The sequence below is a fragment of the Carettochelys insculpta genome, chromosome 1 (assembly GCF_033958435.1).
Source record: "Carettochelys insculpta isolate YL-2023 chromosome 1, ASM3395843v1, whole genome shotgun sequence".
In the NCBI taxonomy this organism is placed as follows: Eukaryota; Metazoa; Chordata; order Testudines; family Carettochelyidae; genus Carettochelys; species Carettochelys insculpta.
The window spans coordinates 5,449,273-5,520,134 of record NC_134137.1 but is presented as its reverse complement, the minus strand read 5'-3'; the positions used below and the strand labels follow the sequence as shown (position 1 = coordinate 5,520,134).

Below are 70,862 nucleotides of genomic sequence, written 5' to 3'. Positions count from 1 at the left end.
CGGAAGAGAGCGCCGGCGAGGCGTCAGTCGTCCCGGAGAGCCCTCCGGGACCATCGCTCCAGCCCAGCCCCTCGGCCGAGGACCGACCGGCCCCACGGCGGGCTAGACGGCGGACCCCGCGCCACCAACCGCCGATGGCGACAGACCCCCAGCTGCTGGCCATCCACTGTCGGCAGCTGGAGGTCACGGAGCAGCACCTCCAGCTGCACGAACGGGTGCTGGCCTGGCGCCAGGAGGCATGGGGGGCCTACATGGAGACATTTAACCGCTTGGTGGACTACCTGGCCCCCCATGCCGCGCCGGCCGCCACATCGCCCGCCCTGCCTGATCCTGTAGCCCCACCACCAGCTGCTCCGCCCATCGCCGTCCCGTCCTCCGTCGCCCCGCCACCCACCTGTGAGGGCCGAAGCGCCGAGGGACCCCTGGAGCCACCTGACACTCGCCGGCCACCGTACCTTCCGGTCCAGCCCGCTCCCACCCAGCCATGGACCAGGCTGCGACCGTGGCGGGGCTCCCGGCCGCCAACGCCCAGTGCTGGGCTATAGGGGCGAAGGGCCCGGAACGTGGCCCCCCCCTTGTATATAGTTGGACCCTGTTATTTTCTGCCCCCAGTTTGTCCCGTCCCCCCCATGTAAATAGTTCTCCCTTTTATCCTCCCTGGTTTTCTTTTGATTATTGAGGACTGTTGTTTCTTTGTATTGTTTTATTTTTGTACATATTGCTTTTGTTCAACATGTTTGTACATAGTTTTTGGTTTTTGGTTCAAATATTTATTTACAGTTACAAAAAAAAAGGTTCGGAAAGAAAAAAAAAGTTTAAGTTCAGCCACAAGTGCGTGCTGTCATTTGTCCAGGACAAATGGGAGGGGGGTGTGGTGGGGTGCTCCATGGTGTAGGCGTTGGGGCAGGAGTGTGGTGGAGGAAGGGGCGGGCAGTAGGGGGCCTGGGCAGAGTTCACCCCGCGGCCTGTTCATCAAAGTGGGCCCACAGGGCCTCCCGGACCCGGGTCCCCTCGGGGTCCACCTGCCGACTGGGGGCAGCAGGTGGCTGGACGTCTGCCCTGCCGGCCTCCGCAGCCCAGCCCTGGAAAAAGGTCTCCCCCTTGCTCTCTACCAAATTGTGCAGGGCGCAGCAGGCACCCACAATCTGGGAGATGTTGTTGGGGCCCGCATCCAGGCGGGTCAGGAGACATCTCCAGCGTCCCTTCAGGCGGCCAAATGAGCGCTCCACCACCTGGCGCGCATGGTTCAGGCGCTGGTTGAAGCGGTCCTGGCTAGCGGAGAGATGGCCCGTGTAGGGGTGCATGAGCCACTGCCGGAGGGGGTATGCCACATCTGCGATGACGCAGAAGGGCATGGTGGTGTCCCCCAGAGGGATCTCCCACTGGGGGATGTAGGTCCCTGCCTCCAGCCGGCGGCACAGGCCCGAGTTCCGGAAAACCCGGGCGTCGTGGGTGCTGCCAGGCCAGCCCACGTAAATGTCCTGGAAACGGCCCCGGCTGTCCACCAAGGCCTGGAGGACGACAGAATGGTAGCCCTTTCGATTGAGGTATCATCCTCCACTGTGATGCGGGGCGCGGATGGGGATGTGAGTCCCATCCAGAGCCCCGAAGCAGTTGGGGAAGCCCAGGGTGGCAAAGGCGGCAATGGTGGCATCTGGGTCCCCCCTTCTCACAAGCCTGTGCAGGAGCATGGCGTTGATGGCACACACAACCTGCAGAGAAAGCACATGGGACAGCACCAATGAGGGGTGAGCAGGGTGTGCGTGGCCCTGCCCTGCCCTGCCCTGCCCCTCCTGCCCTGCCCTGCTCTCCCCTGCCCTCCCCTCCCCTTCCCTGCCCTGACCTGCCCTCCCCTGCTCTGGCCTCCCCTGCCCTGCCCTGCCCTCCCCCCGTGGGTTCACTTACCTCCATGAGGACAGCCCCGACGGTGGCCTTGCCAACACCAAACTGCTGGCCCACGGATCGGTAGCTGTCGGGAGTGGCCAGCTTCCAGACAGCGATGCCGACCCGTTTCTCCACAGGGAGGGCACGCCGCATGGCGGTGTCCTGGTGCCTGAGTGCGGGGGTGAGCCCCTGGCACAGCTCCAGAAATGTCTGCCGGCTCATCCAGAAGTTCCTGAGCCAGCGGTCATCGTCCCACTCCCCAAGCACCAGCCGCTCCCACCAGTCGGTGCTGGTGGGGTAGCTCCAGAGCCGACGGCGTGTGAGGCAGGGGGTAGAGCGGGGTGCTGCAGGGGTAGGGGTTGAGCCCTGCTGCCTGGGGGCATCTCCTCCTCTGGGGCAAGGAGGTGCTCAGCTGCCTTCCACATGGCACGGAGCAGGGCAAGCCCTGCTCCTGCCGGGAGGGCTGGGTGGACCTCTGGCTGCTGCTGCTGCTGCTGCTGGGGGTCCATGACTGCGGCGCCTGGGGTCTGTGTGCCTATGGCTCCTCAGACCGCGTGCTGTGCAGGCTGAGTGTGTCTGGGAGGGGCCCTGTAAGGGAGCAGCTAGCTGTTTCCCCGGAAGCGCTAGTCCGCCCGGTGACCCTGTCTGCAGCTGTGCCTGGCATCCCTATTTCGATGTGTGATACTTTAGCGTGTAGACGTTCCCTTGCTGCGCCTATTTCGATGTTGGGCTGCGCAACGTTGAAGTTGAACATCGACGTTGCCGGCCCTGGAGGACGTGTAGATGCTAGTCATCGAAATAGCCTATTTCGATGTCGCTACTTCGAAATTAGCTACTTCGATGTAGCATGCACCTGTAGACGTAGCCGATGAGGAAATGTCTTTTATTGGTGACAGAGGCAAGGTTTCAAGCTTACACTTTACAAGCCCAAAGTTACAAAACCTCTACAGTGCAAATGAACATCTGGCTCGAATTTTTAAGTGCAAAAATATTTTCTTTTGCCTCCTTTAGCTCAGCAAGCTTCTGCTGCAGCAACAAAACACCTTGATCACCCTATTCAGGATCACTTTTGTTGTCACCCCATAAATGATGGGGTTTAACATGGGAGGAAGGAGCAGATGGAGATGGGCCAGGAGGTTGAGAATGTATCCAGGCAGGATGTGCCCTAAACTGCGTCCGTAAGAGGAGAAAAAAGATGGTGGGTAGAACATCAGTATGACAGAGATGTGGGAGCCGCAGGTGCGCAGAGCTTTGAGCCGGGCGTTGCTGGATGGGAGCCGGAAGACGGCCCTGAGGATCAGCACATAAGACACAGCAATGAGCGCAGCATCCAACAGAAATACTAACATAGCCATGACGATGCCTAACACCGTGTTGGCTGTGGTGTTGTCTCAGGCCAGCCGGGCGATGCCATTGTGCTCACAGAAGGTGTGTGGCAGGAGGTTGGTCCTGCAGAACTTCAGTCTTTTCGCCAGCAAGACAACAGGGAAAACAACACAGAAACTTCTTGTGACAATGGCCAGCCCCATCTTCCCAATCACAGTCTTGGTTAGCACAGTGCTGTATCTCAGGGGGTTGCAGATGGCAACATACCGGTCAAATGCCATGGCCACCAGGATGGCCGACTCGGCAATAAAACTGAAATGGACGAAAAACAACTGGGTGAGGCAGGCAGCAAAAGAAATTTCCCCTGCTCTGAACCAGAATAGATCCAGTATCTTGGGCACTGTGGTGGTCGATAACAGTAGATCAGCTGTGGCCAGCATGGAGAGGAAAAGGTACATGGGCTCATGGAGGCTTTGTTCTGTCCCGATGATGAATAGGAGCAGAGAGTTGCCAAAAAGTCCTGCAATGTACATCACACAGAAGGGGATGGCCATCCAGATGTTCGACTCCTCTGTACCTTTGATGCTGGTCAGGATGAAGCTTACAGGGGCAAAATAGGTCTGATTGTCAGCTGGCATCATATACCATCCCTTGGAGCTTTTTATGCCATTTCCAGGAGCTAAAGGCAAAAGTGAAAATCAGTGAGAACTCAAGTGTGAGCAAGGACTGGAATGCATTTGGTGAGAGAGTGAAGGCTGCCTCTGGGAGGCCACCTGGGAAGTGAGATGCCACCAAGCCCTCTGACCCACCAGCATGTCCCCCCCCTCACACTTTGTTTCTGGAACAAGGTAGAGACATGCTCCTGGTCTTACTAATTCACCAGCATTTACACAGGTACAGACACACCTTTTTATCATTTTATGAGCCCCTGTGTGTGAACCAAAATGAGGGAGGCTTTAGCCAAATTAATTCCAAGCTTACCAGACTCACAACCCTGCTGGAGGATAAACTGAAGACGCTACCGCCTTATGTGCAACTGAGAACCATAGAGCATAAGGCCACAGAATTCCTTCCCTCCCTCCCTCCCTCCCTGAGTTGGGAGAGGAGCATGGAGTGACTTTGCCTCGAGCTATGATTTTCCCATGTGCTCCAATGCAACTCAGTGGTTCAGAGAAAGCCAAAACAAGTACACAGACTAGAAAACATAGATTTTAAATGATCATAAGTGAGAGGAAATAAGTCATAACACAAAACTTAGCAAAGAAATTCTCACCCTGGCTCATGGTACAAGCAGTCTGGTTGATTTTCAAGACACAAGCTACACTTCCTTTATGTCTTGGAATCCCCATGGTTTTCATGCACAGGCTAGAAATTGCTTTCGCCTTGATCAAGCACTTACCCACCAGTTTGGTCTTTGACCCTCTGTTGTTTGCAAGAGTCTTTTTGTCTGGGTAACCATGAGAAAAAATAAGATGAAGGCTCTCCATGTCTTATAGAGCTTTAGCGTATGGCAGGATCCACGTTTCAAAGCTCCACTAGGAGCAGAGTATTCTCAGGGAGGCTCACCAGGTGAAAGATAAGTTTCTCCCAAAGCCTTTTGTTTCTTTGTCTTGAACAGAACCATGCTATCCAGCTGTCCAGACTGAAGCATCTTGCCTGGTGGGCATTGCCCGGGTGTAGCCAGAATCAAATTACACATACAACTTTAGGTCCAAAAATGGTGCATGAATACAAATAGGATAATCTTGTTCAGCAAATCAAAACTTCTCCAATGACACCTCATGACTCATCTTCTAAAACATGTATTATAACTTTATCATGATCACATGATAATAATATCACAGTGAAGAAGATGAAGTGCAGCATAAAAGACTACATCATAGCTACCATAAAACACTTCCTTGTGTGCCAGCTGCCTGTCAGGTTGGACCATAAATCCAGAAATGCTCCTCATGCTACACAATGTCTCCAGTCCTCCAGAAGGATGATGGTTGGATGGTTCTGGCCCTGGTTCAGCAGGACGTGCACCTCCTCTTGTCCATCTCCACAGAAAAATGGCACCTCCACATTTGCTACAGCCATTTTCTGTGCTCTCATGGTGAGCATGAAGGGTGTTAAAACGGCCATATGACTGATTCTTCTATCCCTTACCCTGGTTTCACAGTCACTCCTGTGGAGTCACTTTCAGTTCATCATGGCATCAGAGCAAGACATGCTTCATTCTTTGGCAAGATACCTCCTCCTGGTTCCTTCAGGCTCTGAGGCCTTGACCTGAGCAAAGCACAAGCACACAAGTAAAATCGAGTCAACTCCCACTGATGGGAAGGTGTAATTTTTTAAGGATTGGATCCAAAATATTCAGGCCAATCTCAAGAGATGTGCAGTCTACACTGCAGTCTGTAGGGTAACCACATTGCTCAGGCATGTGAAAAATCCAGCCCTGTGAGTGACCATGTTACACTGATCTAACATGAAAAGCAGACAGTTTGGAACTGCGTAAGTGGCAAACCAAGGACAGGAAACAGAAGACATTTGTTTGGGAATTTACCCAGGGGCAGTCCCCAGAGAGTTTCTATGACTTTCAGGCTTACGTGAGCATTAAATATATCTGAAGATACTCCTTGAAGGTGGACAATGTGGCTAATGAGTGATCAGTTCTTGTTACTTGCAAAGTATGCGCCTTGTTTGTCTTTCTCCCAGAGGAAAGGAACAACTTTATATGTATAAAGTGCAAGCTGGTCTCCATACTGGAGGAGAAGGTTGAAAGACTAGAGCCCCAAGTCATGACCTTGCATTGCATCCAGGAAAATTAAGATTTTCTGGATAGAAGTCAGCCTTTGGCTCTGCAGGCGTAGCATGCTGAAGCATAAGAGAGCAGTGCAGAACATGGAGGAAAATTGGGAGCATGTGTTCTCCAAGAGAAAAAAAAAAGAGAGAACTCTGGTAATCCCTGGTGCAGATAGATACCAGAAACCATTTTCAGGTTCTCTGCACAGGTCCAGCAACCATTGTGTTTCAAAAAGAGAATCCTCCTCACTGCTACAAGCTGGAAACCAACTGGCTAAGAAGAAGATCTGCAGAAAAAGATCTGGGAAGTGCTGTGGATGAGAAGCTCAATATGAGTGTGACTTGTTTCCAAGAAGGCTAATGACATGTTGGACTGCATTAGGAGGAACATTTCCAGCAGAACAAGGCAAGTGATTATTCACCTCTGTTTGGCACTGGTGAGGCCACATCTGGAGTACTGTGCACAGTTTTGAGCCCCACACTACTGAAAATATGTGGACTAATTGGACAGAGTTCCGTGGAGAGCAATGAAAATGAGTAGTGGTCTGGGGTACATGACGTATAAGGAACATAGGCTTTGGGATCTGATCTTATTTAGTCTATAGAAGAGAAGAGTGAGGGGTGATTTGATAGCAGGATCAACGACCTGAAGTGGAGTTCCAAAAGGGATGGAGAGAGGCTGTTGTCAGTGGTAACAAATTGCAAAACAAGGAGCAATGATCTCAAGATGAAGTCGGGGAGGCCTAGCTTGGAAATTAGGAAAAATGTTTCACTAGAAGGTCAGTGAAGCACTGGAATGGGTTATGTAGGGAGAAGGTAGAATCTCCATCCTTAGAGGTTTTTAAAACCAGGCTTGACAAAGGCCTGGCTGGGATGATTTAGTTGATGGTGGTCCTGCTTTGAGAAGGGGGTTGGACTAGATGACCTCCTGAGTTGTCTTCCAGGCCTAACATCCATGATGCTAAGATTTGGGAGCAATTGTGGCTAGTTCTCTGAAAGTATCCGCTCCTGGGTTCTTTTCCAACCACCATCTCTGATTCAATAACGCAAGGGGAACGCACTGTGTTGCCAGCGGGAGGAGAGGAGAAGAGACCTTTCTCCTGTTGCCATCGAGCTCTTCGTTAAGGCAGAGCAGCAGTGCAGCTGCTTGGTGTCTCCCTGCTATGGAGAATTGCTGCAGCAGGAGATGAAGGGTGACCAGTTGTCCCATTTTTAAAAGTACAGTCCCACATTTACATCCTTCTGTTGGCGTTCTGACATTTTCTTAGAAACAAGCCAATTGTCCTCCATTTTCCTTCTCCTGCCACTGGACAGCTGCCAGCCCAGTTGCGGTGAGTGTGTTTGGGGATCCACAACCCCGCTGTAGGGCTGGGTGTGTAAGGCTGGTGATGGGGCAAAGCTGCATCCTACAGGACAAGCTGCTCCCTGGGCTGCTCTTAGAACAGCTCCCACTTCAAGGCAGCTCTTGGAGAGCAGGGCCCTGCCCCCATCCCATTTATTAACAGTCCTTTCGGGAACTCTGTGAGCTGCAGTGGCTGGGGAGGTGAGGCGGGTGCCGGGCAGAGTGACCACACTTCAGCCCTTCATTGCGTCCCCCAGTCATTGGCCATTTCTCACTGTCCTTTTCCTCCTCTTCTCTGTCACCCAGTCCTGCTGCTCCTCCACATCACACCGAGCTGGACACATCCAGCTCCCATTGCTATGGCACCCGGCCCGTGGGCAGAGCATTCAGTGCCCCAGCAGCCTGGCGCGCTGACCCCTTCCTTCCTGCCCCGCCTCTGGCTCAGCCGGCTCCTGGGGAAGCTGAAAAGTCTCAGTCTTGGGGAGCTGCCCAGGAGGGGCTGAGACCTGTAAGTGCCACAGCTCTGCACAGTGCTGGCACAGGGAAACCTCCCCACTCCTCAGCTAGTGTCTGGAAGCAATTTCCATCCTGACCATGGACCCACCCGGGGCCAGGCACCTGATGGGGAGAGACACTCAGCTGTGCAGCCAGGGGGCCTGGCAAGGGGAGAGGCGCAGGGCCCAGAAGGGGCAGAGGGCAAGGGAGGGAGCACGGGGCATAGTGGGCAGTAGCAGACAGACAATGGGAACAGATGCCCCAGCCCTGGGACTGCTTCACTTCCCTGGTCCCAGCCCCAGAGCTGCTGCAGCAGGGAAGGGCTGGGGGGAGTCCCTCTCCACCTGCCATAGCCTTGGGGTAGCCTCCATACGAACCCCTCATCCCCATCTGCACCCCAGAGCCTGCATCCCCAGCCGGAATCCTCCCCCCATCCCACCCCTGAGCCCCTCCCCCCAGTCACCTCCATGCTGGGCACACAGCACAATTCATCCCCACACAGACAGCAAAAAGGAGGGGGGACACTCCCCCCAGTGCTCTCTGCACCTCCCAGCCCCCACCCGGGTGCTGCCACCAGACACCCTGGGCGTGCTCCTAGCACAGACCCCTCCCCTGCTCAGCCACCTCCCTGGCCAGGTTTGCTGCAGCCCCTGTGGTCAGCTACCCTGAGCCCTGATGTGAAATGCATCCCTACGGCTTAACCCCTTCCTGCCTGCACTCCAGTGGGCTGACCGGAGCAGCTGGGTTATGTTGGTGGCCAGCAATCGGCTGCAGGTGTTGGCTGCATTTGGATGCTGTGTGATCAGGCAGGGACGAGCTGTCCTGGGCAAAATGGGGTGTGGGAATGAGAAGAGATGAGCTGTGGGGAGACGTGAGAGAAATCGTCCCTTTTCCCTCTTCTCCCACCCATGGCTGGAGGCAGCTCCTGCCCTGTCAGTCCCGCTCAGTGTGAAAATGCTGCTGCTGGCCCCATTCCGGTGTGAATCCTGCCAGAAATCCGGGGACGTGCGACCTGCTCACGTCCAGGATCCCTTCCCCTCGCCAGGTAACCTCAGGAGCATTCAGCACCAGTACAGGAGAGCTGGGACCAGCCAGGCACTGAGGGTGATACCACCAGGTAGGGAAGGTGCCTTCAGTTGTCCAGTCAGCCCCAGGGTGAGAGAGGTGTGTTACCTCTGCCCATTGCAGTGCTGAAGCCTTGCAGACTGGAAGGTAAATAAAAAGAATACAGCTGCCCAGGTAACTTTACAGGTGTGCTGTATTCAGCCTGGGGAAATACGGTTGCACAAAACAGAAGAGGTCACGTATGGCAAAAGTGATAAACTGGGACTAGCTGCTCTTTTGTGCACAGGGAACCTGGAATTCGTGGCAGGGGTTAGCGCGCACAGAGCATTGATTCACAGGGGCCCATAGACGGGGCACTCTGATTGTTTCCACGGAAGGGTAAGATAGGGCTGTCCAAGGAGAGAGGAGAGTTACTCCTCACTGAGTCAGGGAATCAAGGTGCTTTCCGGTGCGGAGAGTCCAGAGAGCCATCACAGTAGCTCTTAGATATTTGCCTGTGTCCTTCCTTCGGCTGAACAGACAAAAATCTTGCGTGTGTCTGATGTGTCGCTGTCAGCGATCCATCTTCCTGAGCTCAGTCCTGGGCCTTCAGACAGACAAGCAGGGAAAGGGACTCTCTTTTACTGGACCCCTTCGGACAGCTGGTTCCCCTGGGATGAAAAAGGTGTGTCCTTCTGCGAACGAAGAAATGCTGTGACTACCTTGAAAGGTTGTGTAATATGTGGAGGCTTCCCGGGCACGGCAGAGAGAGCCAAATGTGGGTTAACTGCTGAAAACCAGGTCATGTACAGCCCCATACTGGGGTCCTTCACTATAAGGCACCAAACCAGTCACACTGAGCATCTCTGCTACCTCCCTGTCTAGCCAGAATATACACAAATTAATCCCTCAGGCACTCCAGTTTACCTGGTGCCCCAGCCAGTGCCCCTTCTTACACAGATGAGAGGTTATGAAAAGCAATTTCCTGAAATTCACACCGGTGTTTCCACTCCCCAAAAGGACCAGCCACATCCCCTGGTTAATATGCATTTAGATCTTACCCAAAGCAGCGCGCTAGGCCAGTCCTTTAAAATCTAACATCTAACCTTTTATTCATAAAAAAAAAGAAAGAACAGGGTGAGAGTAATAATTGTTGACGTGGTCAAATTACACACATTAATCATAAATTTCTTGAAGCAGACTGCAGCAGGTGCAATCGGCTGCTATCGTAATCTCCTCTGGAATCCATCTTTCGTTAGGATGGGTCAGCGGTTCTTCCATGTTCAGTTCATTGCAGAGCTGCTGCCTGAGTGCTGAGCTGGACTGGAGATTGGAGACCAAATGAAGACTGTAGACAAAATGGAAAATCTCACAGTCCCGTTTTTTATGGGCTTGTGCATGCTGAGGGAAACCCATTGTTATTCCCTGGCTGCAATCATATGATCCAGTCACCTGTCCACGTGCATTTTGGGGCATTCTGCCAGTGGACACATGTCAGGCAAAAACGTCCATAGATAAATTCCTGGGATGTGGATTAGAACCTATTCTGCTTTACTGAGTTGGGAATCCTTTTCCAGGAGGTTGCCTGACCTCTTACTGTGTCCTCCCAGAACTAACTTCAGCTGCCAGTATAGAGCCAATACTTATAATTTCACACACAAAGGCTACGTCTACACGTGCACCCAACTTCGAAATAGCTTATTTCGATGTTGCGACATCGAAATAGGCTATTTCGATGAATAACGTCTACACGTCCTCCAGGGCTGGCAACGTCGATGTTCAACTTCGACGTTGCTCAGCCCAACATCGAAATAGGCACAGCGAGGGAACGTCTACACGCCAAAGTAGCACACATCGAAATAAGGGAGCCAGGCACAGCTGCAGACAGGGTCACGGGGCGGACTCAACAGCAAGTCGCTCCCTTAAAGGGCCCCTCCCAGACACACTTTCATTAAACAGTGCAAGATACACAGAGCCAACAACTAGTTGCAGACCCTGTATATGCAGCACGGACCCCCAGCTGCAGCAGCAGCAGCCAGAAGCCCTGGGCTAAGGGCTGCTGCCCACGGTGACCACAGAGCCCCGCAAGGGCTGGAGAGAGAGTATCTCTCAACCCCCCAGCTGATGGCCGCCATGGAGGACCCCGCTATTTCGATGTTGCGGGACGCGGATCGTCTACACGTCCCTACTTCGATGTTGAACGTCGAAGTAGGGCGCTATTCCCATCCCCTCATGGGGTTAGCGACTTCGACGTCTCGCCGCCTAACGTCGATTTCAACTTCGAAATAGCGCCCAACACGTGTAGACGTGACGGGCGCTATTTCGAAGTTACTGCCGCTACTTCGAAGTAGCGTGCACGTGTAGACGCAGCCAAAATGATGCAGACATATAAACCGTATAAACCAATTTCAGTGACTCACCAGCTTCCAGGAGACACCTCACTTGGCCTTCTTGGCATAAGTTCAAAGTTAGGACAGTGGTTACAATAATGGCTGTCACGGTCCCTTAAAACCCAGCAGTGTCAAAGGTTGTCACTCTCACCCACAGAAGGTCCAAACACAGCCATTTTCCCCTCTCCCTTGTCTCCCGGGCTGTATCAATGTAAGACATCTACGTGACATAGAGAAGGTAAATCTGAAGCTCCCCATTGTATCATTACACAAGAACAAGGGCAGGGAAAGTAAACAATAGCAAATCGAGGATGGCCTGATCGGTACCACACTGTACCAGAAACCCACTGACAGCTATACTTATCTACACCTTTCTAGCTTCCATCCTGCACACATAACTAGATCCATTATTTACAGTCAAGCTCTTAGGTATAATCACATTTGCTCTGATCCAACTGACAGAGTCCAAAAGCTACAAGATCTCTACCAAATATTCATAAACTTGAATTACCCACCTGGAAAAATAAAAACAAAAACAAAAAAACAAATTGACAGGGCCAGACAAATACCCAGAGGCCAGCTGCTCCAAGATAGGGCCAAAAAGCCAAGAACAGAACACCACTGGTCATCACCTACAGCCCCCAACTCAAACCACCACAACAAATTATTGTAGACCTACAACCTATCCTTAATCAGGATGCCACACTCCAGAAGGCCCTAGGTGACAGGCCTGTTGTCTCCTACAGACAACCTCCCAACCTTATGAGGATTCTAACCAACAGCCACAGTCTGTACCACAAGAACACCAGTCCTGGGACTTTTCCTTGCAACAAAGTCCGCTGCCAGCTTTGTCCACATATCTATTCTGGTGATACCACCACTGGACCTCACCAGGTTAGTCACAGAATCACAGGCACATTCTCATGTTCCTCGACTAACATCATATATGCCGTCATGTGCCAGCAATGCCCAGATGCTTTGTATATTGGACAGACTTCAAACTCTCTCGGACGAAGAGTTAAAGGGCACAAAACAGACATAAAAACATTCCTGACCCACAAACCAGTTAGTCTACATTTTAATGGAGTGGGCCATTCTGTTAATGACTTCGGAGTTTGCGTCTTATTGAAGAAGAATTTCCAGTCTAAATTAGAAAGAGAAGCTGCTGAACTCTCTTTCATATTCAAATTCAACATATTAACTCATGGTTTGAACCGGGATGCAAATTTTCTGGGACATTATAGGGGCTCTTTGGCATACTTGGCTTCATCTAATTTTTGACTCCCCCACCCCTGCGCCTCTGCTCTCTGATTTGCTCACCTTGATCATTTTTTTCTGATTTGTCAACTTTGATTACTGTTTTTAGTTCTCTGTGCCTTAAATATTGAGTCTGTTCTGGTTTGGCTCTGGTCTGAAGAAGTGGGTCTGTCCCACGAAATCTCACCTAATAAATTATTTTGTTTGTCTTTAAAGTGCTACTTGACTGCTTTTTTGTTTCAAATGAAAACCAGGACAAGGAAATTCTTCCCTGCACAGAAGGTAATCAGAGGCCAAAAACTTACCCAGATTCACAGGAATGGGCATTTATATGGGTACAAAAATGCACATAGAGATACCAGAGTTAGGCTACGTCTACAAGTGAAGCCTACATCGAAGTAGCTTATTTCGATGTAACGACATCAAAATAGGCTATTTCGATGAATAACGTCTACACGTCCTCCAGGGCTGGCAACGTCGATGTTCAACTTCGATGTTGCGCAGCACCACATCGAAATAGGCGCTGCGAGGGAACGTCTACACGCCAAAGTAGCACACATCGAAATAAGGGTGCCAGGCACAGCTGCAGACAGGGTCACAGGGCGGACCCAACAGCAAGCCGCTCCCTTAAAGGGCCCCTCCCAGACACACTTGCACTAAACAGCACAAGATCCACAGAGCTGACAACTGGTTGCAGACCCTGTGCATGCAGCATGGATCCCCAGCTGCAGCAGCAGCAGCCAGAAGCCCTGGGCTAAGGGCTGCTGCCCACGGTGACCATAGAGCCCCACAGGGGCTGGAGAGAGAGTGTCTCTCAACCCCTCAGCTGATGGCCGCCATGGCGGACCCCACTATTTCGATGTTGCGGGACACGGATCGTCCACACGTGCCCTACTTCGACGTTCAACTTCGAAGTAGGGCTCTATTCCCATCTCCTCATGGGGTTAACGGCTTCGACGTCTCGCCACCTAACGTCGATGTTAACATCGAAATAGCGCCCAACACGTGTAGCCATGACGGGCGCTATTTCGAAGTTAGTGCCGCTACTTCGAAGTAGAGTGCACGTGTAGACGCGGCTTTAATGGCAAGAAACTTTTTGGAAGGCCGAGTGACTACTTTGGCTCTAGTTTTAAGCCAGTCTCTGATAAGGAAAAGGCTGGGGTGCAGTGTGGGTGGCAGGTGTGGAAGTATAACATTGTATAAGTATAACGTTGTATAAGGGGACATGCTGGATACATTGTATACTGTGTGTGTTATGTGGTTCCTGGTGCCCTGACATCATGTCCTTGCAGCCTCCTGCCACTGGAGTCCCAGTTTGCCTCAGGCCTGTCTGGGACTCTCACCTTCCAGTGTCTCACCTGGCATTGAGGTACAAACCTGACCCTGACCTGCCTACACTCCCCAACCTGGTTTCTCACTCACGGAGTTGTTGGCCTTTGAGAGAATCGTAAGTATCTCTTCGAGGAGAGGTGCACACACACGAACATCACAGAGTCATAGGATCCTACGGCTGGAAGGGATCTCAGGAGGTCATCTAGTCCAGCCCCCTGCTTCAAGCAGGATCAAACCCCACTAAATCATCCCAGCCAGGACCTTGTCAAGCTGGGACTTAAAAACCTCTAGGGATGGAGAATCCACCACTTCTCTTGGCAATGCATTCCTGTGCTTCACACCCGCCTGGTGAAGTAATTTTTCCTAATATCTAATCTACTCCTCCCCCTCTTTAACTTCAGGCCATTACTCCTGCCGTCTGACACCACCATCCTGGAAGAGTCAAACATGAGCAACGCTGAACCCATTATCACTCACCAACCACTTTGTTGGACTGGTTGTGTGGTTCGGATGTCTGATCAGCGCCTCCCAATACAGATTCTGTTTTCTGAACTGAAGGAAGGACATAGGCGTGCGGGGCTCAGAGGAAGCGATAAAGGGACACACTGAAAGCACACCTAAAAAGGGCAGTATTGCTGTCAACACTGGTGAGAGCCTTGCCCAGGACCATCCCCAATGGAGAGCGGTAATCCGTGATGGGGTGGCACAGTTTGAGAGGTCCTACTGAAGTGCAGATGAGGAGAGGTGGAGAAGAAGTGACCCCTTCTATGATAAGGCCTGCAGCTCCATAACCAGACTGGCCAGCCCTCAAAGGAGTTACAAACAGGAGGGTAACATAAAGGCTTCCTACTTGTTGTCGCGTGACCCCCAAGGGAAGAGAAGAGAAGAGAAGAGACTGAGCTGTCTGACAGGGAACACCAGCAGGCTCGCAGTTTTAGGGGTTGTCTGCATGTGTGTTCTGCTTGCAGCAGGCCAGGCAGATTTAGTGTCAGATACAGCCCCCCAGCCCCCCGCACACAGCATATCCCCTCATTTCTTTTCCTACCCGGGCACTTTTTCTTCCATGTGCAGAGTGCCCATGCTTGATGCAGGGGTGGAAGTTCTTTTAGGGTCCTGCAGACTGCAGCTGTATGCACAAGTGGCACCCTGCACAGAACACCAAGACTCCTGCCAACACCCGGACAGTGATCATGGCAATGAAGCTTAGTTTGATGCCAAATCCATGCATAGTCCCTCCCAAGTGCAGGTAGCCTGTGATGTTCCACCCTGGACACCAATTCTGGTGACCAAAATAACGTGCTCACCTGTGTTCTGCACAATAATTCGCAGGTTCCATATTTCCTGACCCTTGTTGATAGCTGCCCTAACTGGGGCATGGACCTGAGAGCAGTTCCTCACCACCACTGGGTTTATGTGCCTCATCAGTCAGGTGGTAATTCTGGTGTGACAGTGTCAATAACCCATAGGCTAGTGGGAAAACCGAGTTTGCCTTTTTCCTCCCCCAAAGGTTGTAGGTTCCTCCCCGATGGGGATGTCTTGGGAAGCTCTCTGCCATGTTACCGATAGCTGCCCTTGCATTCCCCAGATGTTGGGCTTGTTCACCAAGGCCTCATATCTATCTCTTCCTGTTTCCCCTCATGAGTTGGAACAGAATTTGGTTGGTCACCTACTGGAGCTGCCATTTGTCCACGCGGCCTGGTGCAAGTGGGGTACCCTCGTTCCCACTCACTTGGCACAAAATATGTATTGTTGAGGTGAGCAAAGCCCCAAGGTGACAGTTCACATGTTACTGCTCTGTACAACACCACAGACCTCTGTGCAGCTGGAAGTGTGTGGTGGAGGTTTCCCATAAGCACTGTTTATACCAGGGGGCATGCTGTGACCCACGCAACCCTGTGGGTTGCATTAACCACTGTGGGGGAAAACTGCTCTAAGGGTTAAAAGAGGTTTTTTTTCCACACTAACCAGGCCTCACTCTGTAAGGGGATGTTAGGGGGTCATCTGCGCTTCTTTGAAGTCCCCACCTTGTCACCTAGAGACAATTTATCCTGTAGGCTCCTCTGTCTGGGTTATCAGGTACCTTTGTAGTGTAAATTGGCCTCAAGCACAGCTGGTGTTTGCAGACAGGTCTCAGGGCAATTCTGCTGAGACTTTCATATGTTAATGAAGACAATTAGTTACTAAATTGTCTTAACAAACTGTATAAAGAGTCCTAACAAAGGCTCGTCTGCATACTTGGTTCAGTCTGATTCTTGACCTTCCCCCCAACCCCTCCACTCTCTGATTTGCTCACCTTGATTATCTTTTTCTGATTTGTCCTCCTTGTTTACTGTGTTTTGTTCTCTGTGCCTTAAATATTGAGTCTGTTCTGGTCTGGCTATGGTCTGAAGAAGTGGGTCTGTCCCACGAAAGCTCACCTAATAAACTACTTTGCTAGTCTTTAAAGTGCTACTTGACTGCTTTTTGTTTTGATAGTGTATAACGAGTCCTGAGAACTGATTCTCAGGGCTCCCACTTCTTTGGAAGCTGGTAGCATGCATGCATGCAAATAAAGTTTCCTTTTAGATCTCAGTCTTGCCTCACTGCTTTGACCTCCAGCCTCGGACCTTTGGGGGACACTGTACCCCAGCGGAACGGGGTTCACCAACACCGCCCATCTGCCAACAACAACAATAAATTTAGTTTACAGCCACCAATCCTGGTTGCTGGTCAAGTGCCTAAAACACATAGAAATACTTCTCAGCCGCCGGTGGGCACAGACTATTGTTTAAATGTAACGTTCTTCTCCAAATTCCTTTGCTCTTTTGCAGAAAACAGAATAATTACTTCCATGCTTTTTTTTTTAATTTTAAATCGATGAGGTGGTGTGCCCCAGTTTACACTTTTATAGGGCAGATTTAGAGTGCATTAGTTTCCTTGTGGTGACTAGCTTAGAGGTTATTTATGGGTAAGAGCTGAAGAGAAGCGTTACATGAGACCTGGTTTTAATTACACATTGAACGTCTCTAGTCCAGCACCCTCCGGACTTGACTGGTGTCAGATGAGAGAATCTGGGAGGTCAATATTCTCTAGCAGATTAAAAACACTTCCACTACCTACAGGGCCCTTAGAAAACATTTAGGGGTAAATTATAGTTAAATAACTGCACAGAACACTGAGAAACAGGACTGGTGGTTGTAAACAAAATTTATGGACCGACGGGAGACTTGGGTACACTTATGATAAGGGGTCATCCAGCCAACTAAACTGCCAGATTATCGATTTTGCCCCATGACCGAGGGCTGGACTAGAGCGGTTCAATCTGAACAGTTTTTAAGATGGCTTCAGATTGTGGCAGTCAGATTACTCACAGCCATATTAAGTCCCAGTGTTTCTGACGTTCTTCTTTCTACCCTTAACCCCTTCCTCTGCTTCAGAGGCATGTGGTTTTAGTGTCTGTGCCCCTCCCGCTGTTCTCAACGGCCTCTTTTGAAACAATGTCATTGTAGCCATGTCAGTCTTAGGATATCAGAGACCTACTGTGGATGAGGAAATGTCATTTATTGAACCACCTTCGACTGGTCACAGAGACAAGTTTTCAAGCTTACACTTTAGAAGCCCATACTTCCAAACCCCCAAAATTCAAATAACACCTGGCTTTAATTTCCAAGTGTCAGATCATTTTCTGCTACCTCCTTTAGCTCGGCAGGAAGCTTCTTCCATGATATTGATAAAACACCTTGATCACCTGATTCAGGATGGCTTTTGATGTCACCCCATAAATGATGGGGTTTAGCATGGGAGGAATGAGCAGATGAAGGTGGGACAGGAGGTTCAGAATATAACCAGGGATGATGTTCCCCAAATGGTATGCAAAAGAGGAGAAAAAGGACGGTGGGTAGAACATCAGTATGACAGAGATGTGGGAGCTGCAGGTGCGCAGAGCTTTGATCCGGGCGTTGTCGGATGGGAGCCGGAAGACGGCCCTGAGAATGAGCACATGAGACACGGCAATGAGCGCAGCATCCAACACAAATGCTAACATAGCCATGGCTACACCGTACAAGAAGTAGACTGTGATGTTGTCGCAGGCCAGCCGGATGATGCCCATGTACTCACAGTAGGTGTGCGGAAGGAGGTTGCCTCTGCAGAACTTCAGTCGCTTCACGAGAAAGATGACAGGGAAAACAACACAGAAACTTCTTGTGACAACCGCCAGCCCCATCTTCCCGATCACAGCCTTGGTTAGCACAGTGGTGTATCTCAGGGGGTCGCAGATGGCAACATACCGATCAAACGCCATGGCCACCAGCATGGCCGACTCGGCAATAAAACTGAAATGGATGAAGAACAACTGGGTGAGGCAGGCAGCAAAAGAAATTTCCCCTGCTCTGAACCAGAATAGATCCAGCATCTTGGGCACTGTGGTGGTTGATAACAGTATATCAGATGTGGCCAGCATGGAGAGGAAAAGGTACATGGGCTCATGGAGGCTTTGTTCTGTCAATATGATGAATAAGAGGAGAGAATTCCCGTAAAGAGCCACAATGTACATCAGACAGAAGGGGATGGACATCCAGATGTTAGACTCCTCTGTACCTTGAAAGACGGTCAGGATGAAACTTTCCAGGGCAAAATAGGTCTGATTGTCGGCTGGCATCATGTACCATCCCTTGGAGCTTTTTATTCTGTTCCCAGGAGCTAACAGCAAAAGTGAAAATCAGTGAGAACTCACATGTGAGCTAGGACTGGAATACATTTGGTGACAGAGTGAAGGCTGGGAGGCCACCTGCGAATGAGATGCCACTGAGCCCTCTGACCCACCAGCCTGGGCCCCCTCTCACACAGTGTTGCTCGAACAAACTGTTGACTGCTCCCGGTCTTACTAATCCACCAGCATTCGTACAGTCACAGACACACCCTGTTGCCATTATATAAGCCAGTGTGTGTGAACCATATATAGGAAGGCTGCTGCCAAATTCATTGCAAGCTTCCCAGACACACAACCCTACAGGAGTATAAACTGAAAATGTTACCGTCTTATGTGCTGCTGAAACCCATTCAGTCTAGGGCCATAGAGTTCCCTCCCTCCCTCCTTTCCTCAGTTCGGAGAGGGGAATGCAGTGAATTTGTCCCTTGAGCCTCAAGGTATGGAGATTCCACCACCTGTCTTGGTAACTCATTCCAGTGCTTCACCACCCTCCTGGGGAAAGAGTTTTTCCTAATATCCAACGTAAACCTCGGCTTTTCCTTAATCATCGGTCACTAGGCTACATCCCTCATCCAGTAACAGCCCCACACCTTCCCTGATAACCCTTCAATTGTCAACATGCCCATAGAAACCCTTCTGTTTACCCTTCACGTTCCCTGCCAGATGCAGTTCCAGTTGTGCTTTTGCTTCCTTGATTATTCCCCAGCGTTCTCCGGCCATATATTTATAATCCTCCTTAGTCATCTCTTCAAGTTTCAACATCTTATACACATGCTTTTTAGTCTGAAGTAACCCAGGATTTCCCTGATTTAGTTGGGCTGATCCTGCTTCAGGCAGGGGGCTGGACTAGATGACCTCCTAAGGTCTCTCCCAGCCTTGGATTCTAAGATTCTAAAAAACTTCCTTGTGTGACAGTCGCCTGCCTGTTTGGACCATAAATCCAGAGACGCTCTCTTGCTACTGCACACCTCCATTCCCAAAGCAGGATGATGGCTGGATATTTCGGGTCCCCCTTTAGCTGGGTTCTCCTGATCACACACCCCGAAGTAGCCAAAGACCCTCAATCTTGAGGAATTGCCTGGGAGGTGCTGAGACCTGTGTGTGCAGATGCTCTGCCCAGCTCTGGCACAGGAAACCTCTCCACTGCTCAGACAATAGCAAGAGTGGAAGCTGTTGGAGGAAACAATGTTCTGGGGCTTAGCACCTCATTCCTATTATGGTGTGCACCTGAGCAGCTGCACAGGACCCACCCAGGGCCAGGCACCTGATGGGGAGAGCCACTCAGCTGTGCAGCCAGGGGGCCTGGCAAGGGGAGAGGCGCAGGGCCCAGAAGGGACAAAGGGCAAGGGAGGGAGCACAGGGCATAGTGGGCAGTAGCAGACAGACAATGGGAACAGATGTCCCAGCCCTGGGATTGTTTCACTTCCCTGGTTCCAGCCCCAGAGCTGCTGCAGCAGGGAAGGGCTGGGGGGAGTCCCCTCCACATGCCGTAGCCTTGGGGTAGCCTCCACACGAACCCCTCATCCCCGTCTGCACCCCCGAGCCTGCACCCCCAGCCGGAATCCTCCCCCCATCCCACCCCTGAGCCCCTCCCCCCCAGTCACCTCCATGCTGGGCACACAGCACAATTCATCCCCACACAGACAGCAAAAAGGAGGGGGGACACTCCCCCCAGCGCTCTGTGCATCTCCCAGCCCCCACCCGGGTGCTACCACCAGACACCCTGGGTGTGCTCCTAGCACAGACCCCCTCCCCTGCTCAGCCACCTCCCTGGCCAGGTTTGCTGCAGCCCCTGTGGACAGCTACCCTAAGCCCTGATGTGAAATGCATCCCTACGGCTTAACCCCTTCCTGCCTGCACTCCAGTGGGCTGGCCGGAGCAGCTGGGTTATGTTGGTGGCCAGCAATCGGCTGCAGGTGTTGGCTGCATTTGGAAGCTCTGTGTTCATTCCCCAAACAAGCTGTCCCAGGCACAGTGGGGTGCAACAAAGAGAAGAGATGAGCTCTGGGGTGAAATGAGACAAGTCGTCCCTTTCTGCACTTCTTCCATCCTGCCCTGTCACTCCCACTCAGTGTGAAAATGCTGCTGCTGGCCCCATTCTGGTGTGAATCCTGCCAGAAATCTGGGGATGTGCGACCTGCTCACGTCCAGGATCCCTTCCCCTCGCCAGGTTACCTCAGGAGCATTCAGCACCAGTACAGGAGAGCTGAGGCCAGCCAGGCACTGAGTGTGGATAGCACCAGGCTGAGCACAGGGTGCAGCTGAGGGGAAGGGTAGCTGAGCAGTGTTTATGTTGGCCTGCTAAACCCACTGTTGTGAGCTCAATCCCTGCAGTGGCCATTTAGAGGTTCTGGGGAAATAGACTAAAAAAGGGGTTGTGATTGGTCCTGCCAAGAGAGCAGGGAACTGAACTCAGTGACCTCCTGTAGCCAGACATGAACCCCCCATTTGGCCTTTTCTTCTTCTCTCCCCCCACTGGGAGAGACAGAGAGGGAGACAGGCAGCCTTTGACGCCCTGGGAACGCAGGTGTGCTGTTTCACCCAGCCTCTCTACCATACACAAAAACCAGACAGTGAATGGGCTAGCTAATAGCTGCCCTTCTGGCTGATCTCGGTAGTTGACACATCTGATCCCTGCCCCAGGAAGAACGGGGAACCCCCGCCCATCACCTCCAAAGGTGCCCGATTGTCCACAATTCACAGGTGCGAATTGAGCCTTGCACCTTCCCTGGGAAACCTGGGGTTCAAACACATTCCTCCCAGATTGGCCACTTGAGACCAGGAAGAAGCCAAAGGGGTATAAAGAGGGGTTTGGCAGCCCACCCCTTTGAGCTCCAACCACCTACACCTGCTGGCCAGGTCTGGTATTGACTCCCGAGACTGGGGATGCCTGGTTCGTATCTACTTCTTCCCGAGGGACTGAGAGAAAGATTCTGGGTCACACTGGATCTAGGAAGCAGGGGTAAGAATTACACCTGTATTACACTTCTTTCCTACAGGAATTGAGGGAAAAGACTCTGGTTCCACCAGGTCTAAGAGGCAGGGGTGAAAATCACACCTGCAACGGGCCTTTCTTGTGTACACAGTAATTGTATTAAAACAAAAAGCAGTCAAGTAGCACTTTAAAGACTAGTAAAATGGTTTATTAGGTGAGCTTTTGTGGGACAGACCCACTTTTTCAGACCACAGCCAGACCAGAACAGACTCAATATTTAAGGCACGGAGAACCAAAACCAGTAAGCAAGGAGGACAAAGCATAAAAAGATAATCAAGGTGAGCAAATCAGAGAGTGGAGGGGTGGGGGGGAAGATCAAGAATTAGAATGAGCCAAGTATGCAGACGAGCCCCTATAGTGACTCAGAAAGTTCCCATCACGATTTAAACCATGTGTTAATGTGGTGAATTTGAATATAAAAGTCAGCTCGTCCACTTCTGTCTCTAAAACGGAGCGATAATTTCAAAAAAGAAAAGAGAATAAATTTTCTTCAGAAATTATCGCTCCCTCTTAGAGAGAGAAGTGGACGAGCTGACTTTTATATTCAAATTCGCCACATTAACACATGGTTTAAATCGTGATGGGAACTTTCTGAGTCACTATAGGGGCTCGTCTGCATACTTGGCTCATTCTAATTCTTGATCTTCCCCCCCACCCCTCCACTCTCTGATTTGCTCACCTTGATTATCTTTTTATGCTTTGTCCTCCTTGCTCACTGGTTTTGGTTCTCTGTGCCTTAAATATTGAGTCTGTTCTGGTCTGGCTATGGTCTGAAAAAGTGGGTCTGTCCCACGAAGGCTCACCCAATAAACCATCTTGCTAGTCTTTAAAGTGCTACTTGACTGCGTTTTGTTTTGATAGTGTATAGACTAGCACGGCTCCCTCTCTGTTAGTAATTGTATTAGTTTCAGCTAGCTAGTTTGTCTAGAACTTTTCTGAAGTTAAATTGTGTTGTTTCCCCTTTAAAAACCGCGGGTACTAACTGTTTTGGGCTATAAACTGCTAAAACCATTAGCCTGTCAATCAAACCGCAGAAAGCCCTCGTCTTATCTTCAAAACGCGTTTACCCCTTGACCTATTAGAGCCCTGAGATGGGCCATTACCTTTAAGATCATTATCTTGCCTGTCAAACCACGGGTGGTCCTCACCTCACCTTAACTGGCCAGCCGCGGGCAGCAATTGCCTTCCGTAAACATTAGCAACCGCAAGAAGATCATTATCCTGTCAATCACTCGGCGGCCGTTTTGGTTTCATTCATAAAGTTGGGCGGTGAGTTTAAACCCCCTTTTACACGCAGCAGCCGCTTCTGTTGTAAAATCGCTGCCAGCGGTTTCCTGTTAACTGCTGCTAAAGTTACAACAAACTCACATCTCTGTGTACTTGTTAATTACCTGCGAGCTACAATGTTTCTATCTTTGTAGAAATGAGGAAGTAATTGGTAAAGCCTCTAATAAGTGCGTTTTCCTCTTGCTGCTGTACCCCAACTAAACGCAAACAAAAGAACCCCCCCTGCCCCGGCTGCTTAGCGTAGCTACCGGTGCGGCATCACCCCCTGTGCCCCACCGGACCTTTAGCTGGCACCTGGGCATCGGCTCACACCTCCTGAGGTCCCTTCCAGCTCTGTGAGGTGTGTATCTCCAGCCAGCCTGTTGGTATTATGGTGTCTTCAGTCACTGTCCCAGCCAGGGCGAGAGGTGTGTGTGGAAGTGTGTGTGTTTCACCTCTGCTCATTTGGGCGCTAAAGTCTAAAAGACTAGAAGGTGAAGGAAAAGAATCCAGGTGCCCAGTATTTCATTCTAATGGGGCTCCGTCAAATTCATGTTAATGGCAGTGTTTGTAGTGCGCAGTTTTGACTCATTGACACTGAACTGACTTGAACACGAATAACGTTACCAGGTGTTCTGTGTTCACCCTGGTGAAACATGGTCACACTTAACAGGACTACGGTTACTTATGCAGGACTTAGAGTCCGCTGCCTCTGGGTACAGATGTTCAGAAAGTCACAGCTCTGCTGCTTGAAACCAGCTGCCGTCTGCCAGATGGAATGGACCCGGCCCTGAGCCCCTTTCTGACTTGAATGGAAGCTTTGCCTGAGTGAAGGTCATGGGATTTCAGAATTAGAATATTATAAGACTGGAGGAGATTTCAAAGGAATGGCCCATCCTGGTGCCAGAGATTCAACAAGACACCCAGTAACTTCTAAGGGAAAGGATCATAATCTAGACACAACCTAACCCGGCACCCTCATCCCAACACAGACCCTCAGCGCAGGGCCGGGGGCATTGGCTCAGTGCCAGGGGCTGCCATCCTCCCTCTGCAGTCAGAATGAGGCAGCCCCAGTCTCACTAACCTGCCTTCCAACACTGCCTCAGTGTCAGGTGTGTGCGGCCGCCCCGGACAGATTCATTCCCTGCCAAGGACTCACCAGGCTCCTGCCCCAGCCGGGGATGAGGAATCTGCTTGTGGAACAGTGTGCAGCTCTAGGCAGTGGGGAATCCGCACTGAGCGGGGCTGAGGTTCAGGGGTGTTTATACAGCTGCCCTGTGAATCCCAGGGGGTCTCAGAGCCAGCAGGGAGCCCCAGGGACCTGGCCTGTGGGACTGTGGAAAAGTAGCAGAGAATTAACCCTTTTCTCTCTCCAGTTACATCTGATCATTTCTCGTGTATTAGTCCTGGCAACTTACTTCACCACACACAAGTTGTAGGGAGTATTTATTCCTAAAAGATCAGCGTGTGACGTGTCTGCAGCAAATGTATAATTTATCAAGGTTTACAGCCATTGCAAATGGCATGTGCAAGCCCGAGTTAATCACGGGCATAAACTATATCTACACGAGAGTACTCTTTCGAAAGGCCACCCCAGCCAGGAGTGCTTCAACAGCCACCTCAGCCACGCCTGCCAAGTGGATGAAAGCAGCTGCAACCACTTGAAGGGGAAGTGGTGCTGCCTCCAGGCCCGCCTGGAGGTGGATGTCCTGAATGTTCCGCTGGTGGTGGGCGCCTGTTGCGTGCTCCATAACGTTGTGGAAAGTAAGGGGGAGGCCTTTGGGCAGGGGTTCCAGGATAATGTCCCAGAAGGAATGGGGCAGGCCAGCTGCAGGAGAGGCTTGAGAATCGGGTGAAGCAGATCAGAAAGCCTCAGCAGAGGACTTGGGAGGCACAGTGGGCCCTGCATGAACATACAGGGCAGCTGGCAGGAGAACAGGTGGCCATTTTAAAACTGCCATGGAGGGAACTTCGAAGGAGCTACCAAGAGTGTGGTGAAAAGCCCAGTGCCAGGATGCAGGGGACAGAGCAGGGAACTTGTTATGCCTGTGGGGGGCAAGGACTTATCGGCAGTGGTTGAGGCTTTGCCCTGAGCAGCAGAAGGGTCAGTCCCAAAGAGAGCCAGGAACAAGGTGACAATGGATGTGATGAGCCTGTGAGTGCAGAGGATATCTACAGGCCTGTGAGAAAGGCAGGCAGAGCTGGGACTGCTCTGACCAGGCATGCCCCAGGCTGCGGGGTCTGAAATTAGACCTGAGGGCACTAGGGCTGCAGGGAGGCAGCCAGGGTAGGAGAAGACAGCAGGTCCACAAAAACCTGGCAAATGAATGGCTATTTCAGACTGCAGTTTACTCCTGAGGTAATCCAGCTACCCAGGCAAGGTGTGCATTGGAGTTCAGGATTCCTTGGGAGGGGACAGCCCCAGAGTGTGGGGCACTGGGACAGGCCAGCAGGTTGAGGGCAGAGCTCTGCAGTCTGAGAGGGGCACGGATCCTGGGATAAGGCGAAGAACAGACAGGTAACAGCAGGTGAGACACCAACCAGGAGGGGTTGCTCCAGTGGCCAAAGAGCTGATTGCTGAAGTAACCAGCAGGCAGCACCAGGGTGGTGAGTCACACCGTTTGTAGAAGGGGACTGGGATGGAGGTAGCCCAGTGGGAGGCAAGGACACAGGCTGTGCAGGACCAGTGACAGAGGAGACCGTAAGACTCTCTGTCCAGGTGAAAGAAGAGAAGAATTATCAGGTGGCCCTGGAGCAGCACCTGTGACTGGTGCAGAGTCAGAGACCTGCTGCCCCCGGCGTGGTGATCTGAGGGTGGGGTGGACGTGAGTGTGAGGCACACAGCCACAGGGCAGCACCCTGAGGGAAAGGCTGTGTGCCTGGGAATGACTCCGGTCCTGATGACGTGTGGCAGAGAACGGGCGGCAGGCGACAGCGGGCGAAAGGCTGGCCAGAAGGAGGCACTCTGGAGGCTGGGTTAAGCTAATGCCTGAATGGTCAACTGGAGGTGCCAGGGGATGAGGGGTGTCACATGTGGTTACGCTGCCAGTCATGTCTGTGCTGGGCAGAGAAATTCTCTGACTTGGCCCCTGTCCAAGAGAACCAATCAGGGCCCCTGGGATGCTGACAGGACAATCCCAATGAGAATCCCGGATGGGTCAGGACTGGACGGAACCTCTGTAGCCATCCAGTCCAGTCCCTGGGCTCCAGGAAAACACTGCCCAATGTGCCTGCTGATTTAAAGGGGCTTGGATTTGGCTGCAGGGGCGCCAGACTGTATTGGCAAAGGCCGTGACCCCATCACTTTTAATGGGTTGGGTGTGGGGGGCTTTTCCATCTCATTTTCTACCAGCTGTAAGGGGGGATGATGGGCGGAGAGAGAATGTGGGGTGGAGGCATGGGAGACAGAGAGACGGGCAGCACAGGAGCAAGGGGCAGGGGAAGAGTGGCCTCCTGGGAAGGGGTGCTGCACGGCTGAGGGCTCAGGAAGATGGATTGGTGGTGGTGAGGAGCAGGACATAGTTCATGCACTGGTGCTTCCACCATTTTCAGAGAACTTCTGCCACTTGTTGGATGAGCAGCTTGAGCCATCCGGGACTTGGTGTTTCACAGCTGCCGAGCACCCACTGCTCCAGTGCAAGTGAATGGAGCTCTGAGTACTCAGCTCCTCTGGAAATCAGGGCTCAGGCATGTCCCTGGGTGGGTGCTAGAAGAGACACCCCAAGCAGCAGGGAGCTGTTGAAAGGGACCAGCCCCACTGACAGTGAAACATCAGCACTCACAGGGTGCAGAAGCCGTGCAGCACATCAGATACCTATACAAAAGTACAAGCCCTTTTCTGATTTTTGTTAAGATTTTGGCCACAATTAAATCCTGCAGCAGTGAGTTCCACACTCTGGTTATTTGTTTCAAGGGAAGAATTTTTGGACCAGCCTTTCTTGTCAGCTTTTATTTTCCTTGCATGTCCATTGTTACTCTTTATGGAGCAGAAGCACCTGATTTATCTTCTCTCAGGAATAACCTGTCTTCACTGTACACATCCAGAGAGACAGGGCAGGGAAGGAAATATACTTTCTGGACCAACTTCTTCAGGTAAGACAGGCAAGGTTTTGAGTACCATGGTTTACTTCTTCAGGTCAGGGAAATCTACTCACACAGCTCAATACCGGGGGAACATATTGTCCAATGGAAAAAGTTCTATTTTAAGAATGGAGAACAGCTCAGCAAACTTGTCCTCAAAAAGATATTCCCTCCCCCTCCTCATCTCTTGAACGCAGAGAGACAGACAGGGCACGGTGACACATGAGATATGCATGAAGACCACATAAGAATGACCGTGATGATTCTTGGGGTTCCCAAGCCTGGGAGTCACATCTTTACCCACTGACTCAGTGAGGGAAAACTCACCTCTCAGCTGGTCCTTGCGTGAAAATAACGTGTCCTCCATTCTCTAACCACTGCCCCCTGCCAATAGGTGCCCTGTGTTATCCAGCCTCTGACACTGGCTGCTCCCAGAGGGGAACCACGTAAGACCCTGTCTGCTGTCCTCAGGGTTCTGAGGATGAGCTCTGACTGGCCCTGCCCAGGGTCCTGCCATTCCTCTCTTAGGCTTGCGGCCAGTCTCTGGCCACAGGGCCTGGGTCTTGCCCAATTCTAAGTTCAACTTGCACTTTGAGCTGTCCAAAGTGCTACTGGTCTCCCAGGCAGGATAGAGACTTGCCTAGGTCAAGCTCCCAAAAGGAACTGTCTCATCCGAGCCCAGCAGCTTCTTTTGTATTGGCCTGTGGGCCCGTATTGACTGCCACAGAAGCTGCCATTCTCTCTCCCTGGAGGACCTCACGTCTGCTCTTCTCCCTGGGAGGGGGTGTGGAAAGACCTCTGGTCTTCTGTAGGGACGTCAGGGCTTAGCCTACCCCATCACAATCCCCTTTCCTGTATTGTGTGCAGCTCTGGGAAGCACAGCTAAGAAAACACACCAGCTGGATCAAGAAGCACAGACAGGTCACTTTGAATGAGGGAATGGGGGAAATAAACAGCTACAGCATTTTCTCTTTGAATGAGAACTGTAGGTAACCATTCCCTTCCCGATCTAATGATCTAGGTTCTTCCTCACCCTCTCCCCCTTCCAAGTCCGCTCTCTCGACGACCTGGCTGGATTTACATGCACCAGGACTGAAATTTCCTCGAGCACATCCCAGCCCATCAAGGTGTCTTCACCATGAAAGCATCCAGAAAGCTTCACCCCGCATGGTATTTGGAGCCTGTCTAACTTCTCCATTCAGAGGCAGGGCAACCCCTTCTGTTGAAGGGTTCCTGCATTAAGCTCCAAGAGCAATCGACTGATTGCAGTTGTGTTGAAATGGAGACGGGTTAGACACTTGAGCCTGGTGTTGCATCCCTGGCTCACCAAAGTGGGCTAAAAACACCTTCTTGGAATGGCCATCAGCAGCATAAACTGTGTCCTAGTAATTTCTACACCTAGTCCATGAAAAAACACAGCCATTGTCCATAGGTTATTCTTTAACTGTGATGTAGACTTGCCTTTTCCAACACCTCACATGTTACTCTTTGCAGGTGAATTTTCCTTAGGAGTCTCATGGTCTGGTGATTTTCTCAGATCTGAGATATCAGTTGTCAAATAACAGGGAAATCCTTGCCAGGGGCCTTCGTATCACAAGTAGCTTTTAAAATAATGTACAAATGGAGAAAGGGTCAAATAAGACCAGAGGGAGGACGGGGTTAATTCTCTGCTCCTCTTTCCCACTGGAGCTAGTCCCACAGGCCAGGTCGCTGGAGCTCGCTGCTCGCTCAGAGCCTACCCCCACGCCCCGGAATTCCCAGGGCAGCTGTATAAACATCCCTGCACCTCAGCCCCGCTCAGTGCGGATTCCCCACCACCTGCAGCTCCTGACTGAGTCCCAGACAGCAACTGCTCATCCCCGGCTGGGGCAGGAGCCTGGTGAGTCCTTGGCAGGGAATGAATCTGTCCGGGGCGGCCGCACACACCTGACACCGAGGCAGTGTTGGAAGGGGGTGAGCTAGACTGGGGCTGCCTCACTCTGACTGCAGGGGCAGGACGGCAGCCACTGGCACTGAGCCAATGCCCCCGGCCCTGCGCTGAGGGGCCGTGTCCGGACAGGGGCACTGTGGGATTATGATCCATCCCCTTAGAAATTACCAGGGCTTTTGTTGAATCTGTGGTACTAGGCTGGGCCGTTCCTTTGAAATCTCCTCCCGTCCTGTCAGATTCTAACCCTCAGGTCATGTCGCCTTCACATGGGTAAAGCTTCCATCAAAGTCAGTGAGGGGCTTGGGGCCAGATCCAATCCACTTGGCAGAGATCAGACGGTTCGAAGCAGCAGGGCTGTGACTGTCCATACGTCTGTACCCAGGGGCGGCTGATTCTCAGGCCTGCACTGATGTCCATGGTCCGCCGGTTTTGTGCAACTGCATTTCCCCAGGCTGAATATTTGACGTCAGGTAAATTACCCACATTAAAGTCAGTTCAGTGGCGATGAGTCAGAGCTGTGCATCCTATAGAACTGTGCAGTACAAACACTGACATTAACCTGAATTTGACTGAGCCCCACGAAAGAGAAATACCGGGTAGCTGGATTCTTTTTATTTACCTCCTTGTCTTTATGGCTCAAATGGGCACAGGTGAAACACAGACTTAACCATACACCTTTCTCACCCTGGCGGAGACAATAACTGAATACATGATCCCTGCCTGGTGCTATCCACCCTCAGTGCCTGGCTGGTCCCAGCTCTCCTGTACTGGTGTAACCTGGCGAGGGGAAGGGATCCTGGACGTGAGCAGGTCGCGCGTCCCCAGATTTCTGGCAGGATTCACACCGGAATGGGGCCAGCAGCAGCATTTTCACACTGCGTGGGACTGACAGGGCAGGAGCTGCCTCCAGCCATGGGTGGGAGAAGAGGGAAAAGGGACGATTTCTCTCACGTCTCCCCACAGCTCATCTCTTCTCATTCCCACACCCCATTTTGCCTGGGACAGCTCGTCCCTGCCTGATCACACAGGATCCAAATGCAGCCAACACCTGCAGCCGATTGCTGGCCACCAACATAACCCAGCTGCTCCGGGCAGCCCACTGGAGTGCAGGCAGGAAGGGGTTAAGCCGTAGGGATGCATTTCACATCAGGGCTCAGGGTAGCTGAGCACAGGGGCTGCAGCAAACCTGGCCAGGGAGGTGGCTGAGCAGGGGAGGGGTCTGTGCTAGGAGCACGCCTAGGGTCTCCCCCCTCCTTTTTGCTGTCTGTGTGGGGATGAATTGTGCTGTGTGCCCAGCATGGAGGTGACTGGGGGGAGGGGCTCAGGAGTGGGATGAGGGGAGGATTCCGGCTGGGGGTGCAGGCTGTGGGGTGCAGACGGGGATGAGGGGTTCGTGTGGAGGCTACCCCAAGGCTATGGCAGGTGGAGAGGACTCCCCCCAGCCCTTCCCTGCTGCAGCAGCTCTGGGGCTGGGACCAGGGAAGTGAAGCAGTCCCAGGGCTGGGGCATCTGTTCCCATTGTCTGTCTGCTACTGCCCACTATGCCCCGTGCTCCCTCCCTTACCCTCTGCCCCTTCTGGGCCCTGCGCCTCTCCCCTTGCCAGGTCCCCTGGCTGCACAGCTGAGTGTCTCTCCCTATCAGGTGTCTGGCCCTGGGTGGGTCCTGTGGAGTTGCAGAGTTGCACACCTTAGCAGGAACGAGGTGCTAAGCCCCTGGCATGGGGGCTGCAGGTTTGGGGCACAGACAGGCTGGAAATTGCTTCCCCCCAACCCTCTCCTTTCCAGACACATCTGAGGAGTGGGGAGGTTTCCCTCTGCCAGTGCTGTGCAGAGCTGTGGCACGTGCAGGTCTCAGCCCCTCCTGGGCACCATCCCAAGCCTGAGGCTTGTCAGCTACTCCAGGAGCCAACAGAGCCAGAGGCAGTGCAGGAAGGAAGGGGTCTGCGTGCCAGGCTGCTGGGGCACTGAATGCTCTGCGCTGGGGCAGGTGTGGGATGTGCTCTGCCAGATCTGCTGTGGAGGAGCAGCAGGGCTGTGCTGAAGGGGATGGGGAGGGGTGACAGAAAACACTAGGAAAAGGCCAGGGAGAGGGGGAGCAAGTCAAGGGATGAAGGGTGGTGGTGGAGAGACACATGCCTGGCTCTGCCTGGCACCTGCCTCCGCTCCCCATTCCTGCAGCTCACAGTGTGCAGCCAGGGCTGCCCAGAAAAGGGAGCGGGGCAGGACCCTGGTCACTGAGAGCTGCCGTGTTGTGGGGAGTGTGCTGACAAGCAGCCTGGGGAGCAGCTTGTCCTGCAGGCTGCATCTTTGCCCAACCCCCAGTCTCACACCCCCACCCATTGTGGGTTGGACCCCCTGCCCCAAACCCACTCACTGCAGCTAACCTGGATCTGTCCAGGAGCAGGACCTGCTAGTTCACATGATGGGGAGGTAGAAAATGAGGGACAATTTGCCTGTTTTCAAGAAAAAGACGGGACACCAGCAGGAGGGCCTGAATACTGGAGTGCAACTTCAAGAACGGGACAGCTGGTCACCCTCCTCCGACCGCAGTAATTCTCTGCAGCCTGGGCTACAGGCACCTCCTGGCTTCCCAGGGTGCCTCTGTGCGGCTGCACCACTCTGCTGATTTCATGGAGCTCTTGTTGTCGAAAGGGGAGAGCTTTCATCTCAGATTAGTTAATCGTTATCCCTGGAAAGCTGCAGCTGTGTCAACACAGCAGGTCCACAGATCATCATCAAATCAGAGATGGTGTTTGGAAAATACATTGGGAGCAGATGATTTCAGAGAATTCAACACAATAACTGTATAATCGTAGAAACATGGAAAATCAGGGTTGGAAGGGACACTAGGAGGTCATCTTCACATTTATTTACTGCTCCCAGAGGCCAAAAAGTCAGAGAAACTTTCTAGAACTGCCCCCAGGCAAATTCCCAAGCAAACTCCTTCTGTTTCTCTGTCCCCTGTTTGCCACCTACTCATCTGGCAACTGGCTGGTGTTCAGGTTATGTTGGTTTCACAGCGTCACTCACAGTGCTCGAGTTTTCACACCCCTGAGCAATGTAGTTAACCCAGTACAGGTCTGTAGTGTAAATTGGACCTCACTTGATATTGACCCACATATTTAGAGCCCCATCCTGAAAAATGTACACCTTTTTCCTGTGAGTATTTGCATGAACTACCTCATGGTCTTTTCCTTGTCATGTTGAGGTTGCTTATGTTTCTCTAGAGCCTCAAGAGCTATGCCAACAGGACCTGCAGCTCCTGGAAGGGTCACCCAAATGGTACAGGTCAAAGGGTTGGAGACCAGACTAATTTGGATCACCTGTCCCTGAGGTGCAGGTGAAGCAGTTGAGGAATGTAACAGGCTTCTATGAGAAACTAAAAAGTGTGGTGAACCAGAAAGCAAAGAAGGATATGTTGATTTTGATGGGTGACTTCGATGCAAAAATTGGAAGCATAATTAAAGTCAGAGAACAGAGCATGGGAGAACAAGGCCTTGGCAACATGAATGAACGTGCACAGCACTTCAGTAATGTTTGTTCCTTCAATGGATTAGTGATAGGCGGTAGTGTTTTTCCACACAAAAGGATCCATAAGATCACTTGGGTGTCACCGGACCACCAGTCAGAAAACTAGATTGATCCCATCTGTCTCAGAAGTTTTTCAGAAGATCAAGGCAGGATGTCTGCACTATAAGAGGAGATGTAAGTTCAGGCCATCACTTGGTCATGATAAAACTCAGGATCAAACTCAAAAGGTTCAGTTCAGAAGTGACCAAGCTGTGACTGAGATTCAACACGGAGCAGCTGAAAGATTTAGAGACAACAGCTGGTTGCCAAGTTGAGCTGTCCAACAAATATGCACTTCTGGCAAACCTCATCCTGAAAGATGCTGCCGTGGAGTGAGTTTGGGAACACACAAATACATCCTGGAAAGAAATCTGAGATAAAACACTGGGAAAGAGGACAAGGCATCACAAAGAATGGATGGCAGCAGAAACTCTGAGAAAAGTGAAGGAGGAAAAGGACAGAAAAGCAGCCGTAATCAACAGCAAAACAAAAGCAGCAAAGGTGGAAGCTCAGAGACAGTACGCAGAAGCCAACAAATAAGTTAAAAAGGCTGTAAAAATAGGTCAAGAAGAACTTTGTGGGAAATCTTGCACAACAAGCTGAACAAGCTGTTGAAAGAAGCCTATAACATCACCCAGAAGTTAGGTGGGTTGTGGTGTATGGTGGATCAGCCAGTACAGGATAAGGAGAGACGTGTGCTAACACACCCAAGTGAGCAGCTCAGTAGATGGAAAGAACAATTTGAAGAGCTACTGAACCTCTCTGCCCACATTGAACTTCCTTGGGCCACCTAGTCCCCTGTCCTGTATACAGTAACAGAGAGGTAGCCATGTTAGTTACTATTCAACATGCAAGGCACTACATTTAGACTTTTTTTTCCTCCTGCATATAGTTAGCTGTACCATTATGTTTACCTCCTGGGTTACCACCTGGAAATATACATCTTCAAATTAACAGCAGCAGACCTACAAAAGAAGAAATCACAAAAGCAACTGTCCATCTGAAAAGCAGAAAAGTGCCTGATCCAGACAACAGCCCCACAGAAGCAAACAAGGCAGGCTGTGAGACATAAGTCAACAAGATGTATAATCTATTTGGGAAAATTCGGGACACTTGAAGAGATGCCACAAAACCGGAAACTTGGCTACCTTATCAAGCTTCCGAAGGAAGGCAACCTGAAGGAATGCAAGAACTGGAGGGGTATCACGTTACTGTGTAGTCCAGGAAAAGTGTTCAGTACTATTGTCTTGGAGAGTATGAAGGCAGAAATCAACAGACAGCTCAGGAAAGAACAGGCCGGCTTCCAAAATCAGAGATCTTGTACTGACCAGCAGCAGTTCTCAGAGTGATCGTAGAACAGTCTCTCCAATGGAACTTCCCTCCGTAGATAACCTTCACAGACTTGGAAAAGCCTTTGACTGGGTTGATAGAGACACTTTTTGGAAACTACTGCAACACCATGATATCCCATCCAAAATTATTAGATTGATTAATTCAACGTATGAACCCTTAATATGGCAAGTTGTTCACACTGTTGTCTTGACAGAATCCTTCATTATACTCTCAGGAGTGCAACAAGGGTACCTATTGTCACCTTTCCTGTTCTTGATCACAAAGGACTGGATCATTAATAGGACAATAGATAGCCATCGAGGAGACAGTCAGTGGACAATTTTCAAACAGCAAGAGGACATTGATTTTTCTGATGATGTCGCCCTCCTTTCATGAAACATGAAAACATGGAACGCTGAGGTAAACAGGATGAAGTTTAATAAGGACAAATGCAAAGTGCTCCACTTAGGAAGAAACAATCAGTGTCAAACATACAGAATGGGAAAGGACTGCCTAGGAATGAGTACAGCAGAAAGGGATCTGGGGGTTATAGTGGACCACAAGCTAAATATGAGTCGACAGTGTGATGCTGTTGCAAAAAAGGCAAACATGATTCTAGGATGCATTAACAGGTGTGTCGTGAACAAGACAAGAGAAGTCATTCTCCCGCTCTACTCTGCGCTGGTTAGGCCTCAGCTGGAGTATTGTGACCAGTTCTGGGCACTGCAGTTCAGGAAGGATGTGGAGAAATTGGAGAGGGTCCAGAGGAGAGCAACGAGAATGATCAAAGGTCTAGAGAACATGACCTATGAAGAAAGGCTGAAAGAATTGGGCTTGTTTAGTTTGGAAAAGAGAATATTGAGGGGAGACATGATAGCAGTTTTCAGGTATCTAAAAGGGTGTCGTAAGGCAGAGGGAGGGAACTTGTTCTTCCTTGCCTCTGAGGATAGAACAAGAGGCAATGACTGAAATTACAGCAGGGGAGGTTCAGGTTGGACATTAGGAAAAAGTTCCTAACTGTCAGGGTGATCAAACACTGGAACGAATTGTCAAGGGAGGTGGTAGAATCTCCATCACTGGAGCTATTTAAGAAGAGGTTAGATAGATGGCTTTCAGGGATGGTCTAGAAAGTGCTTGGTCCTGCCATGAGGGCAGGGGGCTGGACTCGATGGCCTCTTGATGTCCCTTCCAGTCCTACTCTTCTATGATTCTATGGAAGAAAAGGTCACAATACGAGACAAAACTGCCCCAATGATTGGACTGAGCCTTAATAAGGGAAACTCCAAATCAATGGGGATCAACCAGTACAACAACAACAGCATCCCACCGGAAGGGGGTGACCTGGAATATGTGGAGTAACTCACCTTCTTGGAGAGTATTATGGGCATATATGGAGGAAAAGATAAGGATGTCAACACCAGGATACAGAAAGCAGCTGTATTAAAGACTCTTCATCCCATATGGAGTTCACAAATAATCTCCATGAAGAAGAAACTGTGGATCTTCAGCACAATTGGGAAGAGTGAGCTCTTGTATGAATGTGAGATCTGGCGAACTAAAACATCTCCAAATCACAAGCTACAGACGTTCATAAGCAGATGCCTGAGGTACGTCCTGAACATCCAATGGCAAGGCTTGGTCACAAATGAGGAGCTTTGGAACAGAGCACGACAAAAACCAATTGACATTGAAATCAAGAGAAGAAAATGGGGATGGCTGGGACACACACTCAGAAAACCATCATCTGGCTTAGTCTGTCAGCCTCTCACATGGAACCCATAAGGAAAATGCAGAAGAGGAAGACCTGGCACAAAATGGAGAAGATCTAATGAGACAAAAGGACAATAACTGGGGTACTACTGGAGCCAGCTAGAAGTTTTGTCCAAGGCTGAGTGAAGTGGAGGAGTCTTGCAGATGACCTATGCTCCATGCGGAGTACGAGGGTTAAGTAGTAGCCATGTTTTCAAGAAAGTCAATGTGAGTTGACTCATGAGTTTATTTATATGATTGAGCATTGGTCAGGTCAAGGTCTCAGAGCCTGAAGGAGCCAGAAGGAGGTCTCGAGCTTATGAATGGAGCAGGTTTTGCTCTCATGCCATGATGAACTGGAAGGGAGTCCACACTAGTGACTGTGATACTGGAATAAGGGCTGGAAGAACGAGTCACATGGCTGCTTTAAGTCATTTCATGGTCACCATTTGAGCCTGAGTGTGACTGCGGCAAATGTGGCGGTTCCATTCTGTTGTGGAGATAGACAAGAGGAGGTGCACACCCTGCTTAACTAGGGCCAGAACCATCCAACCATCATCCTTCCGTGGGAATGGAGATGTTCTGTAGAAAGAGGGCGTTTCTGGATATATGGTCCAACTGGATAGGCAGCTGTCACACAAGTAAGTTTTTTATGGAATCCATGACTCTGTCTTTTATGCTGAACTTCATATTCTTCACTGTGATTTTATCATATGACATAGCTATAGTGCAGTTTGTACATGATGGGTAAGGTGAGGCGTCATTGGAGAAGCTATGATTTGTGAGAATCTGATTGTCCTATTTGTATACATGGAACATTTTGGTATCCTAAAGTTGTATCTGTATTTTGATTCTTGTTACACCTGGGTAATGCCCACGAGTCAACATGCTTTCACAGAATCATGGAATCACAGAACTGGAAGGCACCTCAAGAGGTCATCTAGTCCAGCCCCCTGCTTCAAGCAGGATCAACCACAGCTAAGTCATCCCAGCCATGAGTATGTCAAGCCAGGACTTAAAAACCTCTAGGGATGGAGATTCCACCAACTCTTTACCCAACACTTTCCAGTGCTTCACCACCCTCTTGGTGAAGTAGTTTTTCTTGATATCGAACCTACTCCTCTCCCTCTGTAACTTCAGACCATTGCTCCTTCTTCTGCCATCTGTCACCACTGAGAACAGTTTCTGTCCATCCTCTTTGGGTGGATGTGTTCGTCCTGGGGGCTGGCTTGGGTCTGAGGTCGGATAATCCTGGGAGCGGTGGGGTACAGGTTTTGGATGGAGAGAGTTTAAGCCATATATTAGATGTATTAGTGGTTCCACAAAATTCTTTCGAGTAATATTGGTAATTTTGGTAATATTTTTGGTTTTTACTCCAGAAAGGGTGTGAGTCTGGGAAGCTTGAGGTTAATTTGACCGCACCGTCCCTAGTTTTGGTTTACACACAGTGGCTCATATTACAGCATTAGGGTGTGTCCATGCCTGTATGAATGCTGAAGAAAGTGTAAGAATGGGAGTGGGGGGCCCACTCTGGTGGGTCAGAAGGCTCAGTGGTATCTCTTCTCCCAGGTGGCCTCCCAGAAGGACCCATCACTCTTTCAATAAATGCATTTCCGTCCTAGCTCACATTCGAGTTTTCACTGATTTGCACTTTTGCTGTTAGCTCCTGGAAACAGACTAAAAAGCTCCAGTGGATGGTAGATGATGACAGCTGACAATCAGACCTTTTCTGCCCCTATAAGCTTCATCCTGACTGGCTTCACTGGGACAAAGGAGTCCAACATCTGGATGGCCATCCCCTTCTGTGTGATGTACATTGCAGCACTTTTTGGGAACTCTCTCCTGCTATTCATTATTCTAACAGAACGAAGCCTCCATGTGCCCATGTACCTTTTCATCTCCATGCTGGCCACAGCTGATCTACTGTTATCGACCACCACAGTGCCCAAGATTCTGGATCTATTTTGGTTCAAAGCAGGGGAAATTTCCTTTGTTTCTTGCCTCACTCAGATGTTCTTCACCCATTTCAGTTTTATTGCTGAGTCGGCAGTCCTGGTGGCCATGGCGTTTGATCGGTACGTTGCCATCTGCAACCCCCTGAGATACACCACTGTGCTAACCAAGGCTGTGAGTGGTAAGATGGGGCTGGCCGTTGTCACGAGAAGTTTCTGTGTTGTTTTCCCTGTCATCTTTCTCGTGAAGCGACTGAAGTTCTGCAGGACCAACCTCCTGCCACACACCTACTGTGAGCACATGGGCATCGCCCGGCTGGCCTGCGACAACATCACAATCAACTTGTTGTACGGTGTAGCCATGGCTGTGTTAGCGTTTGTGTTGGATGCTGCGCTCATTGCTGTATCTTACATGCTAATCCTCAGAGCTGTCTTCCAGCTGTCATCCAACAAAGCCCGGCTCAAGGCTCTGCGCACATGCGGCTCCCATATCTGTGTCATACTGATGTTCTATCCACCGTCCTTTTTCTCTTATTTTGCATACCGTTTGGGGCACATCCTCCCTGACTGTATTCTCAACCTCCTGTCCCACTTCCATCTGCTCATTCCTCCCACGTTAAACCCCATCATTTATGGGGTGACAACAAAAGCGATCCTGAAACAGCTGATGAAGGTGTTTCATCCATGGTGCAGCAGAAGCTTCCTGCTGAGCTGAAGGAGGAAAAGAAATTTTTCTTGGCACCTGGAAATTAAAGCCAGATGTTCATTTGCACTGTGGGGGTGTTGGAAGTATGGGCTTCCAAAGTGTAAGGTTGAAAGCTTGTCTCTATCACCAGTAGAAGGTGGTTCAATAAAAAACATTTACTCATTCACTGTTGGTCTCTGACTACATTGACATAGCTGCAGAAGAGGCAGGTGAGAACTGCTGGAGGGGCACAAACATTATATCCATGTGCCTCTGAAGCAGAGCAAGGAGTAAAGTGTACAAAGAACAACATCAGAAACACTGGGACTTAAGATGGCTGTGAGTAATCAGACTGCCACAATGTTAAGTCACGGTAAAAAGGGTACAGGTTGAACCTCCCTCGTGCAACGCTCTCCTGCCCATAATCCAGCATGATTTTAGTTATCCAAATGGCCATTTATGATGGGTGTGGCCAAGTTTCTTGTGGTCCCATAAAGTTTGTTTACAGCCATGAGGCCTGGCTCTCAGTGTTCTGGGCTGTTATATTACTGTAATTTACCGCTAAGGCTACATTCAGACTGCACTTGTACCTCAAAATCAACTATTTTAAGATCCCTAATTATGAACCTGGTGTCATCCAAACAGCACCAAAGTTTGGAAGAAGGGCCAATTTCAAAGGTGCCATTACCCATCTCAGCATGAGAGGTAGCGGAACCTGAATACCGCGCTCAAAATAGTGCTGCTGTTACGAGGGTTGGGATAAGCCATGGATTGCTATGTCGGGATACCTCTGCATCCCAAACTAGCACCTGTAGGCTAACTATAGCTGAAATATCTTCTAAGGGTGTGTCTACAAAGCAGCGTTATTTCAAAATAAGCTGTTTAGGAAGAGATTTTCTGGACTAGCTTATTTCAAAACAGCGCATCTACATACAAAGTGCATGCGAAAATAGCGCTCAGGGATTTCAAAATAAAGTACCAAGACACAATAGAGCCTATTTCAGATTACAGACCTTGGACACATGATGGCTTATTCCAAAATAGCCCTATTCCCTGTCTGCACAGCTCCTATTCCGAAATATCAGTTTTGAAATATGCTCATTTCCTCATGCAATGAAGTTTCCCAAGTTTGAAATACAGCAATCCCACGAGATACACACATTCAAAATGCACATAGCTCGTGTTTGTGCCAGGGGGGGCAGCGCTGTGGTGGGGCAGAGAGACCTCGCAGCCCCACGGCTGGAAACTGTCTGGGCAGAGCCAGATGCAGGTTCCCCAGCGAGGGGGCGGGGAGACCTTGCAGCCCTGTGGCTGGAGCTTTCTCCCTTCCTTCCCCCAGCCAGGTGGCTGTCCGATAGTCACATGGCTATGGGGAGGGAGGGAGAAGGGTATGAGCCTGGTTCCCATCTCCCTGCCACTTGCAGGAACCAGGAAGCTGACCAGACACGAGCTAGTCAGTTTCCTGAGTCCTGCATGTAGTGGGGATATTGGAACCAAGTGGCAGGTCCAGGAAACCTGACCAGCCATGAGCCAGTCAGTTTCCTGGTTCTCACAAGCAGCAGGGAATCAAGTGGCATCCTGGTTTCCAGCTCCCTTGCACTGGTGGGACCTGGGAAACTGACCAGCCATGAGCTGGGCATTTTCTTGGGTCCTGCAAGTGGTGGGGAGACTGGAACCAGGCTGCCCCCTGATTCCCTGCTCCCCACCACTCTGGGAGCCAGGAAACTGACCAGCTCTGGTTGACCAGCCCTCCTGCCAGCCAAGGAGACACCCTGCTCATTCGCACAAATATCTGAGTTACACGCGACTTGCAGGAATGCAACCCCTGTGTAACTCAAGGGTTTACTCTCAGCTGTCTGCTATTTCAAACTTATTTTGAAATAGCAATTGCATTTTGTAGATGATTGAAAATTAATTTGGAATAGCAGCAGTTATTCTGAAATAACATTGTGTGAAGACACAGCCTAAGAGCCGAGTAATTACTGCAAGTGTTTGCAATGCTGCCAGACAATACTGACCTCCTGAGGGCCAACAAATTTATTCAGAACCAGTCAGATCCCAAGGGTGTGGGATTGAGAGGTTCAATGTGTAATTAAAACCAGATCTCGTAGAAATGCTTCCTTTCACTTCTTTCCCATAAAGAACCTTCAAGCTTGTTACCACAGGGAAACTAATGCACACCAAGCCTATTGTGTGAAAGTGGAAACTGTCACATCACCTCCTCAATTAACCAGTAAGATAAGTACGGAGGTAATTTTTCTGTTTGCTTCCCAACAGCAAGGATTTGTGGAACAGGAAGGGAATCTTTAAGCAATAATCTTTGTCCTCTCAGGGCAAAGAAATGTTTCTTTGTTTTTCATACACTCAATAGGCAATCTGGCACCAGCAGGTTTGTACTATGCCAACAAAAATTGTATTGTGGGTTCTGTGCTGGTTTTGTGTTATTGCTGGTATTTTGGTGGATATTGTACAAAGGCCTTTATCGCACACTGTTCTCTGGGCCAATGCAAGGTACGACCTGCCTGGGAAGCCTGCGGGGAGATACCAATTTGGAATTAAGGCCAAACTTTTGCTTCTGGGCAGAGAGCACAACAGGTGGGAATGGGAACTGCACACAAATATAAAGGTACAAGTGGGAGGGAGAGTTAAAAGGAGGATAGAGGAAATGGAAAACCAAAGTCCCTCTGACTTCAAATGAGGCTATGGGTGTTGCTAATCACAATTGCCTTTGCAGCATTAATCCTCATGATCCTCATGGCATCCTCAGCTCTCAATGGGCAGGCAGGCGGGATCGGTAACATACATTCCAGCCCCTCAGGAAGAGGCCGGAAGTCTTTTACTGACTGTCAGGCCTTCGAGTGGTGTCCAGAATCCAGTCAAGATGAACCAAACAACCTCCCGTGTTCAGCTACCTCACCTCCGTGAAGTGAAACAAGGGACTGAAAGGACATTTTCTGGTGCAGCCCATAAACTGTGGTGGGTGGAGAACAGTGACACCACCAGCCCTCCACCTGCAATGGGGTGAGGGCACTGGCCCTTAGGAACACAAAGCGGCAGGACGAATAGCACAGCAGTGGCTGTGGGAATAGGAAAATGGGAGAATGTTGTGGGAAGTGGGAAGGGGAGGGATGAAAACACTGTCAGGGGGAGGACTGGGTAAAGCATCATTCGGGTTGGGTTAAGGGCGATTTTAACGTGATCCCAAAGTAGATGGGAGTCACATGGATGAGGGATGGGGGAATATCTCCAGCCTGTGCTTGTGGGTGTGTTGTAGGGTTGTGGAAATGAGGTTCATGTTGGCCCTGCTGGGCGCTGCCTGCAGGTCAGCCGTGCAACCTGGTGGCCTCGAGAGGAAAGGAACCAAACAATCACCCTTTGTGCAATTCCCACGGGGGAGACGTACAACTCACCACCCAGCCGTGGGGCATGGGGCAGGCAGCTGCACACGGTGTGCCTGTAGCAAGGCTCCTATGGCAAGTGGTCAATGGGCGGGGTGTGCGGATGGTGAAAACGGGACGTGGGAAGCGATCTGTGGAGCGGGCAGAACACTGGAAATTGACACTCGGTTGTCGGAACTGGTAAACCCCTGCTCAGTAATGGACGGGAAAAGCTCTGCAAGCCATGGCGCTGGTTGTTGCAGACCTACATCAAATGTTGTTCTTGTTGACTGATGGGGTGGTTAATGCGACCCACGGGGCAGAGTGGGGCACAGCCTGCACCTTGGTATAAACAGCGCTTATGGGAAATCTCCACCACGCCCTGCCAGCTGCACCGAGAGGTTTGCGTTCAACGGAGCAGTAACACTTGAGCCATCCCCCTTGGGGCCTCCCTCACTCAACAATGCATAATTTGTGCCAAGGAAGAGGCAGTGAGGGAACCAAGTCAAGCCCACCCACTGGCTGAGTGGTCAGATGTCAGCTCCAGTGAGTGACCGCCCAGATTGTGGCACATGAGAAAGCAGCAGAAGTAAATATGGCGCCTTGGGGAACACACCCAACCTCTGGGGAATGCTCAGGCCACATCAGATAACATGGTGGAGAGCTTCCCAGGCCATCCCCGTCCTTGAGTGCAGGAGCAACCCGCTGCAGTGCAGGGAGGTTTCCTGGGCACTGCTTAGAGATCCAAACCTGGGCACATCGCTTAAACCAGGCCACTTACAGCCCCGACTGGGGCCCCTTCTGCTCAGGAAAACCAGCCCAATCACAAAGAGCACCTGTGCTGCCTTCCAGGTCACAAAGGGGATACACTGCTAATCCCTCAGTCTCCCTAGCTTCCCTCTGCCCCAGCCTGTATCCTTTCTTATGCAGGGGGGAGGGGATGAACACCAATCTCACCAAATATGCTCAGTCTTTCCAGTGCCCAAGGGAACCAGCCACATTCCCAGGTCAATATATGCTTAGATCTTTCCCAAAGCACCACGCTGGGCCAGCCCTTTAGAATCTAACGTCTAAAGGTTTATTAATAAAAAAGAATGAAGGAAAGAATGGTGTGAGAGTGAACAATTGTTTATGTGGTCAATTACGTACATCGATCATTAATTCTTTAATGGAGTCATGCATCAGACAGAATACATCCTTTGTCAGGATGGGTCCCCAGGCCATTCCAGCTTAGCTCATAGCAGAGATGTTCCTGCAAATGGCAGCCTGGAGATTGGAAGCAAGAGGGATCTTGCAGACTGAAGGCAAACCGGTGACTCTCAGGGTCCTCTTTCGATCCTTGCCCATGTGGAGGGAAATTCCTGCCAGGGGTCACGTACACAATGAAGAATCACGTGATCAGGTTATCTGTCCATCCTTTTGGGGGCATTCTGCTATTGGCTGTGTGGTCAGACCACATGTGGAAGTTAAATCCCGGACATGTGGGCTGGAATCCAATCTGCTTTACCTGGCTAGGCATTCTTCCACAGTAGGCTGCCCATCTCCTATTGTATTCCACTTTCAGCTACAAGTATGGAGCCAATACTCATAAATTCACATACAAAACTGATACACGCATATAAGCAGCACAAACCGATTTCATTAGACACCTCCCTTGGCCCACATTGCGCAGGATTTGGTGCAAGCTTAGGACAGTGGTTACAATAATGGTTCTCACATTCATTTTAAAATCCAATAACCTCACACACACCCACTTGGTGGAGCAAGAAGGGTGAGGAGGAGGCAAATGGCAAACTCAGGTATCCCACCAGCCTCTGGGTTATCGACACTGTCACACTGGAATTGCCACCTGACTGATGGGGCACATAAACCCAGTGGTGGTGGAGAAGCAGTCTCAGGTCCATGCCCTAATTAGGGCAGCTGTCAGTGGGGCTCAGCTAATAAGGAACTTGGGAATTATTGTGCAGGGCAAAGGTGAGCACGTTATTTTAGCCACCAAAATCAGCGTCCAGGGTAGAAGATCGCTCACAAGCTACTTGTACCTGTACTTGGGAGGGACAAAGCAGGGATTTGGCATCAAACTAAGGTTCGCTGCCCTGGTCACTGGGTGTTGGCAGGAGTCTTGGTGTCTTGTTCAGGCTGCCACTTGTGTACTCAGCCATAGTCTGTAGGACCCACAAAGAGCTTCCACCCCTGCGACAAGTGTTGGCGCTCTGCATATGGAAGAAAAAGTGCCCTGCTGGGAAAAGAAATGGGGGAAGGTGTGTGCATATGGGTGTTGAGGGGAGTGGCTTTATCTGACACTGAATCTGTCTGACGTGCTGCCAGCAGAACACACATGCTGAAAACACCCAAACCACAAGCGCACTGTCATGCCGGCAGACAGCCAAGTGCTCAGTAACGGTGCCTTTCAAGCCAGCAGTGGCCACGAGTGAGGGCAAACAGAAAGGCAGATGGTGGGGAATTTCGTAGGGAAATTAGAGGGATGCTGTTAGGCCAGAACCAGGAGCAGAACTGCCCACCTGAGACGGGCAGGGCTGACGCTTATGGTAGAGGGGAAATGTGAAAGATCCTCAGGATTCAGTACTCGGGGGGCAGGTGAAGTAATGAGCACTGTTGTTGACTTTGTTGTGATACCATAAACCATGAACGTCAGCCCAAATGCTCCACCGCTGGAGTGGGTTCTCTACGATAACCACCGCTACCCTTTGACTCCTGTCTTCACTCTGTTCCTCGCGCATGAGTTGACCTTTATAGGATAAAATTTTGAAGTAGGCCATGATATTTGCTAAGAACCACTGTTTCAAAATGGAGTCTGGTAAGCGTCCCCCCCGCCCAGCCATCTGGGGAGGGCATCCCAGCTGATGGAAACAAGGCCCTAAGCAGCTACATTCCAGGAAGGGACCCTGTGGGGAGGGGGAATTGGACTATAGTTAAGGGCAACTGACACGTTTCTTTATCTTCTGCTTTGATCCTGCATTGGCCACTTTCTTTGATTCTGTAGAGATACCACGAATGATCTTGTCCATGAGAAGATCACATCAGGACGCCAGACGAGACATCACTGCTCTACACATCAGTGTATTATAGATGAGATATCACTTTATACATCGGTGCTGGGGACCTCACTCTTCAAAGGACTTGTTTGTCGATAAAATGTTCTGTAAACTGCACGCGGAAACTCTTTGTAACTCCCAGATTGTTTGTTAATTCACATGGATTCCTCATTGATTGCTCATTAATTATGCTCATTCCCTTTCTGTCTGCTCCTCTCCTTTCCTCTGCCTATCAGACCTCTATAGAACCAATCACAACTTGATGCCTGTCAGTGCATTCTGAAACTCAACCAAGTTCAGAATCACTCTGCCAGCTGGTTGTAATAAACCTTTGTTGCTTCACATACAGTATCCAGACTTTATTCCAACTCCTTCCTTCTTATTCCACAACAACTTACTTTGCTTAAGAGCCTTTGGTGAAAGACCTTGTCAGGAGCTTTCTGAAAGTCCAAGGACACTAGCCACAGCCACGAGAGCATCCCTGTCCACATGCTTGTTGACACCCTCCAAGAATTCTAGCAGCTTCAGGAGGTATGACTTGTCACAGAAAGCACGTGAAATCTTCCCCAGTGCACTGCATTCATCTTTAAGGGCCCTTGAAGTTATTTGCTGCCAGCAGTCACACATGGGCCATATGCTATGGTAGGTAGTCCTCTCGTGCCATGCCCTCCATTGAATTATGAAACTCTGCTGATGAAGAGATTTCAGGAGACATACAGGGTTTGAGGGGGGCCGATAGCACTGGTGGGGAGGGGTGTCCTGGCCGGTGGCCCCCAACTCTGTGTGTGAGAGACCAGGTTGGGGAGCGGAGGCGGGGCAGGGGCAGGTTTCTACCTCACGCCAGGTCAGATATTGGAAAGTCAGAGTCCCGGACAGGCCTGAGGCAAATCCGGAGTCCAATGGCAGGAGGCTGGCAGGGTCAGGCTGCAAGGATGTGAAGTCAGGGGACCAGGAACCGCATAACACACAGCAGGGTCGATCTCAGTGGTACGGACAGCTTCCCATTCCTCTTCTTGGTTTCTGTAGGAGCTGTGGACCAATCAGGATGCCCTGGTAACCTGAACAGCTAATTCCAGGATTGGGGCCCATGGAAGGGTTTCAGCTTCTGCCCTATCAAGTGCAGGGAGGTGGGTCATACCAGCACCCTAGGGCCCTGTGACCAACACCCCAGACCTGTGGTCTCTGATGCTGAGACAATAATGGGGGGCAGAGTTACCAAGGTCAGTGGGGGCTTCTGTCCTGTCCTGGCACCCATCACTATTTCTGCCAGCCAAGTCTGTGCTGAGCAGAGGAGTTCTGTGGCTCAGCCCCTGGCTGACAGAAGAAATCAGCCCCTGCCCCTCTCTGTTACCAGGATGCCTGCAAGATAGTCCCAGTGAGAACGCTAGAGAGTGGGCCTGAGGGGATGACGGGGTGGGGGGAAGTTATTCAGTCCAATCCCTGGTCTCAAGGCAAATATTGCTCAACAAAGATGCTGATTTAAGGTTTCTCTGCAGCGGTGGGAGCTAAAGTCCATGGCCCTGTCACTTTTACAACAGGCGGATGGGGCAGGGCAGAGTGATGAGGGCTGGGGTCTTGGAAGAAAGGGGTGTTATCAGCCCAGAGCCCATAGGGAACAAGTGGTGTGGGGGTAAAGACTGAGGGAAAGGGGTGGGGCACGTCAGAGCCCTTGGGAAAGTGTGGCACAAGGACGGAGACTTTTAGAAAGACACATTCTGGATGCAGAGCCTCAAAGGAAGGGATGAAGTGAAGGCAGAGGCTTGAGGAAAGTAGGGAGGGGGGACCTTGGGGGAGATCAGGTGTGTGGGGCAAGGAGCAGTGCAGGAGGCAGGCTGCAGTTCACTGGTGCCCCCTCGCCCTCTTACAGAGTCCCCTGCTCCAGTATGGATGTCCAGCTCGAGCCAGCCAGGGCCTGGGGTTTCACAGCTGTGAGCCCCCACATCTGCAGTGGAAGTGAATGGAGCCACAAATGCTCAGCACCTCTGGAAATCAGGGCTGAGGTGTTTCCCAGGGTGGGTGTCAGAAAGGAGACACCCCAAAGCAGCAGGGCCCTGTCAGAAGTTATTCCCTCTTCCTCCTTGTCTCTCCATTATGCAGGGCACAACGGCACATCAGACACAAATACAAACCACGTAAGAATGACTGTGGTGATTCTTGGGGTTCCCAGGGCTGGGAGTCTTGTAGTTAGTCCCGACTCAGCGAGGGGAAACTTGCCTCTTAGCTGGTGCTGGCATGAAAACAATGTGTGTGCCCCATTCTCTAACCACTCACCCCGAATGGGTGCCCTGTGTTATCCGGCCGCTAACACTGGCTGCTAACAGAACTCCAGGATCCCTGCCCCAAAAGAAGCATCAAGTCCCCATGTCCTAGAGTAGCTGTCAGCCCCATCTCCTGTACTGCGCACTGCTCTGGGGAGCACAGGTTAGAAAACACCTGGCTTGGCTTGAGAAGAAGGGAGAGGTCACTAGAAGTGAGATACTGGGGGAAATAAACAGTTACAACAGAAACTCAGGGGAAGAGAACTTCCAGCAACGGCTCCCTTTCCAGTTTAACAAAGCCAGGGCGTCTCTTCCCCTCACTCCAAGGCCGCTTGCCAAGGCTATGGCTGCACTGCAGCCTTATTTCGAAATAGAGCGTCCACACCTATTGGCCACTGACATGGATTTAAGGCCACCTGGGAGCAGTTCAGGCAGCACATCAGGTCAGCAGTTGCTTCCTGTGGCTGCTGCTTGAGGTTAGCTGAGGCTCGTGTTTGAAGGGTCCCCCCCTCGGACAACCATTTCTCATCTCTCCCTAATCACTTGCCTGTCCCTCCCAGGGCAGCAAAGCACAGTCATCATGCGCTCTGGCTGCCCTGCCCCAGGACATCACAGCTCTCCCTGCCATGGGGCTGGAGCTGGCCCTGCTTGATCTCTGCCTCCTGCATCTGCCTGTCGAGCACATGCTCCAGGCTGACTCCCAGGTTCTGCAGCAACCGCATCCCATATCCACCCCCATCCCTCACGGAGGACCCTGCATCGGCAGCTGCAGGATCTGATCCGCAAGCTCGAGGTCAGCCACCAGAACTGGTCCCCGCACCCTGCCGCACCTGGAATCTGGACACGAGTGCGGACTGGCGGGACCACGTTACCTGGGTGGATGGAGAAAGCCACCTTCCTTGAGCTCTGCAAGTGGCTCACCCCTGCCCTGCAGCAATGGGACATGCACCTGAGCCCAGCCATCCCTCTCCAGAAGTGGGGCACCATTGCACTGTGGAGATTTTTTCATGCTGGACAGCTACTGATCCATAGGGAACCAGTTCGCTGTGGGGAAGATAACTGTTGGGGTCCTGCTCATGCAGGTATGGTGCTTCCAGGCCACTGGCCTGCAACTGGGGTGGGAGGATGGGATGGGAGTCCCTGGAGAACAGGGTGCAGTGGTCGTGTGAGCCCTCCTCCCCAGGAGGCTCTGGGTGAGCTGGTGGTGTCCCTGTATCCTTCTGGTTGTCCTGGGGGATGTGGGGCACCGCCCCACACCTTTCAAGCTGATCTGTCTGTGTAGAACAAGGACGGAGGATGCATCATCCCAGGGGACACCGTGCCTGAAGCCCAGCCCTCATCTGTGAGCCAAGAGCGACAGTTCTCGGTTCTGGCACAGCCATCATGCTGGAAGCCAACCCATGTGCATTCTGGCTGCTGGCCCCTGATGTCCCTGGAGCAGGGTCTGGCATGGGACTGTGGGCATGCCTGTGGGCTGGGGGAGGAACTGCTGGTGCACCTGTGTTGCACTGTCCCCTGCCACCTTCTCGGGGTGGCTTGTGGACAGAGGGTGTCCCAGACCAGGGTCAGGAGCATGGCTGTCCTCTCCAGCCCTCCCCACACCATGCCCAATAGCCCAGGGATCCTCTGTGGCAGCCTCCCCAGGCTGTGTATCTGGGAGCAGCCCAGCACATGATCCCACGTGCACCAGTTGCTGCATGCTTCGTGGGCAGCCAGAGCCAGGCCTGGAGCACCCAGCCCCCCCACGTGGCCAGCCTCACCAGGGGATGGTGATAACACGAGCCAGGCAGTCCCTCACATGAGTCAGATGGCACCTAGAATGGCTCCTCTGTTGGGCCTCTGGTCCCTTTGGTCTGTTCTCAGCTGGCTCCCAGTTGTCTTTCATTGTCCCCTCCTCCTCTGCATCATTTCTGGCCATCTCCAAGTCAAAGACAGGAAGATCCAGGCTGGGGTTGGTGACCAAGAAGGGGGCAAGTGTCAACATAGCCCTAAAGTGGGTTGCAGTCGTATTGAGATGCAGGCAGGCTGGACTACTGAGTCTGGCATTGCACGCCTGGCTCACCAGGGTGAGGTGAGAACATCCCCTGGAATGGCCATCACCAACACACAAGGTCCAACTTCTACTCCTAGTCCATAAATCACACAAGGTCCATACAAAACAAACCAGATGTCCTGCAGCACTTTAAAGACTGACAGAATAATATATTAGGTGATGAGCTCTTGTGGGACAGACCTACTGCTTCAGATGTGGAGATATCTCCAGTTATCTCCAGACTTATCTCCACAACTGAAGCAGTGGGTCTGTCCCACGAAAGCTCATCACCTAATAATTATTTTGTTCATCTTTTAAGTGCTACAGGACTGCCGGTTTGTTTTGTGAGAGTACAGACTAACACGGCTGTCTCTCTGTTACTATTCACAATGTCCATAGGTTACTATGGATCTATGAAAGGAATTTGCCTTTTGCCATGGTTGAGAATATTGATAAGTTACAAGCTGTCTGCACACACCTCACTCGTCACTCTTTGCAAGTGAATTTTCCACAAGAGTTGTGTGGTGTAGTGCGATTGTCAGATCTGAGATATCTCTCGTTCTCAAATAACGCAGAACTCTTGCCAGGGGCCTCAGTATCACGAGTACCTTTTAAAATCATGTACAAAACAAGAAAAGATCAGATACAACAAGGGGAGGAAAGGGTTAATTCTCGGCTGCTCTTCCCCACCTGAGACAGTCCCACAGGCCAGGTCCCTGGGGCTCCCTGCTGGCTCCAAGGCCCCCTTGGAAGTCCCAGGGCAGCTGTATAAACATACCTGAACCTCAGCCCCGCTCAGTGCGGATTCCCCACCACCTGCAGCTCCCGGCTGAGTCCCAGGCAGCGATTGCTCATCCCCAGCTGGGGCAGGAGCCTGGTGAGTCCTTGGCAGGGAATGAATCTGTCCGGGGCGGCCGCACACACCTGACACCGAGGCAGTGTTGGAAGGGGGTGAGCTAGACTGGGGCTGCCTCACTCTGACTGCAGGGGCAGGACGGCAGCCCCTGGCACTGAGCCAATGCCCCCGGCCCTGCGCTGAGGGGCCGTGTCAGGACAAGGGCTCCGGGTTACACTGACCCTCACCTGCGCACGTCACTGGGGCTCTGGCTGTTGAACTCAGTGGCTCTGGGCTGGGCCGTTGTTGGTTAGAGGGACAATTCAGAGGAAACCTCCTTTGAAATCTCCCCCAGTCCTGTCACATCCTCACCCCAAATCCCCAGGCTGCACTCAGGGAAACTTCCCTCAGATCCACAAGGGGCTCACGGCTGGGTCCAGTGCGGTCATAGAAATTGGCTGTGCCCAGGAGCAGAGCTGTGACTGTGCAAATTTTGCAGCCTGGGAGAAACCGATAACCAGGGCTGTGGGAGCCCCATGTTCCCTCTCCTGCAGCTGTAGTTCTCTGTACCGTGGCTTTGAGCAGGGGTAAGCTTCAACCGATAACCAGGGCTGCCGTGAGCGCAATATTCCCCCTCCTGCTGCTGTCGTTCTCTGTAGCAGGGCGATGGGCAGATCTTGCTTTAAAATGTGAAATTTATGAAGCTCCAGGATGCCACATGGACCATTAAAGAAGAAGCTTCATGGCAACGGGAGAGAATTCTCCCCTTGTAGTCACTCCTGCTCCCCGAGAGGCAGTAGCTGTGTGTACAAAGGAAATTAAACTCCTTTCTGGTATATGGAAATTTTAGACCCCTGTTCAACCTGGTTATCCCAATAACGTATTGTAGACCAGCCCATGTTTGAGATGGACCCACAAATTTAGGGTTAAATCTTGAAAAAAAACCCAACTTTTCTCATGTAAGTATTTTTATAAAATCACTGGGAATTTCCCCAAAATGAATGTATTCATGTGCTGGAGCACTGGTTACGTCAAAACCAGTCATAAAGCAGGGTCTTCTCCCAAAGAAGCCAGCAGGAGAGTTAAGTATCAGAGGGGTAGCCGTGTTAGTCTGGATCTGTCACAGCAACGGAGGGTCCTGTGGCACCTTATAGACTTACAGGAAAGTTTTGAGCATGAGCTTTCGTGAGCACAGACTCACTTCATCAGATGCTGGTCTTGGAAATCTGCAGGGCCAGGTATAAATAAGCCAAAGCAAGGGTGGAGATATCAAGGTTAGCTCAGTCAGCAAGGGTGAGGTTTACTACCAGCAGTTGATCTGCAGGTGTGAACACCAAGGGAGGGGAAGCTGTTTCTGTATTTACCCAGCCATTTGTAGATTTTGTTTAAGCCTGAGCTGAGGGCATCGAATTTGCAGATGAATTGTAGCTCAGAAATTTCTCTTTGGAGTCTGGTCCTGAAATTTCTTTGCTGTAGGATAGCTACTTTTAAGTCTGCTACTGTGTGGCCTGGGAGATTGAAGTGCTCACCTATGGGTTTTTGTATATTGCCATTTCTGATGTCTGATTTGTGTGCGTTTATTCTTTTACGTAGAGAAATACGTAATTTTCTACTTAAAAGAATAAATGCACACATACCAGATATCAGAAATGGCAGCTTCCCCTCCTTTGGTGTTCACATCTGCAGATCAACTGCTGGTAGTAAGCCTCACCCTTGCTGACTGAGCTAACCTTGTTATCCCCAGCCTTGCTCTGGCTTATTTATACCTGGGGTATATTGCTGGGGTTCATAGTCCCACTCAACAGGCAGTTGTCACACAAGGAAGTTTTCAGTGGTGTCTCTGATTCTCTCACCAAATGCATTCCAGTCCTGGTTGACACTCAGCTCTCACTGATCTTCTCTTAACCTATCAGTTCCTGCAATCTGAACCACAACTCCAAGAGATGGTACATGATGCCAGACAACAATCAGACCTTTTTTGTCCCAGTAACCTTCATTCTAAATGGTATCCCTGGAACAGAGGAGTCTCAGGTCTGGATCTCCATCCCCTTCTGTCTGATGTACATTGTGGCGCTTCTCGGGAACTCTCTCCTCCTATTCATCATAGGAACAGAACGAAGCCTCCATGAGCCCATGTACCTTCTCTCCATGCTGGCGGCTGCTGATCTGCTATTGTCAACTACAATAGTACCCAAGTTGCTGGCTGTACTCTGGTTCAAAGCAGCAGAAATTTCTTTTGCTGCCTGCTTGACCCAGATGTTCTTTGTCAATGTCATATTTATTGCTGAATCAGCCATCCTGCTGGCCATGGCGTTTGATCGGTACGTTGCCATCTGCCACCCCCTGAGGTACAGCACTCTGCTAACCAAGCCTGTGATTGGGAAGATGGGGCTGGCGGTTGTCATAAGAAGTTTCTGTATTGTTCTCCCTGTTGTCTTTCTGGTGAAGCAGCTAAAGTTCTGCAGGAATAACCTCCTGCCGCGCACCTACTGTCAGCAAACAACCATCTCTCAGCTGGCCTGTGAAAACATCACAGTCAATTTCTTTTCGGCGTAGCAATGGCTATTTTAACAATCATCTTGGATGCTGTGCTCATTGCTGTGTCTTACCTGCTGACCCTCAGGGCTGTCTTCCGGCTCCCTTCTAACAACGCCCGGCTTAAGGCTCTGCACACCTGCAGCTCCCACATCTGTGTCATACTCATGTTCTACACCCCGTCTTTTTTCTCCCCGTCTTTAAACCAATATGGGCACCTCATCCCTGGGTACATTCTTAACCTACTGGCCAACCTCCACGTGCTCCTGCCCCCCATGTTAAACCCCATTATTTATGGGGTGACCACAAAAGAGATCCTGAAACGAGTGATCAGTATGTTCTACTGCTGCTGTAGGAGAAGCCACCTCCTGAGGTAATGGAGACAACAGAAAATACACTTGAAAATTGGAGAGAGATTCTTTCTTGAACTTCCGGGGAATTGTAACTATGAACTGCACCTGCCTGAGCTTCAACATTCATGGAATCACAGAATATTATAACTGGAAGGGGTTATGTTCCAGCGTGCTGCACTCAAGGAGGAACCAAACACCATCTCGGTCATCCCTGACAGATGTTCATTTCACCTGCTCTTAAATATCTCCAGTGATAAACATTCCACCACCCCCTGCCCAGGCAAAGTTGTCCAGTGCTTAATGAATCTGACATTTCGGAACCTTTTTCCAATGTCCATCCTAAATCTCCCCAGTTGCATTTTAACCACATTGTTCCTCATCCTACCATGAGAGGTCAAGGGAAACAAGTTTACTCTCTCCTCCCTGTAAAAAAGAGAAAAAATAAAGATTTGAAAGGTATTATAATGTGCTCTTTCCATCTTCTCTTTTCCAAAATAGGTGGATCAAGATCTTTTCATCTTCCCTCATAGGTCATGGGAGTCACTCCCCATTTTGTATGTGAGCGACTGATTGCTCCTTCCGAAGGGGAGTACTTTGTATTTGTCCTTCTTGAACATCACTCTACTTATCTCAGACCATTTTTTCAAGTTTGTCTAGAATGTTTTGAATTATAATCCTATTCTCCAGAGCAATTGCAACCCCTCCCAGTTTGTCATCATCTGCAAAGCTTACAAGCATATTTTCCATGGCATTATGGAAACAGTTTACGAAGTTTTTGTGCAGAATTGGACCCAAAATGATCCCTGTGAAACTCCACGTTATGCCCGTTCAGCAATACCGTAAACCATTGATAACTACTTTCTGAGAATGGTTTCCCAACCAGCTGAGATCGGACCTTAGAGCAGCCCCATCTGCATAGTATTTACCCCATTTATTTATACAAAGGACACACAAGAGTTTATGAGATTCTTTACTAGAATCCAGGCATACTACCTCTGCCCCACCTCTTATCCACAGGAGTTATTATCTTATCAAAGAAAGCTGTCAGGTTGATTTGATATGATTTTTTCTTTACAAATCCCTGCTGCCTTCTACGTATCACCAAATGAACATCTGGATGTTTGCTAATGGCTCCTAAATGATTTGCTCTATTATCTTTTGGCTACGTCTATACGTGCATGCTACATTGAAATAGCTTATTTTGATGTAGCAACATTTCGATGAATAACATCTACACGTCCTCCAGGGCTGGTGCCGTCGACGTTCAACGTCGACGTTGGGCAGCACCACATCGAAATAGGCGCTGCGAGGGAATGTCTACACGCCAAAGTAGCACACATCGGAAAAAGGGTGCCAGGAACAGCTGCAGACAGTGTCACAGGGCAGACTAGCACTTCCAGGGCAACAGCTAGCCGCTCCCTTAAAGAACCCCTCCCAGGCACATGCAGCTTGCACAGCACGCGGTTTGCAGAGCCATAGACAAACACACCTTGGGCGACGCAGTTATGGACCCCCAGCAGCAGCAGCAGCAGCAGCAGCAGGATCCAGAGGTCCACACAGCCGCCCCTGTAGGAGCAGTGCTCGCCCTGCTCCATGCCATGCAGGAGGCAGCTGAGCACCTCCTTGCCACAGAGGAGGAGCTGCCTGCAGGGGAGGAGTAAGCAACCCCCAACTCTGCAATACCCCGCCCCCGCCGCCTCACACGCTGGTGGCTGTGGAGCCACCCCACGAGCACTGACTGGTGGGAGCGGCTGGCGCTCGGAGAGTGGGACGACGACTGCTGGCTCCAGAACTTTCGGATGAGCCAACAGACATTGCTGGAGCTATGCCAGTGGCTCACCCCAGCACTGAGGCACCAGGACACCGCCATGCGGCGTGCCCTCCCTGTGGAGAACTGGTCGGCATTGCTGTCTGGAAGCTGGCCACTCCAGACAGCTACCGATCCGTGGGCCAGCAGTTTGGCGTCAGCAAGGGTACTGTCGGGGCTGTCCTCATGGAGGTAAGAGGACCCATGTGGGGGAGGGGGAGGCAGCCCTGGCATGGGAGGGGAGGGGAGGGGAGGGGGGCCGTGGCAGGGCAGGGCCACACACACCCTGCACACCCCTCATTGGTGCTCTCCCATGTGCTTCCCCTGCAGGTCATCCGCGCCATCAACGCCCTGCTCCTCCACAGGCTCGTGAGGCTTGGAGACCCGGATGCCGCCATCACGGGCTTTGCCACCCTGGGCTTCCCCAGTTGCTTCAGGGCTCTGGATGGGACCCATATCCCCATCCGCGCCCCGGAACACAGTGGAGGACGCTACATAAACTGGAAAGACTAACACTCAGTGGTCCTCCAGGCCTTGGTGGGCAGCCGGGGCTGTTTCTTGGACATTTATGTGGGCTGGCCTGGCAGCACCCATGACGCCCGGGTATTCCGGAATTTGGGCCTGTGCCGCCGGCTGGAGGCGGGGACCTACATCCCCCAGCGGGAGATCCCTGTGGGGGACACCACCATGCCCCTCTGCGTCATTGCAGATGCGGCATACCCCCTCTGGCCCTGGCTCATGCACCCGTACACGGGCCATCTCTCTGCCACCCAGGAGCACTTCAACATGTGCACCAGGTGGTGGAGTGCACATTTGGGCGCCTCAAAGGGCGCTGGAGGTGTCTCCTCACCTGCCTTGATGCGGGCCCCACCAACATCCCCCAGATTGTGGGCGCGTGCAGTGCCCTCCACAACCTGGTGGAGAGCAAGCGGGAGGCCTTCTTTCAGGTCTGGACTGTGGGGGCTGGCAGGGCCGACGTGCAGTCACCTGCTGCCCCCAGTCGCCAGGTGGACCCCGAAGGGACCCGGGTCCGGGCGCCCTGTGGGCCCAGTTCAATGAGGCTGCGGGGTGAATGCTGGCAGACCCCACACTGCACCCCCCCCATCCTCCACAACGCTCCCTGCCCCTACGCCCACACCACAGAGCACCCAAGAGCACCCCCCCAAATTTTCTTGTAAATAAAAGCAGACATTTGTTCGTCAAATCAAATATCTGTAGAACTCTTTTTATTATTATCATGACTGACTATTTACAGGCAAAATCAAAATTATATATATGTATTATAAATAAGATAAGATGAAAGGGGAAGACAAGGAAGGGGAGAACTATGTACATGGGGGGCAGGGATCAGCATAACAACAGGGGTCTAATATAGAAAGTATTTACAAAACAACATTAAACTGAGGGCAATATATACAAAGCGGGAGAGGGGGCACGTCCTGGGCCCCACACCCCCTAACGTCCAGCGCTGGGGGTGGGCGGCGATGACCCACGCCTCTGCCTCAGCCCTGGCCGGGGCTGGCTGGGGGCCAGGCGGACCGGTAGATATGGCCGGCGGGTGTCAGCTGGCCCCAGGTCCCCCTCGGCGGAAGGGCCCTTGGTGGCGGGTGGCGGTGCAACGGCGGATGGCGCAGCGGGTGGAGCAGTGGGTGGAGCAGGCAGGGCGCGCGCAGCGGCGACTGGCGTGGCATGGGGGGCCAGGTAGTCCGCGATACGGTCGAATGTCCGCATAAAGGCCCCCCATGCCTCCTGGCACCAGGCCAGCGCCCGCTCCTGGAGTTGGAGGCGCCGCTCCTCCACCCTCAGCCGCTGCTCGGCGACCTCCAGCTTCCTATGATGGATGGCCAGCAGCTGGGGGTCCGTCGCCATCGGGTGGTGGTGCTGGGTCCACCGTCATCCCTGCCGTGGGGCTGGTCGGTCCTCTGCCGAGGGGCTGGCCTAAAGTGATGGCCCCGGTGGGCTGTCCAGGACCACTGACACCTCGCCGGCGCTCTCCGGTCCTTCCAATGGTGCAGCTGCAGAACACAGGAGGTGGGGAAGAAGAATGGAGACAGCCGTTAGTGTGGGCCCCGAGCTGTGGCCCTTGTCCCCGCACCCCTCTGCTGCTGGTTCCCCATCCCTGTCCCCGGGAGATGCTACTGCCGCTGCTGCTGCTGGGTGTCCCACCCCCTTCCACTGGGGGACCCTAGAGGTTCCGCTCCCCCCAGCCCCGGGGATGGGGCATGGCACTGTCGTGCTGGCAGGCAGGGGCTGATGCACTGTTCTGAGGGACATGCCACTGCTGTCCTTGGGGCCATGGTCATCTGGGCATGTGGAGGGCCCTGGTCATATCTATTACCCCTGCCCCTCAACCCCAGGGGTGTGCACCAGGGGGGTACATACCTGATGGTCAACTCCCACGGTCAGGATGGCGATCTGGAGCCCGTCGTCGTTGGAGGACGACTCCCCCTCCTTCTCCTCCTCCTCCTCCTCTGGTGCCCCGGGGCTGGGCTCCTGGGGGGGCCCCCGGCATGCAGGGCTTGCCTCCGGGGTGGACTCCGCCTCAGGGATCTGCTGGGGCTCCTCGGCCGAGGTATCAAGAGTGGCCGGAGGGGAGGAGGTGTGCCAGGGGCCCAGGATGGCCCTGAGCTCCCTGTAAAAGGGGCAAGTGACGGGGGCGGCCCCAGATCGGCCGGCTGCATCCCAGGCCCAGGAATAACCCTGCCGCTGCTCCTTCACTTTACTGAGTACATTATCCGGAGTGCGGGCAGGGTGACCCCAGGCGGCCAGGCCCTCAGCCAGCCGAGCGAAAGCATCCACGTTCAGCCTCTTGCTCCCCATTACCTGGAGCACCTCCTCCTCGCTCCAGAGCCCCAGCAGGCCCCGAAGCTCGGCCTCCGTCCAGGAGGGGCCCCTCTGCCGCTTCCCCGCCTGGCTGCCAGCCTGCAAGCCCTGTCTCCCCTTGGAGGGGGTCCCCTGGGGGCGCTTAGGGGGCTGGGGGGCAGCCATCGCAGTGCTGGGGTTTTTTTCTGGCTGCAGAAGAGCGTGCAGGCTAGCCACGTGTCATTGCTGCTGCCTGCACGCTCTCTCAGCTTCCTGCACAGAAAGGAAGGGGGCGTGGAGCTTTAAGGGGCCGCTGCACGCGGCGACCATCGAGCTGAGGGGCTGGAGAGAGCGTCTCTCAACCCCTCAGCTGATGGCCACCATGGCGGACCCTGCTATTTCGATGTTGTGGGACGCGCAACGAATACACGTTCCCAACTTCGACGTTGAACGTCGAAGTAGGGCGTTATTCCCATCCCCTCATGGGGTTAGCGACTTCAATGTCTCACCACCTAACGTCGATGTTAACTTCGAAATAGCGCCCAACACATGTAGCCGTGACGGGCGCTATTTCGAAGTTGGCGCAGCTACTTCGAAGTAGCCGGCACATGTAGACGCGGCCTTCCTGGCACAAAACTTCAGCTGGTCTGTAGTTTACTGGGTTGTCCTTTTCTCCCTTTCGACTGAGGGGCACTATGGCTTGTGTACACAGCAGCCTTATGTCGAAATAAGACATTTCGAAATTGTTATTTTGATATAATATGCCTACACACGAAATTCACATCTAAATGGCACTCTTGTTATTTTGAAATAGAGCATCCACACAGATTGGGTGGTATCTTCCACATAATGCCACCTGGCATTAGTTCTGGCAGTATAGCATGTCAGCAGTTGCTCCCTGTGGCTGCTGCTTCAGGCGATCTGTGGCTCTTGCCTAAAAGGACCCCCTTGGACAGCCATTCCTCAGGTTTTCCTGCTCACTTGCCTGTCTCTGCAAGGGACAGCAATGTGTTGTAGTAAGTACAGGCCCAGAATGAGGCCTTAGGCCTGAACCAAAGTAATGGTCAAGACTTTGCTAACAGAAAGCAAAGTGCAGCTGTGAGCTGAAGGAATGCATTGCTCACAGAAACTGGCAAGAAGAGTGTTGATGTTGAATTAACATCTCTACCTAGCATATGGAAATAGGACCATGGTACCAGAACACCCTACCCTGGAACATTCCACAGCTAAGACTAGCAGGACCACGTTATTCCGGAGGCACTGGAAAGAGCAGCAATAGCTGCAGAACTTCAAGGTGAAGAAGGCCACCTTCCTTGGGCTCTGTCAGGGGCTTACCCCTGCCCGACGGTGAAAGGATACGAACATGAGGCCCACCGTCCCCCTGCAGAAGGGAGTCACCATTGCGGTGTGGACATTTGCCACGATGGGCAGCTCCCCATTTGTCAGGAGCCAGTTCGGCTTGGAGAGGTCTACAAACAGATTCCTGCTCATGCAGGTACGGGGATTTCAAGCCACTGGCCCGGGACTGGGTGGGCAGACGGGACAGGTGGGCCTATGGAATGGGTTGTGTGTGTGGAGGTGTGGGTGATGCTAGCCCCTCCCCAGGACAGTGCTCTCCATTCCACCATTGCAAAGCCTAGCCGGGGGGGGCGTGAGTGCAGGGAGCTGCTGTTGATGGAGGGGTGGGGGGAGGGGATGGGGAGGAACCAGCAGCTGCCCTGGCACCCCTGTGATTGCCACTGCGTCTGTCTCCGTTCCTGGTGGGCTGAGCCATCAGCGGCATCATGCTGCAGAGTCAGGCACTTGGCAGACACGGACACTCGCCTTGCAGGATTCGATGCCCTGGGCTTCCCTCACTGCAGAGTTGCACATCCGCATCCAGGCAACACACCACCAGGCCTTCAGCTACATCAACTGCAAGAGGCACATGTGATGCTCCTGCATGCCACAACCACCCATCAGGGACAGTTCACAGCCATCAGCATTGGGTGGCTGGGGAGGAAGCAGGAATCACATATCTTCCAGAACTCCAGCTTGGTCCAGAGGCTGCATGCCAGGACTCTCTTCCCTGACCATTCTGACCATTGGGGTGGGGTCATGGACATGCCCATCTGCCTGGTGGGGAATACAGTCTACCCCTTCTGCCACGTCTCATGAAACCCTACACCAGCTACCCTGACCTCCTGTGGGAAGCACTCAATGGCAGGCTGGCCAGGGCCCACATGGCGCTCAATGATGCCTTCAGCCACCTCAAGGCATATTACCATTGCCTCCTCCCCCATCTGGTCCATGGGGAGCACATCCCTTCTGTGGTGGCAGCATGCTGTGTGCTGCATAACCCGCCTGAGAAGAACGGGGAGACCTTCTGGTTGCTGTGGAGGGCAAAGGCCGAGCACCTGGGCCAGGCCTTTGAGGAGCTGTGTATGGCTGCCATTCAGCAGGTCCATGGGGGGGCTGCACACATCTGGGAGGCCCTGAGGTAGAGCTTCATCCTGGTGGAACTTTAACCTTTTACCCTGGGCTGTCTTCTCGAGGGAATCAGTGACACCCATCCCTGCCATCCACCAAAAGCAGGTCCCACACCCCACTTCCCACCAACTTAATAAAGAGTTTTTTTTTTCTTTTTGCAAAATAAACAAACTATATTATTTACAAAGGGTGAGGTCTGGGAAACTCGGGAGGGGGGCGTGGAAACAACAATAGCAGGATGGGGAAGTGTGGAGAGGGCCAGCAGCAACAGGGTTCACCTGATTTGAGGGATCAGGGCTTGGGAAGAGCAGGGCACTGGCTCCTGTAGGTCAGATGGCCTCAGGCATAGAGGCTTTGGCATCTCTGGTGTGGAGGGTGAGGCGGGAGGTGGAGAGGCGGAAAGGTGTGATTGTGAGTGTAGGGAAACAGGCCTCTGCAGGAAGGGGCAGCATACCCCACACCAGGGCTTGGCTGGTCTCAACCAGGGCCTCATTCTGGACCTCATACAAGGCCAGCTGCACCTGTGAGTAATTGCTGTGGAGCTGCAGGTCCTCATCAGCTCAGTTCTCCATCACCAGGCACATGGCCTGGAGCTCCACCAGGTGCGGGCAGTGGTATTCCACCATCCTGCGCTGGCACCTGGGGTAGCCCTGGGACCAGGGAGCTGTGCCAGGGAATGCAGATCATCATCCTCTCACCAGTAGTCCGGCTGTGGAGAACAAGGTGGGAGGGTCAGTCTTCCCAGGAGACACAGTGCCTGAATCTAAGCCCACACCTGCGAACTGAGGGCACCGGTACTCGTCTCTGCCACAGCTGTCATGCTGGGAGCCAGGTCCTGTGCACTCTGGCAGCTGGCCCTGCCGACCCCAGAAATGGGGCTGACACAGCCCTGGGATCATGCCCATGTGCAGAACTGCTGGGTGTGAGTCTGTTGTGCTGTTCCCTGCCTCCATCTCATGGCGGCTCGTGGAGTGAGGTCGTCCCACCCCGAGGTCAGGAGCTTGGCAGTCCTCTTCAGAACTCTCTTGCCCAATAACCCGGGGTTCATGCAGCAGCCTCCTGGGGCTGCTTGTCCAGGAGCAGCATGGCCCATGATCCCATGTGTACCAGTGGAATGGGGGAAGGGGGTGCAGTGGGGCTGGGGTGGAAGATACCGGGTGTGGCCTCGGGGGATGGGGAGATGAGGGGTGCACTGGGGCAGGCTTGGGAGATACTGGGCGTGGCCTTGGGGGAAGGTGGATTGGGGTGCAGTGGGGAAGGAGCGGAAGGTGCAGGGTGTGGCATGAAACGGGGTTGGGAGATGCCAGCCCTGGGCTCGGGGGAAGGGGGGATGAGGGGTGCAGTGGGGCTGGGGTGGAAGATAGCGGGTGTGGCCTCGGGGGATGCGGGGATTAGGGGTGCAGTGGGGCAGGCTTGGGAGATACTGGGCATGGCGTTGGGGGAAGGCGGATGGGGGTGCAGTGGGGAAGGAACGGAAGGTGCAGGGTGTGGCATGGGACGCGGTTGGGAGATGCCAGCCCTGGGCTCGGGGGAAGGGGAGATGAGTTCTGCAGTGGGTCGGGGGTGGGAGATGCTGGGCGTGGGCTCAGGGGATGGGGGAAGTGGGGTGTGACGATGTGCCGACTTTTTCCAGGTCCCGTGGGTGCACGTGGGGTTTAACACAGTGGGGGTGGGGATGTATGGCCAGGACCGACCTCCCCACTGCTATTGCAGCCTTATATAGTGTAGCAGCAACATGTGAGACAGTGAATCTACTTTACACCCCGGGTTTCCACAGTATTAGGAGTACCAGGAACAATAACACCCTGATTGTGAACACCACAATGCCCTGTGGCTGTTCTAAGTCCCAATAATTCTCTCTACAGCCCCAGCTGGTCCAGCTAGTGGTATTCACTGATAATGACTGATTCATCTATTCGTAACTACAACTACTTAACACTTGTCTTAAACATATTTATTTATTTGGCATAGGCTAAACACTAGGGCTACGTCTACACTAGCCCCAAACTTCAAAATGGCCACGCAAATGGCCATTTCGGAGTTTACTAATGAAGCACTGAAATGCATATTCAGCGCTTCATTACCATGCGGGCGGCTGCGGCACTTCGAAATTGACACGCTTTGCCGCCGTGCGGCTCGTTCCGACATTGCTTCTTTTTGAAAGGACCCCGCCTACTTCGAAGTCCCGTTATTCATATGAGCTGATGGGAAGAAGGGGACTTCTAAGGAGGTGGAGTCCTTTCGAAAAGGAGCCCCGTCGGGACGAGCCGCGCGGCGGCGAGGCATGTCAATTTTGAAGTGCCTCAGCCGCCCTCATGCTAATGAAGCGCTGAATATGCATTTCAGCGCTTCCTTAGTAAACTTTGAAAAGGCCATTTGTGTGGCCATGTCAAAGTTTGGGACTAGTGTAGACATGGCCTAGGATACATATAGCTGTGTACATTTCCAAGTAACTTACCAATAATATCCAATGCTCCCATATCTTACCAACAACTCCGTTACAGCGGCCCCTCAAGTCAGAGATACGGCTTGGTTGGGACCTTTCATGGTGGTGACATCTGGGTGATCGGACCGGGGTCTGCTGTCTGGACTGGAAGTTGCCAACCTCCGCCTGGTGTCCAGTAGCCCACACCCTTGTCCCTGCTAAATCACCTTTTTTACTGGTTCTTAATTGGGGATTCAATACCTGGCCAATTACAGCGTTTGTTGCCTAATTTGGGTTTTCCATCCTCCCGGCTTGTCAGAAGATGTTACAAGATTTCCTCTGTCCTTGGTGATTTTCCGAACCTCCCCCACCGGGACCCTCTGATGTTGCACAACCAAGATGTTCTGTTTGGGGGGCTTCCAGCTACTCACACCAGCTGTTCTCTTTGGGGACTTACCATATGCTTGTCAGGATGTTCTCTCTGGGGACTCTCCAACTACTTGTCAACTTTCTGATTTCTTTCTCCTGGCCTGGCTTCAGGCCACCCCGCCGCTGTATGATAGCGTTCCAGGATGGGGTATATGGTAATTCTGCCTTGCGAGTGAGGCCCAGCCACCAGGTGCTCGTGCTCCCACAGGGTGCAGTGGGGCGGGGGTGGAAGATGTTGGGCGTGGCCTTGGGGGAAGGGGGATGAGGGGTGCAGTGGGGTAGGAGCGGAAGGTGCAGGGTGTGGCAGGGGGCAGGGTGGAGGATGCTGGGCGTGGCCTCAGGGGAAGGGGCGGGGCCATGTGCAAAGGGGAGGTGTGCAGACAGGGCGCCAGGGGAGGTGGAGTGTGAGGGGCTCAGAGAGAGGCGATTGGCTGTGGAACTCCGGGGTGCGGTGGGAGCGGGTCAGAGCCCGGGCAGAAGCAGACGCTGAGTCTCCATCCCAGTCACAAGTGCCCCTCCCCCTCCCTGGACCTCCATCACTCCCCTGTGACGGAGCAGCTCGAGCCGCCCAGGCGGGTGTCCCAGCTGCTGAGCACCCGCAGCTCCAGTGCCGGCGAATGGAGCCCTGAGTGCTCAGCGCTCTGGAAATCAGGGCCGAGGGGTGTCCCAGGGCGGGTGCTCAGGGAGACCCCCCAGAGCAGCAGGGAGCGGTTGGGAGGGGCCAGCTCCCCTGCTGGTGAAATGTCGGGGCTCACAGAGCGCAGGCGCTGCACAGCCAATCAGCTCTGCCCCCTCAGAGCAACGTGGGACCCCCCGACTGGGTCAGAGCCGGGCCGGTGTGGCCTGGCAGCGGCGTCAGGTGCTTCAGGAGAAGCTGAGAGACTCTCTCATGGGGGTTGGGATCGTCCCCCCCTCCACCGCGCCCCAGCCTATTCCCAATGGGGATCAGTGTCTACGCTGAGTCCTGCGGGTCACTTGCCCGCCCATCGAACACGCCGCCATTAATTCCATCACGCTGGGCGCTCTGGGCGCCTGTAAGGGCCTCCAGCCCCTTTCCCTGTGTCACTCAGGTGTCGGCCTCCACAAAACCCTGCGGCCGTGAGTGCCACAGACTCACTCTGGGCCGTGTGGGCGAGGGGGTGTGGTAGGATTGGAGCCATTTCTCTCAGTGCATTCGCTCTCGTTCGTGTGCTTTCGTCATGCCAATGTGGGACTGGCCTGGATCTGCTCTGCCTCACACCCTGCTCCTGTAGTGCAGCAGACTCCTGTGTTTTCATCCAATACCGTGTCAATAGCTGTTCCACAGGGGAGAACAGCAGATGGGCTTGTCGCTCCTTCACTGACAGTGAGAGCGACCCACAGGAACTCCTCCTACGCACAGCGAGGTGGGGGCATCTGGGGTTTTGTCCCTTCGGGGCTGTGCTCCTGGGTGCTGACCAGTGACTGTAAATGAACCTTCCCAGAGGGAGCTAACACCCTCTGTGTTACGCTGCAGAGGCCTTTTACCCGAGTCTGGGCCTTGGGCGGGTACGGGTGAACTGCATATTCCAACCCAGCAGGACAGGATGGCGTGGTGCCCCAGAGAGCAGTGAGGCAGGTTCAGTGGTATGACCAGGGCACTGGGTGACGGTCTCTGGACCTCTGTGATCCAAACGCCCCCCGTTCACTCCCCTCCCCCCGGCTCCATCCCATCGCTTACATGCTCCTCTTTCTGGGTGAATATTCCACACGACGCGTGTGGGGTGTAGTGGGACTGTAAGGTCTGAGGTGGCCGTTGTCGACAAAGAACAGGGAGCTGTTTGCAACGAGCCTCTGTGACAAGATCAACTTTTGAAACAATGTTCAAAAGAACAAATGATCACATGAAACAGGGGAGAGGAAAGGGTTAACTCTCTGCTTCTCTTCCACACCTGCGCCAGTCCCACAGGCCAGGTCCCTGCGGCTCCCTGCTGGCTCTGAGCCTCCCTGGGATTCCCAGGGCAGCTGTATAAACAGCCTGAACCTCAGCCCCACTCAGTGCAGATTGTCCACCACCTGCAGCTCCCGGCTGAGTCCCAGGCAGCGATTGCTCATCCCCGGCTGGGGCAGGAGCCTGGTGAGTCCTTGGCAGGGAATGAATCTGTCCGGGGCGGCCGCACACACCTGACACCAAGGCAGTGTTGGAAGGGGGTGAGCTAGACTGGGGCTGCCTCACTCTGACTGCAGGGGCAGGACGGCAGCCCCTGGCACTGTGCCAAAGCCCCCGGCCCTGCGCTGAGGGGCCGTGTCAGGACAAGGGCACCGGGTTACACTGACCCTCACCCGCACACGTCACTGGGGCTCTGGCTGTTGAACTCAGTGGCTCTGGGCTGGGCCGTTGTTGGTTAAAGGGACAATTCAGAGGAAACCTCCATTGAAATCTCTCCCAGTCCTGTCAGATCCTCACACCAAATCCCCAGGCTGCACTCAGGGAAACTTCCCTCAGATCCACAAGGGGCTCAGGGCTGCGTCCAGCGCGTTCGCAGAAATTGTCTGTGCCCAGGAGCAGAGCTGTGACTGCGCAAATTTTGCAGCCTGGGAGCAACCGATAACCAGGGCTGTGTGAGCCCCATGTTCCCTCTACTGCAGCTGTAGTTCTCTGTATCATGACTTTGAGTCGGGGTAAGCTTCAAATATTGCCTTGTTGCAGCTGCACAACTCTGTTGCATTCATGAAGGTTCTTTATGCTGATGGGAGAGACATCTCCTGTTTGCATAATTAATCCTGCTCCCCAGGAGGCAGGAGCTGTGTCTATACGAGGGAGAGGATGTTGTAACTCCATGTCTCGGAGTGGGGGGTGGTTTACACTTCTGAGAAACATAGTTATGCTTCTATAGGTATGTAGTGCAGGATTGGTCAGATCATTTGGATGTCTGATCAACACCTCCCAAAACATATTCTGCTTGCTGAGTTGGAGGAAGGAGAGAGGAGAGCTGGAGGCCAGAGGAAGCAATATAGGGACATGTATCAAAGGGGTAGCTGAGTTAGTCTGTTCCTTAACTCTTTTTCTTGTCGAAAACACCAAGTCCTGTGGCACCTTATAGACTAAGAGATAGTTCGAGCTTCAGCTTTCATGGGCAAAGACACGCTTCATCAGATGCGTCTGACAAAGCAGGGCTTCCCCATGAAAGCTTATGCTCCAATTATCTGTAAGTCTCTCAGGTGCTGCAGGCCTTCCTGTGGATAAGGAGATGCTGAAGGCACACATGCAAAAGAGCAGTATTGGTACTGACAATTGGGAGGACCTTGGAGAATACCATCCCCAGAGGAGAACAGTACTGCGTGAGGGGGTGGTGCAGTTTGAGACGTCCCAGTGCAGCGCCGGCAAGGAGAGGCTTAGAAAAAGAAAAGAGCAGAAAAAACTGCCCTGCACCCCTCCAACAACTACCAACACCTGCCCCTTCTGCAAGACACCTTCGCTCCAGAATTGGGCTGGTCGTCCATGAGCAGAGTCACAGGATAGGAAGGTGACAGGAAGACTCTCGCTTCAGGCAGGGATAGTTCAGTGGTTTGAGCATCGGCCTGCTAAATCCACGGCTGTGAGCTCAAACCGTGACTAGTCCAATTTGGGGATGGGAGCAAATAGCTGTCAGGGATGATACTTGGCACTGCCAAGAGGGGAAGGGCCTAGACTAGACGAGCTCCTGAGGTCTCTTCCAGCTCTAGGAGATGCGTATCTCTAATTATAAAACTTTCTTTTAGTTTGGAAAAAAGATTAAGTGGGGACATGATAGCAGAATTCAAATATCTAAAAGGCTGTCACAAATGGGAGGGAGAAAACTTTTTCTTCTTGGCCTCTGAGGCTAGAACAAGAATCAATGGGCTTAAACTGTAGCAAGGGAGGTTTAGGTAGGACATTCGGGAACAATGTTCCTAACTGTCAGGGTGGTCAAACACTGGAATGAATTGTCTAGGGAGGTTGTGGAATCTCCATCTCTGGATGGTCGAGACAGGACTTGGTCCTGCCATGAGGGCAGGGGGCTGGACTCAATGGCCTCTCAAGTTTCCTTTCAGTCCTAGCATTCTATGATTCATCGAGTGACAGCCAAGATGTAGCGCAGACCCAAGCTTACTTCAGACTGGCCCACATATGCAGGAGCCAACCCAGAAGAAATTGTTAGTTTACTCCTGTTAGTATTTGCACAAAGTCAATGGCGGGTGGGGGTTGCTTGTGCTTGTGTTTACTCATGTGCTTGAGTGCTGGTTCCCTGGAAACCTGAACGGGTCAGCGGGAGGCTGGTGAAAGAAAGAGGTTTTGTGCTCACGAGGTTGTAACAGTGACTCCAGAATAGTGACTGTAAAATCAGCCTAAAGGCAAGTAGAACCTGTCAAGTGGCTGTTTTAACTCACTTTCACAGTCACCATTTGAGCCCCAAGCTAGTGAAGAGGAGCAGCTAACAAGGAAGTTTTCATGGGAGTTTAGAGAAGGAGTTGGAGGCTATTGCACCCAGTACAGCATGCAGGTGGTTTTTGTGTGCATGGGCAGGTGGTATAGCTGTGCACTTAGTGAAAAGATCTCCTGTTCCTCGACAACTATGTGGAGGGACATCGTGGCAGAGTTGAGACCCTCCCACTGGATGAAGTCTTGGTATCCTTGTGCACTGAGGATGCCAGAGCTACATGGTCTCAATGCTGAATGAGATGAGTCGATAGAGAGGAAGGGATTAGATGTATTAGGAACTGGGTAAACTTTTGGAAAAGGGGGCACTTAAAATTAAGAAGGTCTTAGAGCACTTTTTAAACTTAGGGGTTGGGGAAAGCCAACAGGTGCAGAGGGGCACATGGTTAAGACAGAGACATCCCTACAGTGAGGAACTATTAATGGAGCCTGGTGTGTCCTTGGCAGGGAATGAATCTGTCCGGGGCGGTCGCACATATCTGACACCGAGGCAGTGTTGGAAGGGGGTGAGCTAGACTGGGGCTGCCTCACTCTGACTGCAGGGGAAGGACGGCAGCCCCTGGCACTGAGCCAATGCCCCTGGCCCTGCGCTGAGGGGCCGTGTCAGGACGAGGGCGCCGGGTTAAACTGACCCTCACCCGCGTATGTCACTGGGGCTCTGGCTGTTGAACTCAGTTAAGCTCTGCACCATTCTCCTCTCCCATGCAGCAAAAGCTTACACAAAGCCAGGTCCCCTTTTGATTAACACAAGAGTCACTAACGCTGCCAACCACCACCTAAAGAGTAAACCTCTGCAGCTCAATTTCTTCAGTAATGAAGCTCTTGTCAGTAAGGCTATTAGTGGAGTTAAAAAGCATCGCCGGCAGACATCCCATGCACAGTGGTCAAAAAGGTCAAATTTGGGCACTCAGCCTGACAAAGGTTGCTGACACCTGAACAAAAGACCTAAGAAAAGCTTATCACCTCCCCCCGGGACCCTTCCTGAGCATGCTGCGGAGACAGAAGTGGCTGCTTTGATGGAAGGTTATTGCAAATTTCAAATCCTTCTCCACATGGAGGGAGTAGGTGATCTCATCGATCAATGTATGGTCCCCACCATAGCGCCAGGAGCTCAGGCTCAACCGGTACCCAGGGCTGCTTGGGGCCAACGTTTTTCCTGCTGCAGCTGTATTTCTCTGAAGTAGGGCAATGGGCAGATCTTGCTTTAAAATGTTGAACTGATGAAGCTCCAGTTTGCAACATGGAACATTCAAGAAGAAGCTCCACGGGAAGGGGAGAGAAGACTCCCCGCTGTGTAGTTACATCTGGTCCCCGAGAGGCAGGAGTTGTGTGTACACAGGGTATTAGGCTCCTGTTTCGTATATGGCAATTTTAGACCCCTTTTCAATGCAGTTATCCCAGTAATGCACTGTAGACAAGCTCAGACTTGAGATTGACTCACAGATTTAGGTTCAAATCCTGCTGGCCGTGACATTTGATGGGTCTGTTGCCATCTGTGACCCCCTGAGATACACCACAGTGCTACACAAGCCAATTTATGAAAACAGCAAAACTTTTCTCATATAGTCTTTTTTTTCTTTTTTTTTTTTTAGGTAAAATTGTTGAGAACTGCCCAGGATTGAATTTACTCCTGCCCTGGAGCACTGTTTGGATTAAAGCCAGTAATGACGCTGGTTCTTCTATAAAAGGAACCAGCATGAGAACTGTGACTATAAGAGGATTAACTCCCACATAGTCATACCTGGGGAAGGCCTCCATATACTGAATGCAAAACCAAGGCAACTGCCAAACTAAATAATCCTGAGGCTGCTTTAACTCATAGTCACACCTTGAGTCTTGAGAGGTAACGGTGTTAGTCTTTATCTTCATATAACAACAAAACAGCCGTCCTCTAGCACCTTGGGGGGAGTGAATCTTAGAACAGGTCATCACCTAATAAATATTGTTGGTCTTTAAGGAGCTAAAGGACTCTTTGTTTTCCCTTGAGTCTCTCGAGTGACAGTAGCAAACATGAGAGATTCTGTGTGGACACCAACATCAAGGGGACCCCTGCTTAATCCTGGGTCACAGCCATCCTGACCATCTTCTCTCAGTGGCAATGAGGCTGTTCTGTAGCAGGAGAGTTTGCTGGGGTTCGTAGTCCCACTCAACAGGCAGTTGTCACACAAGGAATTTTTCAGTGGTGTCTCTGATTCTCTCACCAAATGCATTCCAGTCCTGGATGACACTCAGCTCTCACTGATCTTCTCTTTATCTATCAGTTCCTGTAATCTGAACAACAACTCCAAGAGATGGTACATGATGCCAGACAACAATCAGACCTTTTTTGTCCCAGCAACCTTCATTCTAAATGGTATCCCTGGAACAGAGGAGTCTCAGGTCTGGATCTCCATCCCCTTCTGTCTGATATACATTGTGGCGCTTCTTGGGAACTCTCTCCTCCTGTTCATCATAGGAACAGAACGAAGCCTCCATGAGCCCATGTATCTTTTTCTCTCCATGCTGGCGGCTGCTGATCTGCTATTGTCAACTACTATATTACCCAAGACGCTGGCTGTATTCTGGTTCAAAGCAGCAGAAATTTCTTTTGCTGCCTGCTTGACCCAGATGTTCTTTATCGATGTCACATTTATTGCTGAATCAGCCATCCTGCTGGCCATGGCGTTTGATCGGTACGTTGCCATCTGCCACCCCCTGAGATACAGCACTGTGCTAACCAAGCCTGTGATTGGGAAGATGGGGCTGGTGGTTGTCATAAGAAGTTTCTGTATGGCTTTCCCTGTTGTCTTTCTGGTGAAGCAGCTAAAGTTCTGCAGGAATAACCTCCTGCCGCGCACCTACTGTCAGCAAACAACCATCTCCCAGCTGGCCTGTGACAGCATCAGAGTTAATTTCTTTTACGGCGTAGCAATGGCTATTTTAACAATCATCTTGGATGCTGTGCTCATTGCTGTGTCTTACCTGCTGATCCTCAGGTCTGTCTTCCGGCTCCCTTCTAACAACGCCCGCCTTAAGGCTCTGCGCACCTGCAGCTCCCACATCTGTGTCATACTCATGTTCTACACCCCGTCTTTTTATTCTGCATCTGCAAACCAATATGGGCACCTCATCCCTGGGTACATTCTTAACCTACTGGCCAACCTCCATGTGCTCCTTCCCCCCATGTTGAACCCTATTATTTATGGGGTGACCACAAAAGAGATCCTGAAACGAGTGATCAGCATGTTCTACTGCTGCTGTAGGAGAAGCCACCTTCTGACGTAATGGAGACAACAGAAAATGCACTTGAAAATTGGAGAGAGATTCTTTCTTGAACTTCCGGGGAATTGTAACTATGAACTGCACCTGCCTGAGCTTCAACATTCATGGAATCACAGAATATTATAACTGGAAGGAGTTAGGTTCCAGAGTGCTGCACTCAAGGGGGAACCAAACACCATCTCGGTCATCCCTGACAGATGTTTATTTAACCTGCTCTTAAATATCTCCAGTGATAAACATTCCACTACCCCTTTCCCAGGCAAAGTTGTCCAGTGCTTAATGAATCTGACATTTAGGAACCTTTTTCCAATGTCCATCCTCAATCTCCCCAGTTGCATTTTAACCACGTTGTTTCTCATCCTACCATGAAAGGTCAAGGGAAACAAGTTTACTCCCTCCTCCCTGTAAAAGAAAGAAAAAATAAAGATTTGAAAGGTATTATAATGTGCTCTTTCCATCTTCTCTTTTGCAAAATATGTAGATCAAGATCTTTTCATCTTCCCTCATAGGTCATGGGAGTCACTCCCCATTTTGTATGTGAGGGACCTATTGCTCCTTCTGAGGGGGAGTACTTTGCATTTGTCCTTCTTGAACATCATCCTATTTATCTCAGACCATTTTTTCCAGTTTGTCTAGAATGTTTTGAATTATAATGCTCTTCCCCAAGGCAATTGCAACACCTCCCTGTTTGGTATCCCCT

The 70,862-nt window shown here is 51.8% G+C and overlaps 3 protein-coding genes and 2 pseudogenes across 3 annotated transcripts; 3 read left to right on the top strand and 2 right to left on the bottom strand.

The window, feature by feature from the left end:
- Positions 1-2,891: 2,891 nt before the first annotated feature.
- On the bottom strand, positions 2,892-3,848 carry LOC142007606 (olfactory receptor 52B2-like; annotated as a pseudogene).
- Positions 3,849-17,533: 13,685 nt separating this feature from the next.
- Positions 17,534-18,499, bottom strand: LOC142002507 (olfactory receptor 52B2-like). The gene has a single exon (XM_074978669.1). The coding sequence runs from the start codon at positions 18,497-18,499 to the stop codon at positions 17,534-17,536; it is 966 nt and encodes a 321-aa protein (XP_074834770.1).
- Positions 18,500-37,170: 18,671 nt separating this feature from the next.
- On the top strand, positions 37,171-38,136 carry LOC142002499 (olfactory receptor 52B2-like). The gene has a single exon (XM_074978664.1). It carries the CDS (start codon positions 37,171-37,173, stop codon positions 38,134-38,136), a length of 966 nt encoding a protein of 321 aa, XP_074834765.1.
- Positions 38,137-51,614: 13,478 nt separating this feature from the next.
- On the top strand, positions 51,615-52,576 carry LOC142007605 (olfactory receptor 52B2-like; annotated as a pseudogene).
- A 16,623-nt stretch (positions 52,577-69,199) lies between these two features.
- LOC142002493 (olfactory receptor 52B2-like) lies at positions 69,200-70,165 on the top strand. The gene has a single exon (XM_074978650.1). The coding sequence runs from the start codon at positions 69,200-69,202 to the stop codon at positions 70,163-70,165; it is 966 nt and encodes a 321-aa protein (XP_074834751.1).
- The last annotated feature ends 697 nt before the right edge of the window (positions 70,166-70,862 follow it).

Excerpts from the sequence above, each read along its gene's own strand:
- LOC142002507 (XM_074978669.1), bottom strand. The coding sequence starts at position 18,499 with ATGATGCCAGCCGACAATCAGACCTATTTTGCCCTGGAAAGTTTCATC.
- LOC142002499 (XM_074978664.1), top strand. The coding sequence starts at position 37,171 with ATGATGACAGCTGACAATCAGACCTTTTCTGCCCCTATAAGCTTCATC.
- LOC142002493 (XM_074978650.1), top strand. The coding sequence starts at position 69,200 with ATGATGCCAGACAACAATCAGACCTTTTTTGTCCCAGCAACCTTCATT.